This window comes from Lactuca sativa, chromosome 2, assembly GCF_002870075.4.
Source record: "Lactuca sativa cultivar Salinas chromosome 2, Lsat_Salinas_v11, whole genome shotgun sequence".
Classification (NCBI taxonomy): domain Eukaryota; kingdom Viridiplantae; phylum Streptophyta; class Magnoliopsida; order Asterales; family Asteraceae; genus Lactuca; species Lactuca sativa.
Genome location: NC_056624.2, coordinates 19,732,990 through 19,805,078, shown reverse-complemented (window position 1 = coordinate 19,805,078; position 72,089 = coordinate 19,732,990). Strand labels below are relative to the sequence as shown.

Below are 72,089 nucleotides of genomic sequence, written 5' to 3'. Positions count from 1 at the left end.
ATAAACCCTAGTTTTGTTAACTGATGTGTTGAATGATTGTCTGATTTTCTTGCATGGTGACTTGGTCGACTACGAGGCAATACTTGGGACGAGTATGAGTAGGTGTGAAAGGTAGTAGATGCATATACTACCGGAAGCACAGGACTCGCACTTGGATCAGGGAAAGTCGCAAGGTTACCAAGAAACTAGTGATTGATTCCATTTTATTCTGGTATGTCATTACCATTGTTTCGGTGATGACTAGTAAGATGGTTCTTGTTCCGACCCTAGTGGTCATGTATAATTTGAGTTCGACGGCGAGGAGTATGTACGTGGTCTAGAGGACCGAGTTAGATGTAACATCTGACTTAAGTCAGAAGGTTGAAGTTAATGCGATTGATAGTGTCGCTCTCGTTGTTAAAAGAAGTTTGTAGGCAAAAATGCTACATGCTGAAATGTGATTATATCGCATTAGAATATGAAGGAAGGTATATTCCATTCTGGAATTTAACTTTATTAAAGACCGAGTCTAAGCGTCGCATCGTGCGATGAGAGGTCAATAGAGCACGACCCATCGGTTTGTTACATTGGATAAAGGAATATATTTATCCTAAGAAGAAGAAAGAGTTCGCAATAAGGACTTATTTTGTAACTCGAAGGTTATGATTGAAAGTCCAAGATAGTACGAAGAGAGATGCAGGATTGAGCATCAAGGTTATTACTTAGAATGGAAAGATAACTTATGGAGTCAGTATGCGAATCCTATTTCGTTGATGATTCCGGGACGTAATCATCCTAAGGGGGAGATAATTGTAACGCCCGTAGATCAGGGCTAGTCAATTTAGAAACAATAAGCGTCAAAAATGACTTTTTGATGGAAGATTATCTAGAAGGATTAATCTTAACCAAGTTGTAGTATATGTCACAAGGTTTCCGTGCATATAAAGAACGCCAAAATCCGAGTTATAACGAAGAAGTTATGGCCCGTCGAAGTTTCGCGACAGAACCGGCACGACGCAATGCAACGTAAAAAGTGAATTTACGTTAGAGCGGTATTTAGCCGAAGCAATCTAAATGAGAATCGAAGATCTCATTGTTGGTATCGAAGCGATAAAAGTTAGGCGAGAACGGACGTCAAACGAAGAAGTTATGAATTTATAACGAAAGTTTATGTCGCGGCCTATTAAAAATAATTAATAAAAATAAAGTCAAAATTAGCCGACGGAGTCTAAACGAAAGTTGTAGAGCGTAGTCTCACCTTCGCGTGTATATAAAGAACGTCGAAAACGGAGTTCGTATGAAGAAGATATGAATTTCCGAAGATTATTAAATAATTTGTATTTATTTTTAATCTTTAATTCGGAAGCATTATCCGAAGGAGTCACCGGTCTGATCCGAGGTACGCGCCGCGTACTCGAGTACGCCCCGCGTACTCCGAAAGTGTCGACATCGCAGCAAGTGGCTTCGGATGACGAACGCAGTGACGTTTTTCGGACCAGTACGCCCCGCGTACTGGCGTACGCCCCGCGTACGTGCGAGGCTCAGCCTCTATAAAAGGAATCCGAAGGCAGCCGATAGTTTTGCCAATTTCTCCTCTTCTTTCTCCCATTTTGCATCGGTTTGCGTGCCAGAAATACCCCGAAGCCCCGGTATTGTTCTCAAGCCCCGAAGCAAGTCCCGAGATCCCGAAGATCCCGAGAAGTGCGGTTCCCGAGCCGAAGCTCTGCCCGCGAGAAGTTCGATTTTTGAAGAGATCTTCCAGATCTGCTGAGGATTACTACTTCTGCAAGTCGTAGTGCTGTCCGATCATCTTCTGATCAGGTGAGTGTATACTACCTTTCATAAACACAATAATAATACGAGTTTGGTTTGAGTGTATTAAGAGTATTGTTGTTTATAAGTGTGAATGTGTAGTTATTTTCTTCTAACGCATAATTATGAAGTATTTGGTATAAAATACGTGCTATGTGTTTATATATTGTTGTTTATTTGAGAGGAGTATGGCATGAATGTTTTATATAGTTTTAAAATGAGATAAACTGTATGTGTATTCTAGATCTACAAATATGTTGGGTAGAACATGGGTAGATGAGATAGTTGGTATGTGATGAAATGATGAGGTATGAAAGATGATTAAGAATGATATTGGTAGATGCACCAATTAAAGAATGTCATAAGACTAGCAGATGTGCTGTAGAATAATATCGGTAGATGCACCAAGTAGTGAATGTCGTAATCCTAGCAGATGCGCTTATAGGATAATGTCGACAGATGCGCCAAATAAAGATTGTCATAATAATAGCGGATGCGTTTATAGGGTAATCTTGGCAGATGCGCTTATAGGATAATGTCGGCAGATGCGCCAAATAGAGATTGTCATAATAAAAGCAGATGCGCTTATAGAGTGATCCTAGCAGATGCGCTTATAGGATATTGTTGGCAGATGCGCCAAATAAAGATTGTCATAATAATAGCGGATGCGTTTATAGGGTAATCTTGGCAGATGCGCTTATAAGATAATGTCGGCGGATGCGCCTAAAAGAGAATGTCATAAACCTGGCAATCGCGCCTCATAGTGTATGACGTAATCCTGGCAGAGGCGCTTAAAGGATAATGTTGGCAGATGCGCCTTATGTAGCAATGGAAGTTTGTGTAAATCCCTTAGGTCAATCCTTAGGAATGAAGGAATGACGAGTAGTTGAATTCCTAGGGTAAAATCCTAAGAAACATAATAGGGATGAATAATTGAGTTGATTGTTTGATGGTTGAATATAATAATTGTATTATTGTGGGTTGAAAACCCTATATGCTCACCAGGCTCCCAAGCCTGACCCACTCAGTTTTCTTTGCATTACAGGTAATGGCACAAGAGTATAAGTTGGTGGACTTGACGAGAGATTTTGGATTATATGCCAGTAGTTATGAATAACTGTTGTAAGGTCTATTTATTATTGTTTATGCTTTTGGTCTGTATCGGAACATGACATCCCGAGGTTTTATTATTTAATGAAAATACATTCTCTTTGAGAAACGTTTTGATAAATGGTTATCATATTTTATTTTGGGAACAAATTCCGCAACCGTTTTCTTTAAACGGTCACTCTGATTTATAAAACAAAGCATAAACAAATCGGTCTTTTCTGGCCGTGAAAATGGGGATGTCACATACTCCTCGACCCGGATCCCGCTCGGACTCGCCGAGTCCCCCTTTGGACTCGCCGAGTCGACCCCTAAACTTAGGGTTTTCTTTCCTTTCTTGGCCTTCAAAACTTTGGGTGCTACAACTCTCCCCCACTTAAATTAAACTTCGTCCTCGAAGTTTTCCATGGCCCACCGCCAGCAATCCGCTTTCATTACTCACCAATTATCCCAACACCAGCTGCCTACCTTCGCTGGTCTTCCACTCGGTCATTCTGACTAACGCAAATCCCTGCGGATAATCATTTCGGGTCAACTCTGACCCTGATCATTTTGGAAACACAACTTACTCAACCGACAACCTTCTAGTACTCTCCGAGTACTGCAACTGAACCCATAAGGGATTCACCCTTCTTTTCTCATGCGATTCCCTTGCTTTCCCAAGGCGATGCCCCAAAACAACTATCTCCCCTGCCACTGTGAGGATCCTATCTTCACCAAATCCATTACTCCCGCTACTTCCAGTACGGGTCATTATCGCCAGGTGCCACTGGGCATTCTTTCTACTATAATTGGTGTCGAGCACCCCACGACGAACTATCTGAATTTCACCATAGACTGCTTACTAGCACTGCTACTGGCTGGAAATTTCTGCTATTCCTTATATGCCTTCCGGATGAACTGAGACCACCCTGGTCCCTACCAATCTACCAATATCTGGATTACCGGCTCCCACCGCTCGCTAGCCCCAACTCAACTCCTAGTCGCTCCCAGCGACTTTCGAAGAAACTTCACCAATAACCGCTCGATCCACTCTGCCACTAAATCATACACCTGATACATTCGCTCTAACGAATAGGGACCGATGATTGCTATGGGCCATCCCGTAGTCTTACAACACTTCTACGCTGCCAGCCAACCAAAGCTACGGGCCGCCCCGCAGTCTTGCTAAACCAGTGCTACGAGCCACACCGTAGCCTAACCATACTCAAACACGATTGCTGCAGGCCACACCGCAGTCTTGCTAGTCTAATGCTACGGGCCACACCGTAGTCTTACTAATCTAATGCTACGGGCCACACCGCAGTCTTACTAAACCAATGCTACGGGCCACACCGTAGCCTAACCATACTCCCATACGATTGTTGTGGGCCGAGCCGCAGTCTTGCTAATCTGATGCTACGGGCCACACCGCAGTCTTACCACACTTCTCTTACTAGTTAGCCACTGGTGAATGCTACGGCCATCCGGTAGTCTGACAACACCTTTCCCCACCGACTAGCTGCTAGTAGATGCTACGACTAACCCACAGTTGATCATACAACACAATCGAGTACTCCCAAGTGGTACTCATGTCCCAAATGGAGCTCCCAACCGATTCCTATGTAATCCGCGACCAGAAATTTCGAGAATGAGGTCTCACAATTGGCAAGTTTTCCCAACTCCCATCTTACACTATCCTCCAATCATACAGTCACCTGAGCCGTCTTTCTTCCTAAAAGGAGAGCGAAACTTAACCTAGTTTCAAAACCCCCTCCTACTCCCATAACCTGATTGTTTCTCCCCCACTTAGCCTCAGCTAAGTCCTTACTGCCTGCGAAAACCCGAAGATTTCCATTTCTTCCTTCCTTACTCGATAGGCATGATAACCACCATCGCCCTATCCCTGCTAGCGATCCGTCTCTAGCTAACTCCAACTACCGTATGATTACCGAATACTAGATGAACACCTCCTGCATCCCTGATGCTAAAAAAATCCCCTAAGCTCTAACTACTATCCTTATAGTCTGAATAACTGGGCACAGACTCCTTGGTGATAAGCCATTTTCCTTGATGCTTCCGAAAGCCATCCCGAATGCCCAGATTAGAACCATCATACCCCGATGATGGTGGCTGACCACTTCCCGAACCATTTTCAACCGTGACCGAGATGATACTAAACACTTCGAACCCGAAGTGAAAGATGACCTACACTAGCTACTAATAGCTCCTGGTATGCAATTAGCATATGACAATTGCAAAATACAATCCACATACAAGCAGAGAGACAAATCATACATAAAATCGCCTGAGTCCAGGGTAAAAACTTCCCTAATTCACCTAGGAATGAAAATAGCCATAGATACGTACCTGCAACATTTCTTCCTGTAATCCAGATCTTTCGCATCTGTCACTACATGTCACTACCCTCTCGCCCATTCGTAATCCTCATAGTCGCTGGGGCAAGCGCACTCCCTGCTCCTCCCCTCATCATCGGGCAGTCGGTCCTCTTGTGGCCCACCTGATTGCAGTGAAAACATAATGGGCTTGCCCCTTGTGGGCAGTCCCTACTGACGTGACCATCACTGCCACACTTGTAGCAGCTGGAACCCCTGGAACGACACACTCCCTCGTGCGGTTTCCCGCACGTGCTGCACTGACTTCGGCCCTGCCGACCCACTAATCGCTGATCTGAAGTCTTGGGTCTCTTCCCGGGACCCTCCAATGTGAATGTCTGATCTGACTTCCTCTTCGCAAAGTGCTCCAGATCGATTTCCCTCTCCTTAGCTCTGGCAATCATAGAGTCCAGGGTCGGGCATGCCGAGAAGCTGACATGCTCCCGAATCTCCGCTCTCAACATGTCATGATAGCGGGTCCTCTGCATCTCATCATCCCCTGCATACTGAGGAACTAATAGGGCCCTCTCCCAAAACTTGGCGGTAATCTCCGCCACCGACTCTGTCGTCTGTCTCATGTCTAGGAATTCTCTTGCCAGCTGCTGAAGCTCCACTGCCGACGCAAACTCCGCCCTAAACCTGGTCACGAAGTCTGACCAGGTCATAGCCTCGACGACCGAGGCTCCCAATGAGTCTCCAACTGACTCCCACCAATCTCTAGCTCTGTCTCTCAAACATGTCGCCGCAAAGCGGACCTTCGACCCATCCGGGCAGAAGCTCGTCAACTGTGCAGACTCAATGTCTGCGATCCATCTCCTGGCAGCAATGGGGTTCTTCACACCGTGAAAATCCGGCGCACCACACCCTCTGACGTCCTTGAAGGACAGCGTGCGCGTACTTGCCTGGGCATACGCCAAATCACTCCTAAAAGCTCGGAGGCGATCCTTCATCAGCTCAATGATCCCCTCCTTGATCGACCCGAAAATGACCGGGGTCGCCTCAAGGATGCCTCTCGTAATCTCAGATGCGATGAACTCGTGCAACCCATCATCAACTGGTTCGGATCTCGCGCCCGAACCTGATCCTGAACCGGATCCTAACCCGCCCACTGGTCTCTCTCGCAACGTCACCATGCCGAAAATATAACACAACCACTATCAGAATATTGATCACTGCTGCGAGGCCAAACACACGCACTACCAGGTTCCCGGTCTTCTCTCGGCCCTTCCTGAATTGAGTACGGATCCTCTGCTTTCAGTAGTACGGGCCCATACTACCTTCCACATCTATCCGTACTTTACTCAGGAATTGCTTTGACTCCACCAGGTCCCTTTCTACTACTTTTGCTTCCAGCACTACCTCATCCTAGGCTGACCCTAGGGAAACCTCTGACTCAACTCAAACCAGTCCTCAACTGTTGAAGGCTTCCTCGCGATGCCAATTAGCCATCACCTGGATACCATCACATGTGACGAGGCTCAGATAATCCTTCGAGTAAAAGACTCGTCCCTACAACGGTTAGACTCAAACGAGAGCTGCGCAATAGGGCCAAGTCCAGCACTCTGAGATTATTCAACCCTGATCACATGTGACGTGGCGCATCCACTTAATGGCTAACTCCCATCACTCAAAATCCCACAATGCACAAAGCAAGCAGCATTCAGACAAGGGGAAAATCTAACCACAACATACTCAAGCAATCATACACATATAGCAAAATCTGAACTAGCATGCAACACAAACTCATAACTCAGGCATAACCTAAACAGGCTATCCTACTACTATCTAATCAGCACTACTATGCAGCTCAAAAGCACAAATAACAGGCACATAAGGCATCATCCCTAGATCCTTAGTCCTATTCTAGCATGCTGTTCTATTAACTGATAATCAAAACATAGACTTGTATGGGTATTTTGGGGTACTTACTTGAGCTCGGCTGATTGCATGCACCACACCTCTTTTCTCTTTTCAAAGTTCTTTTCTTTTTGAATTCTTTTTTTTTTTTTGCTTTTCTAAAACCGTTTTCCCCCTCAAACTCTCTTTTACAAAACTGTCTTTTCATTTTGAAAACTCTTATACCAATCCCTCAGTTTGAGTTCAGACATGCTCGAGAGCATGTCCGAATCCCTCAAACCAAGGCTCTGATACCAACTTGTAACGTCCCAAAATTCAAGATTAGAAATTTCTTTTAATAAAGTATCACTTAAAGTAAACTCATCATTTCAAAACATAAACAGAGTATTAGTTTTCAAAACACATGTTCATTATCAGAGTAAAACATTCCCAGGCTGACTAATCTATGGTGTGTGCCATGCGATCATCCAGAGCTCCATCATCTGCTACCGGAAGTACCTGAAACCAAAACTGAAAGCCGTAAGCACGAAGCTTAGTGAGTTCCCCAGATACCTCTTACCATACAAACCATTCATAGCCAAGAGCTATACATAACCGACTTATCCATAATCAAATAAGGTGGTATGTGCCAAACATAGTCTTGCCATTATGCCATGGGTTGCGCGTGGTCTTCCTGGTCAAGCCTGGGCCGCTCCCTGGGTCTTACAGACAAGTGCCAAGGGCCACCCCCTGGTCTTACAGACATGTGCCAAGGGCCACCCCCTGGTCGTTTATGCAAGTATCACAAAGACAACCGTACATACTACTCTACTTAGCTAAACAACATAAAGTGTGCCAGAAGCCACCTCCTGGTCTTTCATATATAATAGCATACAATGCGCCAGGAGCCACCTCCTGGTCTTTCATACATATTGCCTAGGGCTAACCCTCGGGTCTTCCTGTCATCCATAATAACATACTGTGTGCCAGGGGCCACCCCCTGGTCTATCATGCATATTCTAAATGGGCCGGCATTGGTGCCTTAGACCCATACAAACAGTGAGGAGACTCACCTCGCGCTGCTGAACTCTGCTGATAATCCTCCGGCTGCTAACCGACAACTTTCTAAACTCCCGCTCCACTAGCTCCCCGAGCTTCAATATCAATGCAACACTTAGTCTGTCTAAGTCAACTTAGGTCGAAGTCAAAGTCCTGGTCAAAGTCAACCTTCCAGGTCAACCCTACTCGTCGAGTCACCCTACTGACTCGCCGAGTTCATAAGTCCAGAGTCCTTCCACTCGCGACTCTACTCGCCAAGTCAGTCCATGACTCACCGAGTCTACCGATTTCCGAGTCCTGACCTGTCCAACTCACCGAGTCTCTAATCGACTCACTGATTCGAGTCTAAACGCGAAGGGTTTGGGGTTTCGCGACTTGACTCGCCGAGTCCAAGAACAGACTCGCCGAGTCCAAGACAATCTTCATCCAACTCGCCGAGTTGTTCTTCCAACTCGCCGAGTTCATGCCCAACTTCATCCGACTTGACGAGCTGTTCATCCCACTCGTCGAGTTCCTCCTCATCTTCAAGCTACTCGCCGAGTCCACTCAAAGGACTCGCCGAGTCCATCCGGTCCTTCATACATGCAGAGGAATTTTGAGTCATGCAGGGACTCAAATCTGTAGATCTACCCTTCCCAAGCCTATTCCTCACGTAAAGTTGCAAACTTTACGTGTAGAGAAGGAGATCTAAGCAAAACACACCATAAACTAGGGTTTAAGGCCAAGGGGCTTCAACATTGACTCAAGGGCTGATACTTTATGCTTCTCTAGTCCATAACACACTTGGATCTGAAGTAGCAACTCCAGATCTGGCTTCTAACTCAAATGGGTGTCAAACCATGGCTTAAAAGCCCCAAATCTCACAACCATGGAAGACCTAAAGGAGAGAGGGACGACTTATTACCTTCAATATCTTAGAAAGGCTCCACAAACTCCAGATCTATAGTGCCTTCTTGCTCCTCCAAGTTCCTTCTTCCTTCTCCAAGCTTTAATGCACCTTCCAAGGCAACAAATGGCTCAATCAAAGGTTATGACGGCTAGGGTTTAGTATCCAGGGCTGAAGAGGCAGTAAGGGAACCCTAGGAAGAAGATTAAGATGTTTATATAGGCTCCAAGTCCCGAATTTAGGGTTTTCCACGCACAGACCAGACTCGCCGAGTCACCTTGGCCTACTCGCCGAGACGGTCACTTACTCCTCGACCCGGATCCCGCTCGGACTCGCCGAGTCCTCCTTTGGACTCGCCGAGTCTACCCCTAAACTTAGGGTTTTCTTTCCTTTCTTGGCCTTCAAAACTTTGGGTGCTATAGTTTCTCATAAAATGACAATTAGGGTTAAGTGTTTCTCACTTAACCCACTAAGGACTTAATTCACCAAGTCCATTATTGCTTAGATTAATTTCTGCGAATGCTTATTCTTTAATATTTCACTTATTAAATAGTTCTCGTGTGTCCTGATAAATTCTTAAATATTAGGATATTCTCAATTAGTCCATTAAGGACTTGATCCATTAATTCCTTTACTCTACTAGATAAATGGCATGGAATAACTTGGGCTTAATTCACAATCCAATTGCAATGGCCCACAAGTGTGCCCAATAATTCTAAGGCCCAATACTCATAATTAAGGTTTTCAACCTAAACATGGCCCAATAGGCCCAAAACCAATCTCTAAACCCATTAGGGTATGCTAGTGGGGCACCACCCACTACCACCTCGGGTAGTGGTGGTCAATGGCGGCTCACGGCGGCGGCCACCACCTTACGGTGGTGGTTACTATTTTATTATTATTATTATTATTATTATTATTGCTAATTACAATTACAGTTACAAGGCTTTATTCTAAAAGTTACACACACACACACACTCTAACTAGCACACACACACACAGCCACACCATGGTGGCCGGCGGTGGCTCGTGGCGGCAGCCACCACCTCACAGTGGTGGTGACCCTTCTTCTCACTTTTCCAACCAAGCATGGCACACACACAACATACACTACGCAAAATACTCTTCTATGCTCGAGAAATAGATCCAAAACTCACACCTACGGTGGTCGGAGGCGACAGTGGTGCGATGGTCGGTAAAAACTGTGCTTCGCTCGGCGTCAGTGGCGGCAGGAACGATGGTGGGTTGTGGTTGACGAAGAGACTGAAGATGATGTCACACCCTCAAACCAATGATGGCGGAAACGTCCGGGGGTGGAGGACTTCTTGTATAGTATCATAACCACAGTTGCAATAGTAATTTAAGCAAACACAACAAACATATATATAACTGAAAGAGCTACATCAATGTATGAATTACATGTTTCCAAATCAATTACAATATGTTGACAAAATATGAAATGTTGGCGCCTTAACGTCCCATCCTCAAAATGCACTTTGATACCTGTTTAGTGAATTCCTGAGAATACAAGTTGTTTAAAAATGTGTCAACACAATGGTTGGCGAGTTCATAAGTTTTTGCTTTAAACTTAAAACAATTCCTTTTTCTTGTAAACGTCGTGTTTGTTTCCAGAAAATCCGATATTTTCCTTAAGATGTGTTATGTAGCCTTATATCCAAAGGCCGAAGCATATAAGTAACCTTTCTTACTTATAGAAAATAACGTAAGTTTAAATCAGCTTAAACTCTTTCAAATGAAATGCCCGTAAATTCCTATGTTTGTTAATACTTTCTGTGAGTTTATTATAACCATGCTATGACCTAGTTGGCCTGAAACGATGTTCTTTAGGCATCGCAAATGTTATGACATTTGTCACCCCAGACCTGCCGGTCTAACTGTTGCATGTAGTTAAGGTGTGGGTTTGTCAAGCCCAATATAGATCTATATACAAGTATCACGCTCTCCCTCCAGGAGACTCTGGTTACAATACAGAACTTATTGGTAAATGTGAAGCGAATGTCTCACAAAGTCATTAACGAATTTACGTGTAATGTAATGAAAAATTCCTTTTTGTAATAAATGTACCCTTTCTGTGTGAGAGCGTTATCTAATGCATCATAAACTATACCTATTATAGTTTATCAAAACAAGGATATTAGTAGTAATGTACGTAAACTATCTTTAACATAGTTTATTCAAATGTTCGTATGAAATGGATGTACTTTGATTATAACAATTTGTTATCTTTTATATATGTATCAAAATCCATTTATAAACTAATGTATGTCTATATACCAAGACAAAATGTCATTTAATGCAATAACATATAATCACATAAAGATATACACCTTGCTCAACATGTTACAAGGTGTAATGAAATTGATAGCATTTTTTTCTGTTGCAAACAATTTCTATTACTGTTCTTAGAAAATTTGTAGAAAAATCATCAAAGGTCCAAATCAGAATCCGTAAATTCTGAGAGTTTGCAAAATGAGTCTAGTTTGTTCATAAATTTTCTCCCGATTTTTAGTGACCTCCAACTTAGGTGAAAACGTCCTTAATCACAGACTGGTCCGGATTGCTTCTCAAAATGATAGACAGTTTTGTAAAAATCACCATAAATCGTAGAAACATCATGTGGAGATGTGCAAGTAGTCATTTTAAAGCTAAGAACTGGAATTACTTGCACCTAAAACAGTTTTGAAAACTAAAATGTTTAAGTTGTCCAAAACAGTTCGTGAATGGAGTTGAACTTTTCTGATGAAGGCTGTTAAATGAGTCTAGTTGTGTTCTTGGTGTTTTAACTTGTATTCCCCCCCCCCCCCTTAAAACTTAAGAAAAACATGAAAAGATAGGGGTATGAACTCACCTTGAGTGATTTCAGTTGATGGATGATGGAGAAATGTAGTATTCCACTCAAGAACACTAAGAAGATGTCTTGAAGGTTCGAAGATCTAACATTAATGTGATGGAATTTGTGTAAACAATCGATGATTGAGTATAATGAAGTGTAATAATAACAAGGAGGATGAATTATACTTACCAAGAGAAGAATAAAGCTTGAATATCAGCCTTGGAGTCTTGAAATAGAGAGAAAAAGTTTGATAGAAAAGTTGTGTTTGATTTTTGGTGAAATGAGAGCAAGTGAGTGAAAATGAGGAGAGAGGATGAGTGTCCAGCTTTAGTAGTGTGGAAAAAGGTTAGAAATGATGAAAAAGTACATTGACAAGACCTGGTTATGGTGGGAGGAGTATGGCTGGTCACGGAGTGGGTGTGAGGGGTTGCTTGTGTCATAAGTTAAAGATAAGTCAACACTCCACCTCCTTGAACTTCACCCACTAAATTTTATTCTTTAAATAAATATTTCCATGAAAATATGATTGAATTATGAATATTTAGGGTTTATTATGTTAAAATACGAGTTGGGTGAAAATCCCGCGTTAAAATCACGAAAAACGGGCTTAAAACGTGAAAATGGTCAAAAACCGGAAAATCATGCGAAAATCCGAGACCAGGGCCGGAGGTTCGGCTCCTGATGTTTGGAACCGAGAGTAGAAGAGGAGACCGAAAGTGCAAGAAGAAGGAACAGAGAGCGAGGCTCGGCTGAAGACTTTGGCAGGCGAGAAAGGGAGCCGAAAGCGAGGCTCGGTCCTCCTAGTTTCGGTCTTCACAGATTCGGTTCCTCCTAGTTTCGGCTCCAGGGTTTCGGTTTCGGCTTCCAGGTCTCGGTTTCGGCTTCTAGGTCTCAGTTTCGGCTTCCAGGTCTCGGTTTCGGCTTCTAAGTCTTAGTTTCGGTTGCTAAGTCTCGGTTTCGGCCTCCAAGAGGAGTTCCGGCTCCTTGAGGCTGATTTTCGCGTTTTTACTCCGTTTTAAGCCGTTTTTGACCCAGCTAAGAGTCGGGATGGCCCGAAAGACTATGAAAAGTTACGGGAACTTTTGAGAGAGATTTGGGAGAGATTTTCCATACTTGGAGAGATTCCTCATACAAAGAGAGATTTAGGAGAGATTTCACATTCTTGGAGATATGGTGAGAACGATTGAGAGAGGTTTCGTTTGTGACCTTTTTGAGTGTCCGGCTTCGCAATGCAAGGTCCGTAAACCCCATTAAGCCATGTTTTAGTGTCTTACACACTCCCGATGAGTGTGAAATAGTGATTTATCGCTTTGGTTCAATGTTTGGTGCATTTAAGGTTTAGGAAATTCAACCACACGTATTTTCCAAATGATGTTTTCTCCTTAAAATGGCGAGTTGTTTAGTAATTACACAATGTAAACCCTAATACACAAGGGTTAATTGAGTCGTCCGGTTTGACTTGTTGACTTTTTTTGACTTTGACTTGACCCGAAATTGACTATTGTCACAGATGAGGTGGAAGGTGACGACGAAAACTGCAACACTAGTGACAACAACAGCTTCAGCGGCGGTGCTAACGTCGATAGCCACCATGGTCGGCCGTCATGGTTGTTCTTCACCACTCTAACTTGGCAGATTCCATCCCCCATGAACGAACCTACTTCACGAGTCCCAAACAATGCTATCATACATCGGTGATGACCTAGGACGCAACCCGCACAACACCCTCAAGACGCTAGGCGGCGGTTGGAGGTTTCTATCGTCACAGTGAGATCGCATGGCGGCGACGTCTTCAACAAGGTGATGGAACAGTTGCGACAAGTGCACCGGCCTCGGAGGCTTCCTTGCAACGCTGGTCGTCAGCAGAGGGAGAGTAGCAGCGGTGGTGACTCTACGAAGGGAGCGGTGACACTGGGTGGGGGGAAATAAGGTGGAGGCGGCTGATGCTTAGGGTTAGGGTTTTGGAACAATACATCAGCTATATACCCGCTGCCATAACAATCATCACCCCATATTGGCAGGAATGGTCCCTCCCTATAAAATCTTTTCAAACCAAGGCCCCTAATTTACCTTTTCTACCCCAGCTTCGGAAATTCCCTTCAAGTTTGATACCTAATTTACCAAACAACCCGTAACCTTCCAAAATCTCTTCAATGAAGTCCCAATAATTACCATTTAGTCCCTACCTTCCATAATACTTACAAATTAAATCTGGATTTTACACTTTTAACCTCCAACTTCTAAATTCTTTACAGATTAGTCCGGGACTTACATTTATTAATTTATTTATTTATCTAATAAATAAACAGGGTGTTACACCCTCAAACCAAGGCTCTGATACCAACTTGAAACATCCCAAAAATACAAACCAAAAATTTCGCTTTTAAAATCATTTGACAAACATAATATTATCACCATAAAATAAAATCATCAAACATGTATCTCAAATCTCATAAAATCTAACAACATATAATAGTCTCATAATAAATATCAGAGTAAGCTCCCAGGCTAATAGATTGTGGTGTGTATCATGTCATTAGCTCAAGAATCAAGCCTTTCCCTTTGCTAGCTGAAGTACCTAAAACCAAAATTGAAACTGTAAGCACGAAACGTAGTGAGCTCCCCCAAACTACCACATACCATACAAAGCACATATAACAGACAACATAACTCTGGGACTGCTCCTACTGCATCGGGACGAATCCTGACATTGGCTTACCCGGCATCGGACTCCTGTCCGGCATCAGGCTCACCCCGGCATTCGACCGCATCGGGCATCGGGCATACCCCGACATCGGGATTACCCCCGCACATACACAATATACATATATCATAAACGTATAACCTAATCACATAATCTACATCGGGCTTGCCCTGAAATTGGACCGGATCCCTAAACATATAACATATAACATATAAACCGGTATACATTGGGTTTGACCCGACATCGGGCTTGCCCCGAAACACATAATACATAACATATTATGCATGAATCACAAAGACATCAAGCATACGTAACTACTTCTCGGGACCGCCCTTGTATCAGACCGAAGTCTGGAAACATATAACTGCATCGGGCTATCCCCGACATTGGGCTTGTCCCAACATACTATGCTACTTAAATGAGCTGACATTGGTGCCTTAGAACCGTTCCTACTGAAGGAAAACTCACCTCTCAAACTATCTGTTGAATAACTCGAGCAAAGATGATAACGTCTGCTGCTCCAACTACTCCCCGACTATAATGACCAAATAAACATTTGGTCAGAAACTGATAACTCTCCCATGGGTGAAATGACTATTTCACCCCTTTGATCTATTTTGGGCCATGACCTAGGCCTACTCCTTTCTAATCCTCTCTAAGGCCCATCAAGTCCACAAATGGCCCAAATTTCTAAATTAGGCCCAACTCTTCAATTGGGTTTTCCTACCAGGCCCATTAATCCTTAGGCCCTTAAACTGACTCTTAAAGGCCCATCACAGCCCATTATTACTATATCTAGGGCCTGGCCTAAACCAAGGCCCAATAATGAAAATCCAATATCTGAGCGTACGTTGGGCGTACCTCTATGTACGCTGTGCGTACCTCTGAAAAGGCTTGTACGCTATGCGTACCGATGCCAAGCATACTCTCCTGATAAGTACTTTTCTCCAAAACGACTTAATCTCTTAAGACCATACGTCTAAACTACAGATCTGAGTCTCATGCTCCATCCTAGCCCTTAAAGTTGATCACTTGCTGGCTTACAACCCACTAAATGAGTCCAACACTAAAAATAACAATGAGCTTCCACCAAAATGGCTAGATCTCTTGAATGACTTCATAAAACCCTCAAAGCTTGCAACTTTATGGCTAAAGGAACTCATTGAGCTTCAAGGGTGGCAACCCTAAGCTCAAAATCGAAGTTGCAAGGTCAAGATCCAATATTTGGGCCTAAAAGGTCCAAATCTTCACAACCCTAGATCTGTTGGATTAGTGTCTAAGTCCATAACTATTTTGGTATGTACTTGACCTGATGGTGCATGGTCCTTTTGGGTTTCCTTCATCAAAGCAACTTGATAGGATGAATTATGAAGAGAAATGATTAATTATGATTTATCAATATATTATGAGAATAATATATTAAAGGAGAAATCATATTGTTTTAATTAATATTAGTAAAAAATAATTGATAATTAATTTTGTGGCTAAAAGAGATTAATTAAACTTAAGGGACTGGAACTGTAATTATAAGATAATTGTATTTGGGCTATGGATCAGCTTGGAATAATAGGTTGGACGAATTCTATGGGGAAACCCATTAGAAATCGTCCAAGGGACATTCTAAAAGGGTCCATGGGTTGCTTAGGGCTTAAGCAGTCAAATTAGGGTTTCCTAGTTGAAAACCCTAATAGCCTACATGTATATATAGTACCCTTAAACCCCAAAAACGTGCCTAAGAGTTCCACTAGGGTTTCTGGACGTTTTGGGCAGCCTCCTCTCTCCTTATTCTTCATCATCTTGCTCTTGGTGTTTGTGAGCCATTAGAGGAGTGACACTTGTGACTCTAAGCTTTCTAAAGCCAATTACAAGGAGGATTTGAGATTGTTATTGCTACATAACAATCAAGGTAAGATCTAAACCCCATTCTTATGTTAATATGATTAATAGTATGCTAGATCTAGGGTTTAAAGTCTTGGATGAATTGCATGTACAATAGAGAAACCTAGATCCAAGCATTAGGGTTTGCATGAGCACATAGGATGTACTTATGGCCAAAAACTCATCAGTGGTATCAGAGCCTTGATTGGTTTCTATTTTATTGATGCCTAGTACATTCATTCTTGTTGTAAAATCGATTTTTTTGGCCCCCTGGCTGATGAACTTGGCAGGTTCCAATGTGGACTCGGCGAGTAGCTCCAACTCGGCGAGTCCATAGAGGAACTCGGCGAGTTCGAGCGTCATTTAGAGCAGATTTCGGGATTTTTGCCTGTTTTGACTTAAGATAATTGCCATAATTGTTTAAAATTAATAAAATACGAATTTTATTGATTCCTTATGATTATCTTTGTCAAAATAAAAGATTTTGGTCATCTCATTAGATAATTGTTACCTTACTTGATAAATGTTAAATTATTTGAATTATTTGATCATTATCTTGCAAGAATTTGAACTAGATCTAATTAGATAACCACCAATTAATTGTTAATTGCCTTATTTGAATTATGTGATCTAGAATATTCTTGATAAAGTTTGGAAAAGTTTCAAATTAATCCTTTTAGGTTTTATAGTTTAAATTTTAACTTAAAAGTTTTGTTTTTGAAATTTAAATAAGTTAAACCCAAATGTTTTGAAATGTTTCAAAACTTGCCCTCAAGTTTTGGGATTTAAAAGTTGATTAAAGTTTTGATTTAGAAATGTTAAATTCTAAAACCCTAGTTTTGTTTTGAAAAGTTCAATTCACACCCTTATGGTTTTATTAATTAATTAAAGTGTATAATTAAATGAGATTTAATAAATCCATGAAGTTTTGGTTTACAATTTAATTAAATTAAAAGTATAATTATTAAATTTGACCACCTAGTATTTTAAAAGTGTAAAATACACCCTATACTATATATAACATTAAAAGTCTAGTATTATATATGTATGAGTAAACAGTCAGTCTTACCGTTAGTAGGCCTCATTCACGAAGCTGGTCTATAAGGGGTGTTTAAGGAAATTGCCTATAAAATGGCGATTGAATGGGTATCCACTCTTACCCACCGCACTCTTGACCAGTGGAAGGTCGTTAGCCGAACGGGTAGGATAGGACAGAAACCTTCCATTATAAGTATAATGAAGTATAAAGTAACTAAATGTTTTACAAAATTCCTAATCTAGTTATTTTAGGCAAAAGTGAATTGATGCAATTCCATGAAATTACACTTTGTGCCCTTGCGAAGATGTTAGTGGAGCATGTGTGGTTAACCGGCACACTAAATGGTTCTAAGCAAAGGTAACAAAGGGTGACTCAATGTTTGTCATAGTTTGGTGGAGCGTGTGTGGTTAATCGGCACATCGAATAGGTGACTGTAACATTAGGGGCACCATGTAAGTTTGCATGGTTATTCACACCCTGTTTTGTGATCCTCGTCGTCCCAGTCACAAATCGAGGGGCATATCGAGATTTAAACATGCCATTGAAAAGTTCAATGAATCTCAAAAGATCTAGGAATTTTCAATAGATTTAAAACTTAATTTTGTTTCGTTTTTCATGGTGGAAATTAGTGAATCGTCGTTCACTTACCTTCAAATGTTCTGCAATTTGGGTTACGGCATCCATCTCCTAAGTTGTAGAGTATTGTGTTGGGTCCTAGCCTTAATATCTCATTTGGGTGATTTATTAAGGACTCAATCAATCAACTAACTTGAATTTTTCTCCTGTTTTGTAGATGTCAAAGTATGACAACTATGGTCTTCCCAAATCCCGTGGAACAAGCTTTTCACATGAAGATGATATTCCATGATTCGATCGAGGAACACGAGATCATGCTTCACTTCCTCCACCTCCTCCTATTGTTCTCCCTAAACCACAAGTTCAAAAGATTGAAAAGTTCAAACTCACTCAAGCCCTTTTGGCAAGTAAACATGAAGAAGGAAAGTCAGTGTGTGCACACGTCCTAGAGATGAAGTCACACATTGATAGGTTAAGAATGTTGGGATCTGTTGTCTGTGAGGAGCTGGCTGTTGACTGGGTTCTTCAGTCACTTCCTGACTCATATAGTGAGTTTGTAAGAAAGTACTATATGATGAACCACGACGTAACCCTCATTGATCTCACCTATATGCTTATTGCTGTTGAATTAGCAATGATTTGGCGCACTAGAAAAGCAAAGTTGATTGGTGGATTTGGCTTCCAGACCTCTATGGATATAGGCAATGGTAACGAAAGGCATGCCATGATCGAAAAGTTTGATCATAAGAGAAAGGAAAAGTCAGAAGTAGTTCCGTATGCTGTTCCAAAAGAGTCAATTTGCTTTTATTCCCAAGAGAAGGGGCATTGGAGACGAAGTTGCCCTATTTACCTAAGAGATCTAAGAGATGGGAGAGTCAAAACATATAGCTCTACTTTAGGTAAAATCCATTAACTAACTCTTTTAAGTTCCTATTCTAGATTCTTGACACATGATGTGATAAGATTACATTTTGATGTTTTGTAGGATCGAAGAAAAGAAAGGAAGCTTAAGAGAAGAAGTGAGATGAATCTAATCGTGAAGAAATCAATTTCGATCGCATTGCTTGAAGATTAGACTCTTAAGCTACTACTTGGAGTTAGAATAAATTGCTTAGGAATATGTAACAACATAGTTTTTCAGTTGAATTGCATTGTAAGGACAAATTTTTCCGCAATAAAATAAATTTTGGTTTTATATTATTTATTTATCCTTGCAATGGCATGTATGAAAAATCGATGTTTGTAAGTTTCTATTATTAGCAATAATGGATTTGATTCTTAATTATGTTATTTGCTGAAAGGTCAAAAATTTCATATTTGGAAATTAGACTAATTCGTTGACAAAGTGTCAAGTGAAGGACTAGGAGATCGAGTACACAAGGCTATGTGTTGATCAAGTTCACCACAAGAGTGACAAATATATTCATCATGATTTACTAAAGGTTTAGTAAATATGATTATACTTATAAGATTAAGTGTAATTCCGAGTTGATTGAAAGAGTTTAAATCAATAACAGAACGAATAAGAAGAATCAAGTAGGCAGAAAGATAAAAGTTTCTCTATTCTAAGAAGAAGGGAGAGTACCTTTTATTATGTTTTATGATAGGTCTTAATGATTAAGAACCATATCTCAATTGATCCACTAAGTGAGTCTTAGTGTAATTGTATGTCTACGAAGAGGAATCGAGAATTGAAGAAATGGTTAAATCAAGAAGTCAATCATACTTCGTTCCAAAAACAAGTCTTAGAGCTAAGATTGTGAATTGAGTGACAAGTCTTAAGAAGGTTTATAACATTCATCAAATGTGGAATTTGAAAAAGTTTTTTTTTTATTCTTGTACATTTGAAATTGGAAAGTTGTGATGTCTTGGATAATACAAAGACCAACTAGGACCAATTTTGTGAAGTGTTTTGTCTTGATAAAAGTTACACTAACTCTTGAATATTTGTTTGTCAAGAAATGTTTATTGACAAGAGAATCTTATGTGTCAAGGAGTCAGTGGGAGTCTTAATGGTCTTGAAAAGTTTCAAGAACTAATCAAGAATAAACCTTATTGATCATCACTAGCACACGACTTGAGGTTTACAACCTATCGTGTTGACACTATCTTGTTTATGTGCGGTTCCAATTGAGTTAATTGTGCATGTGAGTTCTATGAGTTCTCATTTGAACGCATAAAAGGCAAACACTTTGATCAATGAAAAGTACATTGATGGAAAAGGGTGGGTTGCTTAACTACTTGGAAGACATGGTGGGCACTCGTGTTACCATAAGGCAAGAGATCAAGATTGAAAAGGTTCGGTCCATATGAGTTTGGATTTGTCGCAAACTTTGGTTTTGACAAATTCGTATGGATAGGAACACATACACCATTAAAATCTAAGTGTCATAAGATTCCCTCCTTCATGAAGATGACTGTGAGGAAATGCTTTCACTAAGAGAGATTTTAAGAAGATAGTGATTGTGAAATTATATTCTCAAATTCGATTATGATTACGGTATCCCTTTCCATAACCCGAATTGTGAGATTTGGCAATTAGTCTGAATTGTTTAGACACACATATGAGCTACCTAAGGCAAAGGTGTATAAGTTTAAGAAACTTAGATAAAGGATTATCAAAGCATTAGGTATTAGAAATATGAACTTAAGAAATTCGATAAGTATTGTTTTTCTGGAAGTTAAGTTGTTTTCTGAATACATGTCAAAGCTAGTGGGAGCATAAGTGTTATGCTTATATGATAATAATCATCATAATAGTGGAAGTATGGTATTGGATGGAACATATCGACATTATTATGAATAGATAAGATTCTATTAATAATGAGTTGTCATATGGCAAGTATGGAAATGTTTCAATATTGGGAGTTGGATATTGAGAATCTATGTCTAGATTAGAAACTTTTATGCAAGAAGGATGTTCAAAGGAATGTACTTTGAGTGAGAGACATCATATCTATAGAATTGTTTATGATAGAGATGGGCCAAGTCTTGATGATTTTGAGCTATGACTTTACGAAAGAATCATAAAGTGTTAGAATCTAGCATAAGTAACAAGAATTTGATATTCTTATACTTACGATAAGGATTGGGAGTTGTGAAATGAGTATGATTGGAAATGGTTTCATTTGATCTATTTCACAAAGTAAGGACTGTAGATAAACATTGTATGCATGCTAAGAGCATGGGACAATTGTTGTTATAATTCAAGTAAAAAGTTGATTACCTGAAACAACAAATAATGAGTAATTAATATGGTGATTAAATAATAGGTGTTTTATTTATACTCAAAGGTTTGGGACCATATAGGATTAGTATTATTATTGTGTTTCACTTTGCATGTTTTGACTTCCTGAATAATTAAATTATTTCAGAATAATCAAATTATTCGAACGGTCCACAGTCGTTCATATGTTGGAAGTAGGTATGAATGAAGACTGTCGTGAATCGGTGTGTGGATTGTCTAAAGTGTATTAGACATAAGCAAATGTTTGCTGCAACGTTCATGAGTGCTTATGAGTATGAGTTTGAGCATTGGATTAAACCCACGCTCACTTTGATCACTTCATGGATTTTATCACGAGTGATTGGTGAGACGATAACATCTTATATTCTTGAAACCGAGATGTGTGAGTTGTATCTTGCGAGTCGGTTACACATTGATAATATGTAAACGCACCAGTAACTTGGTGTTATAAAACATATTGTTGTGTGTGATTCGGTGGGTGAGTACAAGCAAGCATTGAATCAAAGTTTATCCGTTCCTTTTATCCAAAGTAGGATGAAAGCGATATCTTTAGGCCCCTTGATGATTTAGTGATGACACCTAAGCGCTTGGCCAAGCCGGGACTAATTTGATGTGTTCAAATGTAGACTGTTGGCAGTCGTCATAAATCGGAAATTGGGAAACAATATAGAGAGAATGATTGAAATCCATGTCTCATGTCTATACAATATCTAGAATGGAGGAATATATGATCCCTTATCTAAAGGACATGCTTATGATAGGATCAAAGTTGACAGCGGTTTTTGAAAGCTACGATTGCAGATCAGGATCTGAAGTCATACGCATAATAGTTATTAGACTTATCCAAGTGGGAGACTGTTGGATTAGTGTCTAAGTCCATAACTATTTTGGTATGTACTTGACCCGATGGTGCATGGTCCTTTTGGGTTGCCTTCACCAAAGCAACTTGATAGGATGAATTATGAAGAGAAAGGATTAATTATGATTTATTAATATATTATGAGAATAATATATTAAAGGAGAAATCATATTGTTTAATTAGTATTAGTCAAGAATTAACTGATAATTAATTTTGTGGCTAAAAGAGATTAATTAAACTTAAGGGACTGGAACTGTAATTATAAGATAATTGTATTTGGGCTATGGATCACCTTGGAATAATAGGTTGGACGAATTCTATGGGGAAACCCATTAGAAATCGTCTAAGGGATATTCTAAAAGGGTCAATGGGCTGCTTAGGGCTTAAGCAGTCAAATTACAGTTTCTTAGTTGAAAACCCTAATAACCTATATGTATATATAGTACCCTTAAACCCCAAAAACGTGCCTAAGAGTTCCACTAGGGTTTCTGGACGTTTTGGGCAGCCTCCTCTCTCCTCATTCTTCATCCTCTTGCTCTTGGTGTTTATGAGCCATTAGAGGAGTGACACTTGTGACTCTAAGCTTTCTAAAGCCAATTACAAGGAGGATTTGAGATTGTTATTGCTACATAACAATCAAGGTAAGATCTAAACCCCATTCTCATGTTAATATGATTAATAGTATGCTAGATCTAGGATTTAAAGTCTTGGATGAATTGCATGTACAATAGAGAAACCTAGATCCAAGCATTAGGGTTTGCATGAGCACATAGGATGTTCTTATGGTTGAAACCCATCAAGATCTAGACTTTGAGGAGGAAAGATAAGAGCTTTATACCTCCTCTTGCTGCCAAATGGTGAGCTTGTTCTAGATCCTTGAGCTCAAGGTACTCAAGGGCTTCTTCTCCAACCTTTCCTTTCTTCTTCTAAGTCCTTCTTTGCCAAACTAAGCTCAAAAATATCAAACACACACACAAGGAAGAGTATGAACGAGTTAGGATTTCTTTGAAGGTGATGGACAGGTAAGGATGCCAAAGAGGAGGCTATAATGATGTATTTATAGGTCCTTAACCCTAAAGTTAGGGTTTTGCATCTGCCCACGTATGCTGGGCGTACCTCTTGGTACGCCGGGCGAATGTACCCACGTACCTCAAATTCAATGGCCATTACGCCACACGTACACCAGGTTACGCTCAGCGTACGACTTATGGGTGGCCATCTTCACGACCCACTTCCTAAGTCCACTCCAAATGAATCAACGTCCAGCTGATAGTCCAAAACAATTATTAACTCAATAAATTAAATAATACCTAGAGAAATGGGTGTTACAATATATATATATATATATATATATATATATATATATATATATATATATATGAGTAAAAAAGGCCAGAAAACTGGATAATTCGTTCATTTTAGCTCATTGTGACCTTTTCAGAAGGTCACCATGTCACATGGCATGCCATATGTACGTATGTGATGATGTGGAAATTGATGTGGCATATGTCACGTCCGCTTGTTGCTTTTTAATGAAAAAAACGAATATTTTTAAGGGAGTGAGGGGAGGTGGTTTCGAACTTTACTACAATATATAACTATTACAAGTGTAACATCTTTTTTTTTTTTTTTAAATGAAGGTAAAAGGATTCGAACCTATGCTTTCTACCTAGACAAACAAACTCACTTACCAGTTGAGCTATGGAGGGTAGCTCAATTTGTTGATTCTCTATTTTTATTAATGTATAAACTTCTAAACATTTAAATACAATTATAATGCTATCTTTATTATTATTTTAATTAATATTATATTATTATTAAAAAGGATATGAAATATATTATTTTTAAAATTATTTTAGTAATATTATTAAATAAACACATGTATAAATGCTTTATAAATATGTATTTATACGCATAAAAATATATTTATATCTAAAAATACGTATATATAATAAACTAGATGTAAGATCCATATATCACATGACTTAATAAAAAAAATTAAATATGAAGGTCTAAATATTTAAGAACTTTGGATTTATAAGAAATTAAGAAAAATAATTGATTATTAAAATTGATTTTTCATCTTTTAAATTTAAATGAATAAACAAAATAAACTAATAAGCTTTAATTTTTGTTATTTTGAAATAAAAAATTAAGTTCATTAATGAAACTGATATTCATTTATTATTATATTTATTGTAATTATTACGTTAAAGTATTATGTACAATTTATTAAAATAGAAAACTCATAAAATGACACGTGGAAAAAAAATTAATTCAAAATAACCACAAAATAACATTTGACAAATTGAATGAGAGTGTGACATGTGACAACAAAAACCTTCATTTCTTAGAGTAAATACGTAAAAACAATAATTTATATGTTTTTATACCTAAAAAAACATGTTAACGTTTTCTTTAAAATATACCGCAGTTAAATCTTCAACATTATATACATTAAATCAAATGGCAAAGGAATAAAAACAAGAAACCTATACAGGGTAAGTGGGATCCTTTTGCTTGGAAATGGTGCAAGAAATTATCCGGTTTTTTTGGTTTTTTTTATTAAATAAAAAATGAGATTTTTTAAAACTTTTCCTAAAATACTAGGACTTTATTGTAGATTTTCCGTCTCAATTATTTAACATTTTGGTCGATTTAACGAAAAATCATTTTTTTTTATTTTAACAGGAAATGATAGATTATTTGAATTTTCAAAAATAATGAAACTTTTTTGCTATTTTTTTTAAGACTTTATAAAAGAATTTCTCAAAAATAATGAGAATTTTCTGTATAAATCCCTAAAAAACAAAACAAAATAAATAAATAAATAATTAAATAAAACCGGTAAATAAAAAAATTCCACCAAAGGGTTTAAAATGGCGGAGTGCATTGTTGTCCGTCTCCTCATCGCTACTAAAACCCTGACTTTCTAGAACGGTCATTTACATCTTCAATGGCAACAACGATGAGAAAACTCAGCCGACTCGCTACCACGGCCCGTGCGGCGGCGTCCTTCTCTGCCTCCGCTACCTCTCGCCGCGCGATAGATTTTGAAACGACTTTGTATGGTAGCCGGTGTAGCACTTATTCCAACGCACACCACTCTCACTGCTTTTCAACGCTCGATAAGGCCATCGGCGGGAACATTTCCTATTCCTCGATCGCCTCAGCTGCTCGAGAGCTCCACGAGAAAGATCTACCGCACTCTAATACGAATTACGCCCCTAAAGACGTCGTTCTTTACCAATACCAAGCTTGCCCTTTCTGCAACAAGGTTAAAGGTGATGATGATCCCTGTTTTGTACCTAATGACATATTATGCTCCTGTTTTATGTATTTGTTACAGGTTAATGACATATTTGAGTGTTTAAAGTGTTTGTTTGCTTCTGTTGACGATGACAAAATTTGTGCTATGCATTGAACTTTTTTCCTAAACCAAAAGACGAACATTCATGATCGATTTGTTGTATTTAAGTGTAGCGTACTGCAGTAAATATTGTAATTCATATCAATTTATAGGTGTTTTTATACTATATGGCACAAATCAAAACTCATCTCTTTGTTCAGGGGATTAAGGACTATTTCATGATATTTATTTCTGTAGGCTGTAGCTTACAGCTTGTATTTGATATTCAATAAAGAGTATCCCCTCTCTTTCCTTCCCTCCTTAACTCGAGAACACACTTATATTCCTTTCATTCCTTAAAAAAAAATGCAAGAACACACATTTCCTTCCCCTTCCCTCCCTTTTTCCTTCCCTGTGTAAACTCTAGAACAGGGGAAAAAGTTTTATTGGGAGTGATCGAGTATAAGACGCTCATTCCTTTTGTTCTTGTTTTATCATCATGATGTTAATATAATTTTCAATGATATAATTTAGTCTCAAAGACATAAATTGTTATGTCTGTGATGTGTTCCATCACATTTCTTGGTTTACTTAGCTGGATATTCTCTGATTTTTATAGCATTCCTTGAATATCATGATATTCCATACAAAATTGTGGAAGTCAATCCCATCAACAAAAAGGAAATCAAATGGTCTGATTACAAGAAGGTGCCAATATTGATGGTAGATGGTGAACAAATGGTTGACTCTACAGGTTTAAAATCTTGTCTCTATTAGCTACATAGCTAAAGTTTTTCTGCTTGTTTACAATCCTTTTTTCTTGTTAAATAATTCTTGAAGACAATATTGTTTGATGTTGACAGATATCATTGACAAAATGTTTCAAAGAATGCATCCTGACTCTGTCTCTGAGGATGAGGAAACTCAGAAGTGGCGTGGGTATGACCTTTTTTTTACATTTTTACTTTATACTCTTTAATTTTGTTGGAATCAAGGAATGAGAGGAATTGTCTATTTTGTTTTGTCTAATGTAATTGAATGAACATTTGCAATGTAACCCATTTTCATTTATTGTAATGAGAACTTGTGTATTACATTGTATTACATGTGATAATGGAATGTAATGACTCATTCCATTCCATTGCCTATTCCATTCCATTCATTTAATCCTTAAAATGACTAAAACATTTTATTGTAGGTGGGTGGACAATCACTTGGTGCATGTATTATCACCAAATATATACAGAAGTCCCTCTGAAGCTCTTGAATCATTTGATTACATCACTAACCATGGTAATATTTTGGATCTTTATAAAATATGTTGATCAAGCTTTTAGATTCTTTTATTTTATTTACATTTAGATTAAATTACAGAAATGGTCCCTGTAGTATAGTAGAGATTGCAACTTTAATCTATAGCTTTACATGGGCAATCCTCATGGTTTCATTTTGTTGCATGTTTGGTCCTTATCACTTTAGCTTTAAATGCTTATAAAAAGACCATTTTACCCTTCTTTTGTCTTTTCAGAAAAAAATTGTTGAATGAATCTCGTAATTCTTATATGATGATTTTGGAACTTCGATATATAGAATAGAAGCAGACACAAATACACAATTAAATCTTCTTTTTTTCTTTAATATTATTTACTTTCCAAATTGAAATAATAACAAATAATATTATAAATTATTTTTCTATTTCAGGTAATTTCAGCTTCACTGAAAGGCTAGTAGCAAAGTATGCTGGAGCTGCAGCTATGTATTTTGTATCAAAAAAACTCAAGAAAAGACATAATATATCTGATGAACGTAAAGCTTTGTATGAAGCTTCAGAAGCATGGGTGGATGCTTTGAATGGAAGACAATATCTTGGTATGTACAAATTTCTCTAATTTTTACATTTTGTTATTTTATATTATCTCACTGAAAATAATATGAAACTAGAGTAAATTACATGAATGGTCCTTATGGTTTGGGGTAATTTGCATGTTTGGTCCCTAACTTATTTTTTTAACTCGGAAGGTCCTTAGAGTTTGTTTTTGTTGCGTGCTTGGCCCTGTCTTTCCTAAAAAGACTATTTTGCCCTTGATTTTTTAATTTATTTAAATACGGTGGGGTAGGTAAGGTAAGGTAAGGTGTGGTGGAAGTGTTGTTGGGGGTGTGTTTATTTAAATAAATTAAAAAATCAAGGGCAAAATAGTTTTTTTAGGAAAGACAGGGCCAAGCACACAACAAAAACAAACTGTAAGGACCTTCCGAGTTAAAAAAATAAGATAGGGACCAAACTTGCAAATTACCCCAAACCATATGGACCATTCGTGTAACAAAAACAAACAATAGGGACCTTTCGAGTTAAAAAAGTAAGTTAGGGATCAAATGCGCAAATTACCCTAAACCATAGGGACCATTCATGTAATTTACTCTTGTAAATTTACATATGTTTTTGATAATATGCAGGAGGTTTAGAACCAAATTTGGGTGATCTTGCTGTATTTGGTGTTTTGAGACCAATTCGCTACTTAAAATCAGGAAAAGATATGGTGGAGAATACACGTATTGGGGAATGGTTTACTAGAATGGAGAATGAAATGAAGCCTCATCGTGACACAAGTTTTCAAGAAGCATAAATAGCTTTATATCTTTTTTAACTTGTTTTTCAATGTTTTATAAATGAGAAAAATAAAGGTAACAGTTTTGAAGATGATGGGAAATTAATAATGGTTATATTTGTATTGCTTAATAAGTTATAACATAGTTATGATATGTTAATGATATCGTTATCATCATCATTGGAAATAACACTAGAAGAAAACGTGTACTCATTTTCCCTTTATGGCTGGATATTTCTTACTACCCTTTGGACATATATGAGCCTAATTAGTTTATCTTTTTATTTAAAAAAAAAAACTTATAATAACGATAAGGTTTTTTTTTTTCTTTTCGTCCTATGCATTGAGGATATTTAGGATTGGAAAAATTTTCAATTTTTTAGGAAAATTTTTCAAGAAAAATGGAATTTTTGAAAATGTGTTTGGTTCATATATTTTTCCAAATTTTTCTAAGAAAATGAAAATTTTCAGTTTTCCAAATTGTATGTAAAGTAGAAAAGTGATTTTACAGTTTTTCAAATTTTTAAGATGGAACTTGAAAATACTGTTTTCTGAAAACATTTTCTTAAAAAATAAAAACAATTTTCTATAACCAAATGCACCCTTAAATTCTCAAGACCGGCCCTGAGTGTATTGAACCAGGTTTCATGTTAATGGCTTTATGGATTTATAGAGTGCTTGCCTTGTTAAGAGTATGTTTATTTATAACTAAACCTTTTTCTATAGAAAACTCTTTCGGGTTGTGTGGATGCGTAACAAAAACAAATAGTAGAGATCTTTCGAGTTAAAAAATTTAGTTAGGGACCAAATGTGCAAATTACTACAAATCATAGGGACCATTCGTGTAATTTACTCTATTTTTTATCTAAAATTTTAATTTAAAAAAAAAAATCCCAAACAACCCCCTCAATTTCCGGGATCGATCGTGTTTAACTCGGAAAGAAAACCTGTTCATCGATCATCAATCAATCAATCGCCAACCACCGGCAACCACAATGCAACCAGGCGATCACACCTCCACCACTCCGTATCATCGCAATTACCCTCAAAACCCTAAACCTAATCCCATCACCACCGATCACCACCATCCTCCGGTAACTTACGCCTCCGCCAACACCACTACTTACCATCCTCCAACCACCGAATACTATCCTCCTTACCCTCAACAGAATCCCGATCATCTCTCTCCTACTGACCCTTCTTACGATCCTCCCTCTCCAAACCCTAATCCACAACCCCCAATTCTCCCCAAAGTTGAAGCATCGCATACTCCGTATCGATCTCAACAGCCTTATAATCCACCTTATGATCATCACCAGACGCATCCCACTTACCCATCTCCACCGGCGTCTTCGATTCCTCAAAATCGCATCCCTTTGAGCCACAGTTCAAGCGTTCAGTACTCATCGTCTCTGTATAATAATGCACCTTCGGTTCCGAGTCAGGTCCAGGGTCCCGTATATGAGAGTCCATACGAGACAGGTTATGATCGTAATTACGGTAGGAGCTCATCGGATTTAAGGGTCGGGGGTGGGAGTGTTGATTATCATGGGAAGCGACCGGATGTGGGGATGTCTAGGTTTGAATCAAGCGGTGGGTATGGTGAAGGTGTTAATGATATACCAATGGCTGATACAAGGGAAGGTGTTAAGGGTGGGGTAAAGAAGTTCAGGGTGAAGTTGTTGGCTGAAAGTGGCAACCAGATCACCATGGATGTTCTTTGCCAGGTATGGTGAAACAAACCACTTTTTGTATTTTTTTGGCTGATTAATCTTTCTGCTGGTTAGTATGTATGTTTTTCTATGATGTTTTTCTTAGAGAAATTCTATCCATCATGCATTATACTTTGTCATTGTTAGTCCTCATCTGCATTTAATATGTTTATCTGCCTTCTGGTGATGATTGATTAAGAATTGATCTACATTCTGGCATGCAGTTTGCATAATCATTAAATTTTGTTCCTTTAGAGTTCTAGAGAGTAGCTGAAATAACAGTAGAGGGTGCAATTCAGATATGAAAATAAAAGGGGTCCAACACATATTAGAACTGTTAATATAGTTCTTATAATAGTTTGTTTGTGGTCATTCCTTTAAGATCACTTTTTTTTGTCAGACTAATAGTAAAGACAGATTGCACATAAAAGAAACGATCCTTCTTAAATTCTTATTTTAAGAAACATACTCTTAAACTCAAGTACTCAACATTTATGTGCATACATGATAAGTTTATAATCAAATTCCAGACCTTGTCACTTCATATAGGAATTGACTTAATATTTGTATTATACTTTTATAATCACATCAATTACATCATGTAATATCCTCAAATTTGATCCAAACTCCAATGGTTGAGTCCTAATTAACATTATAAAGTGAATTGTAGTGTGATATATGGTATGTTACAATGATGACTCTATTGAAATTAACAAAATATTTTGTTATTAATCTTCATCTTTGACTTTATATGGATCATTGGTTGTGCAGATATACACAAACATTTCATGTGAAATAAAAATTTAATATAATTTTGAACTCAATTAACATTGGGAATATGATTTAACTATGTGGTATTGAACTATTGATTTCATGTCATGTCATAATAGGCATTGATTCCTGTTGTAAGTTGTAACATGCAGTTGTATTAATTGTGTTTCTGGATTATGTTATAGCATTTTTTCTTTTCATTTTTTTAGTCTTGTATATGATATAATGCCACCTTATTTCCTCATCTATTTCATAGTGAATCTAAATCCCTTGTTTCTTTTCTCAGATTGGATCGGATGATATCCAAATTCTTGATCCATCTACCAATCAGACTTTGAGAATATATCCTCTTGATACAGTAACAAGATGTGAAGTATGTTCCTTCATCATCCTTTTCCTTTACGTCTAAATGCAAGAAATAACAATATACTTTTATTTATTTATCATTACCTCATCATCTTTTTTTCTTTTTATTACACATTATGCTTTTGATTTTTATCCTATTAAGGCATTGTATTTTGAAAATCTACTCTACTGTAGCATTGTACTTTCAATGTTTTTCTTATTTGGACATTATGATTTGAAAAATCTACCCAATTATTGCAATGAAAATTGTTATGTATTTGGTTAACAAGACTATAATGGGTAGATCTTTTAAAGCATACCGATGTAATAAGTAGAAATAAAAGTAGAATACTATAAAAAACACATCAGTTAAATTACGTTGCTATTTCTTCTATTTACTGATTACCCTTTTATTTATTTGTTACAATATAACTTTTTTCTTTATGTATTTTGTAGGTGTACGACTCATCTACCTTTGCATTTTGGTCGAAGAGTTCTTTAGACATTGAGCCAAAGTGTATAAGGATGCAATCCAATAGTTACATTACAAAAACATTATTGGACATTTTTACAACAACCACTCAAGCAACCACCCAGGTTAGATATTCAATATTGTAGATTAAAAAAATCATTTTTTTTAATTATCTTTAAACTTTTTTCATAAAGCCCTTCTTATGTGAGAAATATAAATGTTTCTTAAAGAAACAAAAGGGTTATTAGTAATTAAAGGATTAAATATCGAAAATACTAAATTAAACCTTGCTATATTGTAGATGACAAACTCAAATGTTTCCACACACCAAACTTTATCCCTCCGTTCCATCCTAGACAAAGAAAAACTGAGTGGTCTTAATTTCCTCGATTGGTTTAGAAATATGAGAATTGTTCTCAGAAGCGAAAAGAAAGATTATATCCTTGACGGACCAATCCCAGAAGAACCACCACCCAATGCTTCTAAGGCCATAAAAGATACCTGGGCGAAACATAACGATGATTCGAATGAGGTGGCTTGCATCATGCTTGCATGTATGGTACCTGAACTTCAAAAAACATTTGAGTTTCATACAGCGTTCGATATGATCGAACAATTGAAACTGATGTTTCAAGTTCAGGCTAAGCAAGAGCGTTTTGCAACCATGAACGAATTCATTGGTTGCAAAATGACTGAAGGTTCTTCTGTGAGTGCACATGTTCTCAAAATGAAAGCTTACGTTGAGCAGCTTTCTCGCCTTGGATTCTCTATCCGTGATGAGCTTGCAATTGATGTGATCCTTGGCTCACTGCCTAAATCGTTTAGTCAGTTCGTGTTGAATTACAACAAGAACAATTGGGAAAAATCTATCTCTGAATTGCATTCGATGCTGAAAACTGTAGAGGCAAACATGAAGAAATCTAGACCTCAAGTTTTGATGGTCCGTGAAGGGAAAATCACAAAGAATGTCAAAACCGGTAATGTGATCGGAAAGGGAAAAGCCTTTGAGAAAGGCAAAGAGAAGTTCAAGGTTAAAGGCAAGGCACCTACCTCTAAACCTATAGCAAAAACAAAGCCTCATGCAGACGCTGACTGTTTTCATTGCAATCAAAAGGGACACTGGAAACGCAATTGTCCCCTTTACCTAGAGGAAATTAAGAAGAACAAGGCCAACGCGATTGGTACCTCAGGGATTAAGGAAGAGAGTTGAGATTTGACAATTTGGAGTTGCATGTAAGAATTAGAAAATGGTGTTAAATGACATGCATCTTATTTTGAATAGTTGTTATTTAGCTAATCTAACTAGAAACATTCTCAGTTTTCTTTCTGGTTGTATGTTTCCGTATTTAATTTGATTTTTGTTATGGAAATTGATGTGTAATTTATATGCTTGCTAGGTTATAAACTTGTATACATGACTGACCAATTAAAATAATTTAGATAATAAGAAATATTTATTATTTGTTCATAAAATTGCGAAAACGTTTTTGTACATAACATCTCAAATGGTATTAAAATGTAAAAAAAAAAGTTTTTTAATTCATGATTAATGAGAATGTTATAGTGTATAATAAAAGATTAAAATTTGATAGACCGAAGATAACAATAATCATACATGATATTGACCAATTAAAATAACTTAGATAATAAGAAATATTTATTATTTATTCATAAAATTGCGAAAACGTTTTTGTACATAACATCTCAAATGGTATTAAAATGTAATTTTTTTAATTCATAATTAATGAGAATGTTATAATGTATAATAAAAGATTAAAATTTGATAGACCGAAGATAATAATAATCATACATGATACCACCATCTAGATATTATATATTATAAAAAAAAATTTATAACGAATAAGGTAATCTAATAAAGTTATTAAAACTTAATAAATTAGAGATAAAAATCCCAACAAAAATATAATAGAGTTATATGTATGTAAAAAATAAAAAATAAACTCAACTAAAAAAATAAGGAATACATAGTAATAAAGAAATGATGTTCTAAGTGATAAAACATATCCCTTAAACATAAAAGTGTATTAAATCATGTTATAGTTATCTATCTTATGAGTTTTTGGTTTCATTAAGTAGTTTATATTGGAAGCATATTATATTTCTTTTAATAATTAACCCTTAAATCTTAGAAGTTGCCATTTAAGGAACCATTTAATAAAATGATCATCACTTGTGTTTTATACAAAAATGAACACCAATTTCAAAGTATAGAGACATGGCAATACTCTTCATATCACTTTTTGTATGGTTCATATCTTAAAAAATAAGCAATAAGTCGAAATCCATAATGTTTTTTATCCATTTCTTTTAAAGTATCTTCAAAATTTTTTTTGGTAGCAAACAAATATCATAATGCAAATTGGAAAGTTAGGTTGAAAGATATTTTAAAGTATTTTGTTTAAAAATAAAAAATTGACAAAAAGACATGTATTAAGGATATAGATATGTAGGATAATTTTACAATATAAATAAAAATTGGTGGTCATTTTGTTTGAACATAAAAAAATATAATCATGTTAAAAATCTTTCTTAATTTTCTTTTTTTATGATTTTTTCGAAGTTTATGGTTTGTTGATTTATATTGCAATCTTGGTAATATTTAGAAAAATATCAGACAATTTATGTGTTTATATGACATTAGACTTGAACTTGGAAAATATATCAATATCTCTTATCAACTTAAATACATAAAATAATGGCATGCAACAAATAATCATTAAAACTGTTTGAACAGTGAATCAATCACATAAAATTCATTAACAGGAGGTTGAAAGTGTGGAATAAAGAGGTTAAAAGTAAGGAAATCTCTAGAAAAAAAAAAGATTTTGGATCTTATAAAGGAGATTGAAAAGAAGATGGAGACTGCTAAGGTTTCTAATACCGAAAAACATACTAGGTTGAGTTACTTACAAGAGCTGCAACAAATTGAAAGATTGGAAAGTATGAATCTTTTTTCAGAAAGCTAAAATGTGGAAGGTGATGAAAATACTAATGGTGCAACTAGTTGCGGAAAAATTGATCGCTTTCCGAAATTTTTTTTCCAAGAAAAATGAGATGTTTCAAAACGCGTTTAGTTTCTTTGAACATACACCCACTCCTACCTCTACCTATCCCCACCTTAACACCCACAACCCACCTACCCACACCCACCCACTCCCAAGCCCACCCCCACAAACACACACAAATACACATACCCATACCTTAACCACCACCCCCACAAACACACACACACACACACACCCAACACCATTACCACAATCACCGACCTATCATCACCACCACCACCACGACTACCCCATCACCAGTATCACCACCATCGTCGCTATCATCGACATCACCACTGCCCCCACCCCATCCTACCACCGTTACTGTTTTCTAAAAATAAAAACCGATAGAAATATATACATCTAAACGTTTTTTTTCTAATTTTTTAAAACTGAAAATGTAAAATGAATAAGTTTTAACTAAATGCGTTTTCTAAATTTTCCAATGAAAACTGAAAACAAAAAACTAAAACTAAAAAGGGAAAACGAAAAACGGAAAATGAAAACTGTTTTTCTGTAACTAAACGCAACCTAAGGTTGCATTTAGTTACGGATAAATTGGTCGTTTTTCGGAAAAAATTTCCAAGAAAAATGAGAATACGCCGTGCGTACCTTGTGTACGCCCAACGTACTCGGGCCAAGTCTACTAACAATAAGAAGTTTAATGCAAGAATTTTACTTGGCAAATCCAGACGTTACAGTTACACTTGCACTATTTTACATCTCATTCATGTTATAAAACTCCTTCACAAAAAGTCTTGATGTGTTGCGTAATCCAAGATTATGCATGGCATAATCTACTTAACAGATTTCATACTTAACCAAATTTCTCATTTTATCCTTATAACCAATATCACAAAATCCAACTTGATTAAATAAATTATTGTGATTAGTTTGACAATTTCTAAGTATCGTTTTAACATATAACAAGGTATTACTCTACTTAATGATTAACATTTTATATCTTTTGCCACTTTTGACAAAATATTCCTTTCGCATTAAAATTCAATACAACATTTTTCATTCAAATTTTAAGGGATGCTACAATTACTCGCTTACAATACTTATACTTCATGCTAATGAAATGGAACCGAAGGCGGAAGACCAACAAATCGTCGCAGTAGCCATCATAGTTTCCTCCTTCCTCAATACATGTTTCAATGGTCTCAATGCTTTATTTGGCTACTCTCAAGTTTCTTTTATAATTCATCGATTTTGATTGTAAGAGTGATTAGGTAATGAATTTAAAGGAGGTGGTGATTTTAACCAAAATAAAGGTCAAAACATTGTATGATTTCAAAATCTATCATTGAAAATCACATTGAGAAAAGTATTGATCAAATTCGATAAGGACAGGTTCAAGTTTCAAATTGAAGACAATTATATTTATATGATGTTGATGAAATTATGTCATATTCATCGAAAAATTGTCTACATAACACACAAATTTGGGTTGGATTCAATTGTTATTTGATTTGGTTTGGAGATGTGCCTTGTAGGTATCTCACTCCATATCTTTGGTTGTTGTCTAACCCATGGTTATAATATATAACCATAGGTTAGACAACAACCAAAGATATGGAGTGAGATATCTACAAGGCACATCTCCAAACCAAGTCAAATAACAATTGTTGGCCTCTATGGTTAGTGTTCCAATCAATAGATTGTTCTCATAATGCAAACATTATTTCTGAGTGATCCTGCTGTTGGATTGAAGGATCTGGAGGGCTAATCCATGCATTTCATAAACACCATTTCACAAAGCAAAACCATAAAAACTCATTTAAAAAAAACCGAAGAAGGACCAAATATGTGAATTTAGGCAAATCATAGGACCAAATGTGTATCTACTCTTCTCGTAATGTCTTTTTTCTTCTTTATTATTATTATAATATTATATTTTTCAATTTGTCTTTGGACACATCATCTTGCGTTACTTCTTCCTCAATTTCCTGGATCGATCATCGTTTACCTCGAGAAGAAAACCCTCTTCATCATTAATCATTCATCAATCAATCAATCGGCAACCACCGGCAACCACCATGCAACAAGGCGATTACACCTCCACCACTCCGTATTATCACAATTATCCTCAAAACCCAAACCCTAATCCCATCACCACCGATCTCCACCATCCTCCGGTAACTTACGCCTCCGCACCTCCCTTCACCAACACCACTACTTACCATCCTCCAACCTCCGATTACTATCCTCCTTACCCTCAACAGAATCCCGATCCTCTCCCTCCTACTGCTCCTTCTTACGCTCCTCCTCCTCCAAACCCTAATCAACAACCCTCAAGTTTCCCCCAATTCGAAGCGTCGCATACTCCTTATCAATCTCAACAGCCTTATAATCCACCTTATGATCATCATCAGACGCCTCCCACTTACCCATCTCCACCGGCGTCTTCGATTCCTCACAATCCTATCCCTCTGAACCACAGTTCAAGCTTTCAGTACTCCTCGTCTCTGTATAATAATCCACCGTCGGTTCCTAGTCAGGTCCCGGGTCCCGTATACGAGAGTCCGTTTGAGTCTGGTTATGGTGGTAATTACGGTAGGAGCTCATCGGATCTAGGGGCCGGAGGTGGGAGTGTTGATTATTATGGGAAGCGACCGGATGTGGGGATGTCTAGGTTTGAATCAAGCGGTGGGTATGGAGGTGATGGGTATGGTGAAGGTGTTTATGCTTATCAAGGGGGTAAGGTCGAGCCCTATGGTTCTAGGGGTACTGCGCCAAAGTCTTCTACCTGGAAAGAACAGGTGATTTTTGATGATTTTGGGCGTCCTATTGGTTTACCTGGTAAGGACTCTCCATCCGTATCGTCTCCAAAGATTGTGAAGGCTGTACCAAAGGCTGAGACACGGGAAGATGTTAAGGGTGGGGTACAGAAGTTCAGGGTGAAATTGTTGGCTGAAAGTGGTGGCCAGAGCACCATGGATGTTCTTTGCCAGGTATGGTGGAGCTACCTTTTGTACTTTTTTGCTGATTAATCTTTGTGCTGGATAGTATGTATGTTTGTCTTTGATGGTTTTTTTGTAGAGAAGTTTTATGCATTGTGTCATTTTACTATGTCTTATTATGTTAGATTGTTAGTCCTCATCTACATTCAATATGTTTATCTGCCTTTTGCTGTTGATTGATTCAGAATTGATCTACATTCTGGCATGCAGTTTGGATAATCGTTAAATTTTCTTTCTTTAGAGCTCTATAGAGTAGCTGATTACAGTAGCAAGTCCAATCCATAAATGAAAATAATAGGGGTCCAAAAAAAACGTATTAGAACTGTTAATATAGTCACTAATTTTGATCTTAAATGATAAGTTTATAATCAAACAACAGATTCTTGTCATAACATGCATTAGTACATGATTCTTTTACCTTTTTTCCTCATCTATTTCATGGTGATTCTCAATCCCTTATTTCTTTTTTCTCAGATTGGATTGGATGGTATTCGAATGCTTGATCCATCTACAAGTCGAACTTTAAGAATATATCCACTTGATACAGTAACAAGATGTGAAGTATGTTCTTTCCTCATCCTTTTCCTTTTCTTTATGTTTGTAACTTTTCCATCTGTTACAATAAAACTTTTTCTTTTTTTTCTTTATGTGTGTTTTGTAGGTGTATGACTCATCCACCTTTGCATTTTGGTCAAAGAGTTCTGTAGACATTGAGCCAAGGCGTATAAGGCTTCAATCCAATAGTTACACTACAAACACATTATTGGACACTGTTACAGCAGCAACCATTCAGGTTTAATCTTACAAACTAAAAAAAAATAATTTTTTTATTATCTTTCAACTTTTTTCACAAAACCCTTCTGCCTATGTGAGAAATATTATCTGTTTTTCACAATTGTAGAGAGTAGAGACTCTTGTTCTTTCTTGAAATTCTTGCTTTATGTTATAGAGTTGAGTGCTTGTGTTCTTGAATCTAGTTTTAGTTTTACATTCTTAATTTTTTTTTTTAAAAAATTGTAGGTGAAGGAGATGGGAGGAAGGAGCAGGCCTGCTGATGCTGTTAAAGTGAATGATCAGTCATCTGAAAAGAAAAAGGGTTTGGGTGATTGGATGAATATAATTAAACCTCCAAATGAGGAGAAAGATCATTGGGTAAGCATTTTTTTAAAATAAAATCTGTATAACTTTTATTATTTTTGTGTATTATAATTTATACAACATGCTACCTTTTCATTTATGTCTCTTGCTACATTGTACTATGAAAAATCTAACATAAGTATAGTGTTCTACTTTCACTTTTTTATTTTTTTCTTATTAGGATATCAAACTATGTTTAATCTACCCAGTTATAGCATTTTATATAAGGTTAATCTCAAAGAAGGCCTTATATTTTGTGTTTTTTCTGCATTAAACCTCAAATTTCTTTTTTGCCTGAAAAAAACCTTACATTTACTTCCTAAAAAACCCTTCAGGTTTGTATTTTTTTCCGAAAAACACCTCAATCTTCTAAATGCTTTCAAATAAACGCTCAACTATTTTATTTTTTCTCGAAAAAACCCTCGCATTTTACAGTTTTTTCGAAAAAAATGACTAAAAGGGCTAGATTGGAAAAAATAAAAAATACAAGGTCTTTTCAAGCAAAAAATAAATTTGAGGTTTAATCTGGAAAAAACACTAAACATAAGGTCTTATTTGAGATTAACACTTTTACTCACATTGTTTTTCTTTTTAGGATATTATATATTGAAAAATCTGCCCAATTATGTAAGTGAAAATTGCTTTATATTTTAGTGTGACATTGTGATAATAGAAATGAATGAAAGTAATAATAATATAACAAATCAATGAAACTAAATTGCTATTTTCTTTTATTTAGGCAGTGCATTGTATTTTTCATATCTTTTATATTCTATGAAAATTTATCCAATTATAGCAATGAAATTTCCTTTTTGTTAAATGAAACTACATTGTTATTTCTTAGTATCATGATAGAAATAGTATTGAAACTATAAATATTAAAAAATATTATTTAAGATAAATGATGAATATAAAAAAACTTTTGTAGGTACCTGATGAAGCTGTTACAAAGTGTACTGGTTGTGGAACAGACTTTAGTGCTTTTAATAGGAAGGTTAGTGGAATCCTATTCCATTAATTTCTTAATCTTTTTTTAAATATATATTTTATTTTAATTTTTTTATTTCTTGATTTTTTTATAGCATCATTGTCGAAACTGTGGAGATATATTTTGTGACAAATGTACCCATGGAAGAGTTGCTCTTACATCAGAAGAAAATGCCCCTCAAGTTCGTGTCTGTGATCGTTGCATGGTATGTATGCATTTTGTCTTTATAAATAAATTCTGATATATTTTTTTTTAATCTCTTTTTGGAAATTTATAAATTTTTATTTTTTTTTAGTTGGAGGTTACTCACCGTTTGAGCAGTGCAAAAGAATCCGCTGCAAGCCGATCATCTGGATTGCATAGTCATGAAGATCTTGCAAAGAAACTTCAGGTGAATTAATTTTATTATTTTTTAAATATCTTTATTTATTTATTTTTGATATATATATATATATATATATATATATATATATATATATATATATATATATATACATAAAATTAAATTTTACAATTTCATACAGGAGGAGTTGGAAAGAAATCACAAATCATCATCAGGTATAATATTATTATGATCCAGTAGCATCTCTATAATAAATCATGTTCTTTCTTTCCGAAAATACCCCTACAAATTAAAGCATAAGAAGGGCATTCACGTCTTTTTACATATACAGTTTCCAAGTTTGAAGGGTCAAACAGGCGGATGAAAGAAGTTGCATGTCCCACCTGTACAGTCCATTTACAGGTTAAAAACAAATATCCATTTATTTATTTTCTTTTTCTGGTTAAAATTTATATGAATATTTTTATATTAAAAAAAGGTAAAAAATAATATAATACAGGTTCAAGTTCCTAGCTCAGGATCCGAGACCATAGAATGTGGAGTTTGCCAGCATCCGTTTCTTGTAAGTGCACGTTGACATGGTCAATGGGTATGGGGGATTGTTCATTTTATTTTTATTTTTATTTTTTATGGGGTTTAATCATATAATTCATTGTGACTAGTAAGAGTATTATATTAAGGCTTTAAGTAACTTGGATTTGTTTGGGTTTGTGGGGTTTGGTTTCTCGAAATATAATTCTAACTTTTGTTTGTAAATTTGTTCTATGAAATAAGTGTTTTGTGTTTGTGTAAAAACGGTAGATTGGGCTTTCTCTATTGAGTTGCATATCGTGTGATGGGAACAATTCGACAAATTCAATTAAATAGACAAAAATAATATAAAATAGTTAAAAAGAAAATTCGTCAAGTGAGTGGTGATGGACAGTGTGTTGTGGCGCTATACTTTGTATTAAATAAACAAATAAAAATATTGTTTTGTAGATTAGTTGTGTAATTTATATATGGGATGATGACTTAAAAGGATAATATATATTTAAATAAACACATTTAGTCTTCCTGATTGGAAAAAATGATTTTAATAAGGTGATATAATTATCATTTTGTTTACATTTAATTCTTAACATATATTTTTTTTTGTATATTTGGTCCTTAATATTTTTTTATTGCAAATTAAGTCTTTGTTTATGTATACATTCAATATTTATAATTGGTTGTTTGAAGTTTTTTGAGACAATTATTAGCAAGGTGTTCAAGGGGTTGATACTTGAAACTTCTTCATACGATATTGGATTTTAATAATCTTTATATTCACGTGTTCTTATTTGTCTATTACAGTTTTCGTTTAAATTACTCTTGTTAAATAGTAATATATTTTACTTAGTAATCTATACGAAAGTTGTAGTAGACTAAAATACGAACGCATGATGAATATAATTATCGTTAAAATCCGAGATCATATGAAGAAGTTAGGATTTTCAGAACACAAAACCTGAACAACTAAGCATCCGAGGACATGGTGGCTATAAACATCAACAATCCCGGACACATCATTAATAATTGTCCAATATAGAAAAACTTAAAGAAACTGATCATAGTATTGAATGTGTACAAAAACAACAAAGACTAAATATGAAAAAAAAATTGTAAGACTAAATGTGAAAAAAAAAAATTGTAAGACTGAATGTGTATAAAGTGAGAAATATATTATCTTATTAAATTATTTTTTCTAGTTTATATAAGGACTGAATGTAGTTAAACAAAGGACAAAAGTAGCCGGAAAAAAACTCCGTATCCAAACATGTACAGATCGAAAAATATATTATCTTTCTAAGTCATTATCCTTTTATATATTTACATATTGATGTATAGACAAAAGGGGTATAGTTGTCGATTTACCAAAAAAGTAGTGATATAATTGTCGATTTAGGATAAAACAAAGGGAAAATGACTTATATGGGTAACTATGTTTCAAAATTGTTCAAAAAATACCATTCAAGTTTGGTGTGTCCAAAAAACACCATCCAAGTAAACCATTTGTACAAAAAAACACCAACGAAGTACATTCTTTGTTCAAATTTGACATTTGATAACCGGCAATTACCAGTAAAAAATAAGTAAAGGAAAAAAACAATAGAAAAATGACTCAAAGAGGTAACTATGTTTCAAAATCGTTCAAAAAACACCATCCAAGTTTGGTATGCTCAAAGAACACCATCCAAGTAAACTTTTTGTACAAAAAACACCAACAAACTATATGTTTTGTTCAAATATTATCCACTGGTAACTGGTTCTTACAGGTTAAATGATAATTTGGCTTAACTATTATGACATGACATAATAATGATTGACAAAACAATAAATGATATATTCCTCCTTTAAAAACAATTTAGGGTTTCTTCATGAACGAATGACTTCTTCTTTTCCTATGATTGCTCTTCTTCTTCTAAAGTAATGATCTCGAACTCAAGTCCAAAACCCTAACTCTTAACTTAAGGCAAAAAAGGGCTCCTTTAACCCTGCCTCAATGGGCCTCCCTCCCCCTAAGGCCCAAATCCATAAAAGCCCCAAAAGGCATCCAAGCCCAACTACAAGGAATCTAAGGCCTAATATGGCCCAACAATCCCCAACATGGCCTTAAGCCCCAAAAATGACCTTCTACAATCAGGTGGGCCCGAGGCCTAACTTAAACAAGTCTGTGCATATTCCCATCATATGTTGAAGCCTTTGCGATCCGGATGTCGAGCCATTACGCCCAACGTACTCGGTTAGGGTTAAGAACCGCCAATCTTCCGAAGGCAATAACTTCTTCATTCTAAGTGTGATTTCGTCATTCTTTATATCTACGGGAGCTAATTTAGGCATTAGACAGCCATATCGAGGGTTATGGCCTTTAGCTTGCAATTCTTAGTGTTACCTTAATGCTAAGTTAGATTCCGTCATTCCAAGGTCCAACCGAGGGTTATGGCCTTCCGAAACGAAATCGCAATCTAATTTGGGGTATTTATAAGCTTCTCATTGTTAGAAGAGTTTATAGTCTTGACCGGTCCTTTATTTATTATCCGGTCTACACAAAGGCACGTCTATTGTCCTTTCCTTGTTATTTTATTGTTTCGTACCATTACTTTTGCATGTTTCCTAGGATATGGTTCCGATACTTGTGTACGATGTATTTGAATTTATATTCGTTCGTAACAAGTCGTGGTGTCTGTAACACCCATTTGGTGATGGATAATGTAGGTTGTAGGGACCGAGTGTTCGTTTTGTGTTTGAGCCCAAGGGCATATCAGTAAGTATTAGTTTGAGCCTTTATGAATGGGTTTATGTTAGAAATTTTTTATGGCAAGGGAGAGTTGATAGCATTGTAGACCTTCTCGTTTCCTTCACGTGGATATAAAAAACGAAATTGGACTTAGAATGAAGAAGTTATGGCCTTCGGAAGATTGGCGGTTCTTGAGCCTAGCCGAGTACGATGGGCGTACGTAGGAGTACGCCGGGCGTACTTACATAAAATCCAGATCGCAGAGGCTTCAACATATGCTGGGCGTATGAATGAACTTGTTTAAGTTAGGCATCGGGCCCACCTGATTGAAGCGGGTCATTTTTTGGGCTTAAGGCCATGTTGGGGGTTCTTGGGCCATATTAGGCCTTATATGCCTTGTAGTTGGGCTTGGATGCCTTTTTGGGCTTTTTTATGGATTTGGGCCTTAGGGAGAGGGAGGCCCATTGAGGCAGGGGTAAATGAGCCCTTTTTGCCTTAAGTTAAGAGTTAGGGTTTTGGACTTGAGTTCAAGATCATCACTTTAGAAGAAGAAGAGCAATCATAAGAGAAGAATAAGTCATTCGTTCATGAAGAAACCCTAAATCGGTTTTTAAAGGAGAAATATATCATTTATTGTTTTGTCAATCCTTATTATGCCATGTCATAATAGTTAAGCCAAGTTATCATTTAACCTGTAAGAACCAATTACCGGTGGGTAATATTTGAACAAAACATATAGTTTGTTGGTGTTTTTTGTACAAAAAGTTTACTTGAATGATGTTTTTTGAACATACAAAACTTGGATGGTGTTTTTTAAACGATTTTGAAATATAGTTACCTCTTTGAGTCATTTCCTATTGTTTTGTTTTTCCTTTACTTATTTTTTACCGGTAATTGCCGGTTACCAAAGGTCAAATTTGAACAAAGAATGTACTTCGTTGGTGTTTTTTTTTTTGTACAAATGTTTTACCTGGATGATGTTTTTGGGACACATCAAACTTGAATAATATTTTTTTAACGATTATAGTTACCCATATAAGTCATTTTTCCAAAAACAAAAATAGGGTAAAATTGTTAATTTAAAATATTTATGAGAAGAGGCATGATGTTACGTAATAGCTTCAGGTACTAAGGGTGTAATTTTTGCCAACTGTGTGACTATCAATGTAAAAATTTCAAAGGTTGGTCCTAAAATATAAACCGTGCAAAATACTAAGGCCAAAACTATAATTTAACCATATAAAAATTTCAAAACTTGAACTTAAAGTTATCAAAATTGTAGTTAACATAAAAAAACTACACCAACCGAAAGTGATTTCCTAAAAAGAGTAAATTACAGTTTAGGTTTTTATGGTTTACACACTTATATAGTTTATTTTAACTTTTAACATGGCTCGTCGATATAGTTTTTAAAATTTACATTGTTGGTTTGCCCTTTAACACTCTTAGAATTTTATGTTAAATTTAAGCTAAAAAAGACTTTTGCCTGTTAACATAAAATAATTAAACCTATCGTTTCAGAGACTATTTATGAAAGTTGTATGGAAACTAAATAAAAATCACCTAAACATAACACGTCCATCGCTCCGGCACATTCAATCTCCTAGTAGACCGGATCATAGAAAGTTCCAATCTTCTCGGCATTCTTCTGATTTTGATTATGACTTAACACCTTCAAAAGTGTCGAATCTCCATTAAGTGATTTCGGCATCGTTTGATAAGGGATGGACACAACATAGGGGAATTGTGTATCGGGACTAATTGGAGGAGGAAAGAGAAGATCCAAAATATGGGAGAGTGAAAACCAAGGTTTACAAAATCCACAACATACATTTCAGTTTCAGATTACACAAAATCACCACCAACTGCCTCACCTCCTCACTAAGGGGGTGTTTGGATAGGAAAAAAAGAGGTACTTATTGCTTATTCCCACAATAAGCTAATTTGAGTGTTTAGATAAAATCCAACTTATTAAGCTAAATAAACTAATTTTAATAAGCATCCCTTTCCATGCTTATTGCTTATTCCCACCACAAATAAGCTATAAGCAATAAACTAAAATACTAATCCAAACACCCCCTAAGATTGCATAGCTTAATCATTACTTGTTGTGCCTTTTAGGACCAACTAAACCTGATAAGGATAAGATGTAGCCAATAGATAAAATAAGTGTTTGGTGGATGGTAACACCGAACTCAGATCCATATATAGTTTCATTGTATATGATTTTTTTGATAATTACTTGTAAACTACTTATTAATATAAACATACATTAGGTTGTTATGTAACTTGAAAGTAAAAAAAAACGGGTGTATTTTATATTAAGTTTTTTTGGATGTTACAAGTTGATATGAAAGTCATGGTTTATATGAAAGTCATGGTTTATATGAATCAGGTGTTAAATGATAGTTATCCGATCTTAAACAATGACGAGGAGAACTTTAGTGGGACATTAAAAGTTGTCAACAGTTGACTAGGAATTGTGACCTTACACATGATAGTCAAGTATTAGTTGATAGTAACAAAATAGTGTGACTTAGTGTGAAATAATAATTATTCGTCGTATTGTTCACCAAATAATCAGGCGATGACAAAATGTGGTAATGTTATGGTCATAGTTGAATATATATATATATATATATATATATATATATATATATATATATATATATATATATATATATATATATATATATATATATATATATATATATATAACCGAACCGAACCGAATAAACCGAAAACCGAATAAGGCAAATTGTATGAACCGAAAACCGAACCAAATAAGCAATATGGGTTCGGTTCGGTTCGGGTGTCATTCGGTTCGGTTCGGTTTCGGCCCAAATAACCCAAATAACATGTAACCCGAATAACCCGAATATTTTGTCGTCGAATAACCCGAATATTTTGTATTACTTTTGAAGCTTATGATTTGATAAGTATATAACCCGAATAACATGTACAAAATGATTAAGGAGTCGAATAACCCTAATAACCTGAATATTTTGCATTACTTTTGTAGCTTATGATTTTATAACAAATCTTTTAAAGAAACAAATTAAACACTAAATATTAAACATCCAAAACACCCAAAAATCTATCTATAAGTATATAAGTTAAACATTAAACATTCAACACCCAAATTAAAATATGAATCTTAAGTTTTTATCCAATATCCAAAATAACATTTTTCAAACACGAATTAACTATTCGAGAATATTAATTGGTTGTTTTCCCTTTCCATCTCTGTTCTTTATCGTCTCTTCTAAAGCTTTCGCGACCTCATCGTCTTTCAAAATTTCATCAGTGTTGTCCACAATTTGCTTTCTTGATTTCCTTACCCAATCTTGAGTGCAAACCAAAGCCTCTACTATATTTGCAGATAAATTTGTTCTATATGGATCTAATATCCGCCCGTTTGTACTAAACGCCGCCTCTGACGCCACGGTAGAGATTTGCAGTCCCAAAATATCTATCAGCATAAACATAGAAAATGTTAAAATATAATTATATAAAAAAGTATACACAAAATAAAGTTATACCTTTCGCCATACGGGATACGATAGGGTAACGAGATGCATTTTGTTTCCACCAAAGTAGAATATCAAAATCTTTATTGTATTTAACTGACTGCTCGTTTAGGTATTGTGTCAACTCCGTTTCCATTGATGCTGATGGGTAATCAGTTTGTACTATTAAATCACCCATGAAGTCATTCTCATCATCAATCACAACTACATCTTCATGACCATGTGTTTGATTTTGAGAGGAGTCGGTATTGTCAAACTTTGATTTGTAGAAATAAAAAAAATTCTCAAATCTTTGTTGAAGACCCCGTATTAAGACCTTAGTCTTCAAAATGACTTCCGAGTTGAGCATAGGATCTTTTTGTGGATTCTTCAACTTAATCAACTTCTCAAAAGCTTGTTGAAGAAAATCAAACTTGAACCGTGGATCTAATATGACCGCAAAATACAAAAAATCATTAAATTTTTCAAGATCGCCCCAATACTTATCGTATTTATCAATCATTTCCTTCCCGATCAAACAAAATTGGGGACTAGCCGCCCATTCCTTAATGTGTTTGTATACATCACATATTTCTCCAAAAAACCGATGTGCCATCGGTTTTGTTGACGTCGATACTATGTCGGTTTTCACCTTGAATTTCTCAAGAAATCCAACCATAGCTCTACAAATGTTGAAATCTTCTTTTGAGGGGGTCAAAACGTCTCGAACAAATGTAAGATCTATTACAATAAAGTAAATGTTAGTATTTATTTTTGTAAAAAAAAACAGCTTTAATACCTCTTATTTAGGAGCCTGTAACTCACTGAATATACAACCAAATAACGCGTATAAATAGTGTAAACTGTAGTTCAAATTGTAAACTACAAGCTGGAAAAAAAATCGGGCTAATCGGACAAATAACGAAGACGTTATGACTCTTCAAAGTTGGCTAAAATTTTGGAAAAATGCTGAAACAGAAAAACTCAGATTTAATATCCAATGTTTAGAGGCCTATAACTCACTGAATATACAACCAAATAACGCGTATAAATAGTGTAAACTGTAGTTCAAATTGTAAACTACAAGCTGGAAAAAAAATCGGGCTAATCGGACAAATAACGAAGACGTTATGACTCTTCAAAGTTGGCTAAAATTTTGGAAAAATGCTGAAACAGAAAAACTCAGATTTAATATCCAATGTTTAGAGGCCTATAACTCACTGAATATACAACCAAATAACGCGTATAAATAGTGTAAACTGTATTTCAAATTGTAAACTACAAGCTGGAAAAAAAATCGGGCTAATCGGACAAATAACGAAGACGTTATGACTCTTCAAATTTGGCTAAAATTTTGGAAAAACGCTGAAACAGAAAAACTCAGATTTAATATCCAATGTTTAGAGGCCTATAACTCACTGAATATACAACCAAATAACGCGTATAAATAGTGTAAATTGTAGTTCAAATTGTAAACTACAAGCTGGAATAAAAATCGGGCTAATCGGACAAATAACGAAGACGTTATGACTCTTCAAAGTTGGCTAAAAATTTGTAAAAATGTTGAAATATAAAATTACAAAAAAAAGAACAATGGAATGGAATACGAAATTATCTTTGACTTCAAACATGCCAAAAACCTTCTCCAACTCCACTGCAATCTTCAATAACTCATATGTGGAGTTCCATCGAGTTGGGCTATCATTGCACAAAAACTTTTTGAATTCCACATTTAGCTCTTTCATGCATTCTTTGAACCTTTGAATCCGTTGTGTAGAATTCCTAATATATTTAACGGCCTTTTGCATGCACTTGATACTAGATTGATGTTGATCAAACCCATCCCTAACAATAAGGTTAAGGATGTGGGCCATACACCTTACGTGTAATTGTTTCCCCCCATCATACAAGTTTGGTAGCTTTTTCATTAGAATTTCGATTGCTTTGTCATTTGCACTAGCATTGTCAACGGTTATGGTCATTACGTTATTGATACCCCACTCTTGAAGACAAGTCAACAACGTGCGCCCAATGTCTTCTCCCTTATGACTATCTAGAGATTTAAAGTTGATAATCCTTTTATGCATGACCCAATCTTCATCAATAAAGTGGGCCGTGACCACCATATAGCTCGACCTTTGACATGAGCTTGTCCAACGTCGGTCGTAAAATGCACATTACTTAGGGGATTATTAAAGAACTTAAATAACTTAGCCTTTTCTTCAAGAAAGTAATCGGTAACTCTATTTGAAATTGTGGTTCTACATGGCAAAATTGCTTTCCCGTTCAATGCATTTGTATACTCAATAAATGATTCGTTCTCTACAAACTTGAACGGTAATTCTCCAACTACAAATAAGTTTAACAAAGCTTTTTTTATTCTTTTCTCATCATGCTTCCAAGTCCCAATACTATTCTGTCCGTTTTCATTTTTTTTTTGAAATTTAAAGTGGTTTGGTTTTCTAGTTTTTTTTCTAAATTTTTTGGGTTCATTTTACATCTTTTCGTATGTTTAATCATACTAGACGTACCGTTTGCGCCGGATTCGGTTTTGAGCAAAGTTCCACATTTTTTGCATTTGCTATGTCTAACTTTGTCAATATGAACAACATCATAGTCGTTCTAACAAGCCGCCCTTTGGGTATATTTCCTTTTCTTCGGGTTTGTTGCTTGACTTGTTCCTTCAACTTGTGTGTTATCAACAAACACATCCTCATCATCAATCTAAAACATAATATCAAAATAGATTCATCATACATCTAAAGCATAATAACATTTAAATAAATTCATCAATATGGAATGACACAAGTAAAACAACATATATGGTTATTTTCATTAAATTCTCTTATTCAAGGTTCTCATTCAAGGTCAAAGTCCCCATTGCTTGGACTTATAGAAAAAAGTTAACTGTTAATATCACATTGAAAGATTAAGTAGTAGATTAACACATCCAATTTTCAATGAGTAACATACATAATAACACTTTGAAAGACTGAGACATTGAGTAGTAGATTAAGATACAAATACTTACTTGTGTTTCTTGATTTGGAACCCAATTTTCCATGAATTGAATGGAGTTTAATCACAGTAGAAACTAGAAAACAATATGAGGATACGATTCACAGAAGTTTGAAGCAGGGAAGTCGATCAAAACCTAATGTCGATCAAAGGCAAAGCTGTCGGCATCAAGAAGTTGGCGTCGATAATCAATTGTCGATCTTGACAAGAACCAATTGTCGATCAATTGCGTATGTTGAAATTGTCAATTGTCGATCAAAAAAAATCGGAAGGATTAGCTGTCGAATGTCGATCAAACGAATTGGCGCAAATCATCAATATCGAATTTCAACAAACTTGATTCGGTGTAATAGGATTAGGATATTCGATTTTGGTGTAATTGTATTTGGTTTTTTGGTATGAATTAGGATAGTCGACTCGACAGAACCGAATACGTATAATCGACTCACGCAAGGGAAAAAAAAAGACTCTTCATATTCGGTTCGGTTTTTTGGACCGAATAACCCCTTATTCGAGTAACCCGGACCGAATAACCCGAAAACCGAATAAGCCATATATAGATACCCGAAAACCGAATCGAATTGCTTATTCGGGTCTAATTCGGTTCGGTTCGGTTCGGTTCTCGGTTCGGTTCGGGTTTTCGGCCCAATTTCTCATCCCTATATATATATATATATATATATATATATATATATATATATATATATATATATATATATATATAGAGGTAGGTTCCGTTGAGATTAAAAATAAAATAGAGATCTCGAGATTCAACCTCAGCCACGTATTTCACATCTGCCGCTCTAACCCTTCGGCGTACCGACGCAACAGGTCTGGTGTAATCATAAATGATTACATAGTGCCACCCGTTCCTTTCTCCTCCGCCACCATCCCCACCACCGTAACCGCCACCGCCACCACCACTACCACCACCTCTGACACCAGTCGACCCCACCATTGTCACCTCCATTACTTATACCACTGTAACCGCTATTTCTCTTAATTTTGCCTAGATCTTGTGTGGTTTTTGACGTAATTTTGTATCTAATATTTATATAATTGATCTTATTGCTACATCGGATTGACTACCTACTTATTTTAGATGATGCAATCAATGTACCTTGTGTATGGTGTTGGGTTTTGATACGAAATAAAAGTTTGTTTTTTCACAAAAACCGGCGACGGAAGACTTTAAAAATAACAAGTTTATTTTTAGTTCATAACAAAACGGAACCATCATGTATCCATTTGTAGAGGTTAGAATGAAATAAAACCAACCATAGAATGTTTTAGAGATAACGTTTGAAGCCTTTGAACCTACTTGGTTTTGGGGTGTTGATGAAGATAACAAAAGATAAAAATGTATGATCTTCTCTACAAGTATCCACCATCAAGAGTAAGGCACTTGGAATGCTAGTTCCTTCTTGTATTCTTGAGTGTCTAAAGCCTTTAAGTGCTTAACTCAATTAAGCACTAAAAGGAACAACTCAAAGGTCTTCTAAGCCACCAAACTAACTTCAAAAGAGAGAGAGAGAGAGAGGGAGAGGAGTAGAAAACCTACATTTTTAGAGAGAAAGAAAGGAAGAAGAAGAGCTTCACTCTTGCAAAAATGCAAGCCTTATGCATCACTTATATAGCGCATGAAAAGTAAGGCCTACCCATTAAAATAATCCAAAGTAATGGTAGCCTTTAGAAGCATGAGAGACAAAATGTGGAAGGTTGAAAAAGCAACCTCCTGCACCATCATTATGCCTTTTAAAAAGTAAGATTCTTTATTTTTTTATAAACTCCAAGTTTATAAAATATAAATTGTGTCTTTAGGTAAAAGACAAAAGAATCAAACTAGTCCAAAATATGGTGCATGACTTATTAATTCATACCATATGAAATAATAACTAGTAGTACTCTCTTATAATTATTATTTTCACAAAACAATAATTATTCCCTAATTAAAATACTAGAATCGATATTATTTATTAATAATCATATTAATAATAAATATATAAAATGTGCCAACTTGATAAAGGTGTGACCCTATAGGATTATATATTATTAGCAATATCACTCCATAATGATTTTTGGGCATATAGATTCAACAATCTCCCACTTGCACAAGATTCATTATAGAATGACATAGACAGAAGCTGACGTCTAACAATGGGCTACTGCCCCTAACAACATATGAAGGGTGCCATTTCATCAACAGCCAATTCCAGAAGCTCTAAGTTACAATTGTTACTATGGTGTAGTATCAATTATTCCGTTGTCTCAAACATCATTTCAAACATGAGATATGGATCACGATCAATCTCATTTACTGTTCAACTTTAACTAAGGCCTTAGATGTCATGCTCTCAACGAATAAGAAGGACAAATCCCATCTTGACTACATACGCCCATCAATGTAGTTCATGTCATACCCAACGATGGCCCTTATGACTGCCTTTTACGAAACAACGTTAAACAGTGTCATAGCACAACATTTCCTACACTTCAAGTCCCAAATATGCATCTCAGGTCTAATAATACAAAGATCATCTTGACTACATACGCCCATCAATACAGTTCATGTCATACCCAACGATGGCCCTTATGACTGCTTTTTATGAAACAACGTTAAACCATGTCTAAGCACAACAATCCCTCCACTTCAAAAAGATATGTATCTCAGGTCTAAGATTAAAAAGATACAACATTGATCAAAACATCACTCTTGACTACGATCCATAAAGTGGTTTTGATGTGGGTCAAGTCCAATACTTATTCTCCAAATCAAGTACCTATGAAGTTGGTAGCAGCTCTTTTCCATTCTCATCTCTATGAGAATCCACCAATCCAATCATATTATTCTTACCTCATAGATGCTCCCACAACTATGAACGACTATGGGCATTTAGAATAACCTAATTATTCAAGGATTTAAACATGCTAATATAGAACATAACAATTATTTAATGAAAGACTCGTATCCAATATATCATTCATTACAATATATGTTGCTTTATTGTTCCAATATCCAAATACTAAATTTCAATCAAATACATGTACTTGTATCAACAATGCTCTATAGCACCAGCTTGACTTTCATGCTTTAGCTAATGAAGCAGCTTTGTTAAGTAGATTTGAGAAACTTGATTTGTGTGAACTTTGCGAATACAATCCTTTTCAGTTTTATATATTGTAACATCTCAAAAATTAGGTATACCTTGTGAACCTTCTTCTTCGAGTAATAGTCATATTTAGCCCTTGTTAAGAAGATGCTTGGTTGACAGGTACGCGGGGCGTACTGGGGTGTACGCTCAGCGTACTTGTCCGCGTTTTGATCGTGAAGGATTGCCAGGTACGCGGGGCGTACCCAACCCAGAAAAGGAACCCTAATCCTTTGAGCCTCCCTATTTAAAGAACCTTATGACCCTTTGTTGGCCACCTTTCTCCAGAGTCTTATCTTCTCAAAACCCTAGATCTCGTTCAAATAGCAAGGAAGTGCCTTGGAGAGCTTGTTGGTGTGTTCTTAGCCATTGGAGTAAAGTGAAAAGCTTTGGAAGAGGAAGAGTTAGAGCTCAAGCTTGTAGATCCAAGTTTAGCAGTGGGAAAAGCTCCAGTTTGAGGTATAAAGCTTCATGCTTTCCATCTTTTCTGTTTGTTTCATAAGAAGGATGTTTTAGGGTTTTTGTCCCCCAAGTTTATGGCTTTATGAGTTGTTGAGTTCTTGGAAGCCGAGATCTGTCCCATGCTAGCTCATTTAGGGTTGTTATGTGATAAAAATCCAGTCTTGGTTGTTAAAAGTTGTTCATGCATGAGATATGGACCTTTAAAGGTTGGAAATGGAGTGGTTTGGGTGTTGGTGACTTCCACAGCCATGCAAAGGCTTAAAGTCACCGACTTTATGGATTAAGTCGTATTAGAGAAGTCAGATCTGGAATTTGGACGCAAGTCTTAACTGATTAAGACCCAAAAATCAAGGAAAAATTAAAACTGGGAGTTACGTTGGGCGTAATCCCAGCACGCGGAGTGTAGGGGTTGCGTTCCCCCGTTTCTGTGAGGTTGCCGAGTACGCCCAGCATACAGGTTTGGTACGCGCAGCGTAACCCGGAGAGGGTTGACTTTTGTTGACTTTTAGGGTTTGGTAAATATTTAGGTCGTTGAGCCATGAGAGGGGTATAATGGTCTTTTACCCTTCTGATAGTGCCAAGAGAGAGCTTAGTCTAGCCTTTGAGAGTGGTATTGATTAGGGTGTTTATTCCATGTGATTAGGCGGAGGTTAGACCAGATTTTACCGAGTCAGAGATTTACCGAGACACCCAAGGTGGGTCTTCTCACTAAACTTTGCCTTGAGTGGTAATTAGATCCATGTGATAGAGTTATTGTATGCTATCTATGTGATGTGTTGCACCACATTATTTCTATGTGATTTATGCTGTGCATATATCAGATTAGGACCGGAAGGTCCACAGAGCTAGGACCAGAGGGTCCACAGAGTTAGGGCCCAAGGACCCACAGAGTTATAGCCTCGAGTGGCTAATATGTGTTATATGTGGTATTTTGGGGAACTCACTAAGCATTTATGCTTACAGTGTTCTGTGTTATGTGTTTTAGGTACTAGTGACGATCGCGGGAAGGTGCTGGCTTGATCCGTACACACACGCGGAGTTTTATATGTTCTTTTGATCTTGGGATATGTTTTATCAATTGAGATGTGATACATTGAGATTTTTATAATAATTATGAATGGAAATGTGAAAAAAATTGTTTAAATTTTTACGGTGTTACATATATATAACTCATATATAAATAAAAACTATTAAGAATGAATTATATGTTTGAATATGACTTAGATACCAATACTTGCGTAATGGGATTACTCATAGTCATAATAAACTATACATTAAACATCTTTGTATGTGGTTCTCCAAACCACGAGGTACTCTAACTATGATGTCTAACTGTAATTAAAATCTACTTGGAACCACTATCCATGTAACTATCTCTTCATTCATAATGAGAACACGCCCAATTGTGACTGAGAGTCATCTTAATCTATTTGAAAATTTTGCACATGTATAACATCTTTAAACATAGCTTTCTTTTAAATACTCTGTAGACTAGGAATATTTATCTAGTTTTCTCTAGTACTTTGGAATATTCCTATAAGTCACACAATGACTTATTATCAGATTATACTGGTATCATTCGTTATGCTCTAAGCATACAAATTTTTTGGCCTTTATGCATAATCATGACATATATGATTAATCAAATTTCATCAGCATACGGAATACAATCATATTATCTAGTTCAAAAACATTTGCACTAGGATTTTGCTAAAAATCATGTCATATGGTATTTGACAAGATGACTCTCTTAGAGTCCTTTATCTTAAGCTCCTTTAAGATCCTTGACAATTAATGCAATTTTACTTAATCCTTTAAGTTGCCATGATCTATCTATATAGATCCTTATTCCATGAATTAACATGTCGACTACATATAACATTAGGAATGTTACTATGCTCCCACTAGCTTTGTAGAAAAATACAAGAGTTATCTAGATTCATAATTAAATCACACTATGTAGTTATCTTATAAGAAAGAAGATTCTTACTTTGAGATGTTAGTTTAAATCTGAAAAGATTTTCAATCATGTATGTTTTCTCTCTTGAAAACTCACTTACTCTTTATAGTCAAACTATATCGATGAAGATTAATCAAGCCCATACTTGATAATCATACAGAATGCATCTCTATGTGTTTTATTAGTTTCTGATCAACTATTGATCAGATTCAACAATAGTTGAAAACTTGCTAGTTCTAAACTATAGTGCATTTATCTTATGGATCTTTAGCTCTTAATGTTCCAAATTGCTCCCACTTAGAAAAAGAACTTTCTAAGTACTTGTATTATGGAATGACAATTAGTGGAGTTAGTAGAGACTTCATCCTAAACAATCATTTAGGATAGTCTACATAAATGGAATTTGTAGATGCTAGAGTAGTTAAGATTATTGTCTAACATAAGATTTACAACTTCATACATTTTAGATAAGGATAAACCATTACATATATATATATATATATATATATATATATATATATATATATATATATATATATATTCTAATGTAAGTATTTAATCCATTTGTTTGGTTGGAAAATATATATTCAATATATATTTGTTGTAGTGAGCATAATTCCAAAAACTTATAAAGTAAATAGTTCCTTAAAACATCATATAATAGATTGCAAGGTCTATGTTTTATCCTCTCTAAAAACTTGTACTATCGACATTCAACTAGTGGCTAGGTGACCCTATCCCACTAGAGAATATGAAGGCTACCTCGAATATCAAAAGATAGATCTAAGTGACCAGGTGATCCTGTGCCACAAGAACCATACTAATGACAAGTGGGTGTTTTTTTTTTCAGAATGAGTTGTGAATCAATTTCACAAATCCTAAGATGTTCCAAGAAAACTTGGTCTACATTGACTCATTTTCTTTATCACAACGAAAAGTTAATGATGATCTCATTAACTTTTATTTCAATCTTCACTATGAAAAATTTGATCAAATCAAAAGGTTTCATCAACGATGAATAAAAGTCGTCTGTGAAATTGAATAAACATCTATCAACAAATCTATTCATGGATTTAAAACGATTACATACATCACTTATGTATAACTCTTTGTCAAGCCTTTTGTTCTTTAACTACTAATACATAAAGACACTTGTGAATCATCTTCCCATATAAATAGGATTCACATATATCAAATGAATCAAGCTCATCTGCCTTAAAAAATTCCATCATTTTGAAGTTGGTATATGTATTTCGTATTTATATTGTCATGATGATTATGATATAGATAAGTTCCAATCAAATATCATTTGATTATATAGGTGTTATGATTAGAACTATTTATTTAATGAAAGATTATAGATTTACTTCATAAATAACATTATGAGAAAATATTCTTTAACATAGAATACATCGTTTCAGAACATGAATGTGAACATCCATTAAACGATAAGTAAATCTAGATTTATTCATGAATTAGAATTGTTACATGTCCCTATAATGATAGGTACAATACATCTATTGTTTAAATAAAAGACTATAACAACACTTGTTATATCTTCAACACGAAATACCATTCGTTTATAATCAGTTGATTATTTCTTCAAATCATCAATACATAATATCAATTATTAGTGTCACATGAAGTATTACATACTCAAGTGAATGATGGAAAATAAATAGTTCTATCATATAGATATCTGAAGTCTTGTCCAAGTAAGACTTTTCAACTTGATTAGATGAGATGAGAGGAACAATTCATCCTTTGGTGTCTAGTTTCTTCCACAATAGAAACAAAACTAATCATTTAGTCCTTTCTCTATTTCTGGGTTTATGCTATATTTCCCTAAACTGAACTATTAGTCTATATGAGTGCACAATCTCTTAGACTTCCTTTTACTCAATTATTGAATAGACTTGACGCTATTTCTAGTGTTCTGATTGAATATTTGCTTTACTTGATGAGAGATCTGATATGTTTCATAATTATCCAAGACTTTCTGCAAGTCATGGTTAATCACTCTAGTATGATGTGAGACACATCAACATCATTACAATAATACTTCCACCAAAGTATCATGATCAGACTAACTGGTTGCAGGGGTTACTCAGGTATGGGATCTTTTAGTATATATAACTTCTATTTATCTTAAAGGTAGAACCTCAAGATATTATACCACTTATAGAAATTATAACCATCAAATGTTATTGTCTCTTGAAACTTAACAAGAGGGAGGTTTTGCAGGGTGTAAAATTATTAATAGTTATCAACAGAATTTAACAAAGTTTCATTTAGTAATTTCAATATTTAGTCTTTAAAAATCAATACCTTATATTTGTTGGATCTATATGCCCAAGAGTCATTATAGGGTGATATTGCTAATAATTTATGATCCTATAGGGTCACACCTTTATCAAGCTGACACATTTTGTATATTTGTTATTAATATGATTATTAATAAATAATATCAATTCTTTTATAATAATTAGGGAATAATTATTGTTTTGAGAAAATAATAATTATAAGAGAGTATTACTAGTTATTATATCATACGGTATGATATATAAGTGATGTACAAAGTTTTGGACACTTTCACCAAAGATTAACAGACTAGCTAGTTAATTAAGTGACTAAACAACAAACTAGAAAATACAATGGACCTTTTTTGTCCTTAAAACCGTTGGTTATCAAGGCAAGGAGGTTAAAAGTCAACCTCCAACATTCTTGTCCCTACCATGTTGGATGATGTCCCATGTTTGTTCATTACCTTGCATGTAATAACCAACTTGATCATATTATATAAGGCTAGTTGTGTTTGAAGGGTTTTGAGCATTCTAACACTCCTAATGTGTACATGTAACTCAGGGGCTCCAACTCGTCGAGTGTATGAACCAACTCGGCGAGCTGGTTAGGATTGTGAAGGAACTCGGTGAGTCCATCAGTGGACTCAGCGAGTCCACTGTCCAGACAACTAATTTTTAATTTTTAAAGCACTTCCAAGCATGTAGCATCAAGTATAACTGAAAACAAGCGTAGGCATTGATACCACTGAAAGGTTTTGAGCATTCTAACACTCCTAAGGTGTACATGCAGCCATAAATACCTTGGATCTATGTTTTCTCTATTATACATGAAAACTTTCATTTTCCAAGGTATTACCCTAGCTAGCATACAAAACTTTGATACTTGGGTAATAAAACAAGTTAGATAACATACCTTTTGTTGTAGCTTGTTGCTTGGAGCTTTAAGAGCCTATCACGAATAGTGTGAATGTCTCAAGTGGAATCACAAATCACCACTAACACTTGGAAGGGTTTAATCCAATACTCAAAACTTATGTGCACTCATGAATGTCATAGCAATGTCTAACCATTTCAGACAATCTACAAGCCAAATTCATGATAGTCTTGATTCAATACCTACTTCCAAAGTATGATAAACTGTGGACAATTTGAATAATCTTATTATTCTAGAAGTTAAAACATGCAAAATTAAAACAATAGTAAATAATTGACACAAGATAGTAACTTTACTCATAAATAAACAAGTTTAACCCTATTTGTCTTTCAGCCCGATGCGCCTTCCATGCTGCAAATAACTATCTAATCATTAAAGCTAATATCGTCTTTCAGCCCGATGCGCCTTGCATGCTGCAAATGCTTAACCCTATTCAGTCCCTTCGCAAGAGGATCTGTTGGGTTCTCTTCTGACGATACCCTCTTTGCTACGAGGAGTCCTTCTATCTTGTGTCTTATGAAGTGATATTTTCTGTCAATGTGCCTGGATCTGCCATGATCCCTTGGTTCCTTGGCTAAGGCAACCGCACTGTTGCTGTCATAGAAAATCGCCATAGGCTCCTTTATAGCTGGTACAACTCCAAGGTCTCCAATGAAGTTCTTCATCCATATCGCCTCCTTCGCCGCTACGCTTGCTGCTATGTACTCTGATTTGCATGTTGAATAAGCTACAGTCTCCTGCTTGGAACTTTTCCAAGTAATTGCTCCTCCATTCAGGGTAAATACCTAGCCCGAATGAGAGCGGAAATGTAACACCGTAAATTTTTAAACCAAATTTTTCATTCCAAAACACACAAGCTTTATATATTATATTTCATAAAACCATAAGTGTCTCAATGTCAACATAAATTCCCAACAAAAGTCAAATCCCAAAATCCTCAACATAATCATGAACAAGTGTGCACAAAGCTTAGTGAGTTCCTCAAAATACCACACACAAATCGTTAGCCACTCTAGGCCATAACTCAGTAAGACCCTCCAGTTGATGTGTCTCAGTGGGACCCTCCGGTCCCAACTCAGTAACTCATAACAACAATATTCAGCATAAATCACAAAGACATAATGCAAAATACTACAATACACAGATAAGCACATAAGACAACTTAATCACATAAGGATACCACTCCTGGTAAGTATAGTGAGAAGACTCACCTCGTAAGTAAGCTAAGTGAATGAATACTTCTCGCACACGAATCACCAAATCTAGCCTCCGCCTAATCACATAAGATAATTATATCTAATTAACTATTTAAATCACACATTTGCTAAGTTATCTCTCACTCTTTCTCTTGAAGCGGGAAAAGACCATTTTACCCCTCCATGGTTTCCCAAAGACAAGGTTGAGCAAACGCTAAGTCAACAGAAGTCGAACTCGAGTCAACAGTCCATGTTGACCCAGGGACTCGACGAGTTTGCTCGCCATTCACAGAAATACTCAAAAGTCTGTCTCAACTCGCCGAGTTGACCCGTCAACTCGCCGAGTTGCTGCTCGATCAAAACCCTTGGGACAACCCTATCTGACTCATCGAGTCAGCTCTTGACACGACGAGTCCATTCAGAATCATATCTCATTCAGTCGATTTCAAGGCAGAGAACCTTCCCAAACTCTAGATCTACCCTCCTAAGGCTCATCTATCACGTAAAGTCACAGGCTTTACGTTTATGCATGGAAGTTCGAGCTTAAAATGCCAAAACACACCTCAAAAAGGGTTGTTCACTCAAGATCACTATTATGGTTGGATAAAGTTGGTACTTTTGGACTCTAGGGACCTCACATGGTCCAGATCTGAAGTTCAACCCTCTCAAAGAACATGAAACACTCAAGGTCCTCAGATTTGGGTGGAAAAACCCTAGATTCACAAAATCATGCGATCTATACAAAATAATGATAAAGGTGCAAGATTTATACCTTTCCCAGAAGCTCTGAAGTGAAACAACCTTAGATCTAGCAGCACCTTCTTGTCCCTTGGATTGGAATTCTTCTCTTCTCTTCACAAGATGCACCAAACACTCATAATTAGCAAAGCACTCTCTCTCTAAGCTTAATGGCCGTTTAGGGTTTGCTCTCAGGGAAGGGTGGCCGTAAATGAGGCTATAAGTACCTTTAAATAGGCCCTAAACCTGGGGATTTAGGGTTTCTCTTCCCAGCGCCTACTCGTCGAGTCGGCTCTCGGACTCATCGAGTAGGTCATTAATCCATGTGGCACATCGCGATTCTACTCGACGAGTTGGAGCACCGACTCGTCGGGTAGCTCAAGAGATAATGAAATAAATAAATAACAAATAATATACCTGGAAGTCTGGATGTTACAATTCTCCCCCAATAGAATTAGACTTCGCACTCGAAGTCATGATCTGAAAATAACTCTGGATACTGATCTCGCATCTCGGACTCCGGCTCGCATATTAACTCGGACCCTTTCCGGTGTTGCCACTGGACCTGAACCAGGGGTACCTATTTGTTCCTCAGAACTTTCACCTTTCGATCCATGATCGCAATTGGCCTCTCAATGTAATTTTGACTCGCATCCGCCTGAATGTCCTCTAGCTGTACCACTGCCGTCTCATCGGTTACACACTTCCTCAGCTAAGACACATGGAAGGTGTTATGAATCTGACTCAACTCCACAGGTAGCTCCAGACAGTACGCTACCCTACCCACTCTGGCGGTCACCCTGAAAGGACCGATGTATCGGGGCCCCATCTTGCCCTTCTTCTTGAATCGGATCACCTCTTTCCAAGGAGATACCTTCAGGAGTACAAAATCTCCGACCTGGAACTCCAACTCGGATCGCCGCCTATTTGCATAACTCTTCTGGTGACTCTGGGATGTCAGTAACCTCTGTCTGACCTACTGTATCCGCTCAGTCATCTTCAACACTATCTTAGTGCCACCCATCACTCGCTACCCTACTTCTCCCCAACAAATGGGAATCTGACACTTTCTCCCATAAAGAAGCTCAAAGGGAGGCATGCCAATACTCGAATGATAGCTGTTGTTGTAAGAAAACTCAGCCAATGGAAAATAAGTATCCCAACTTCCCCCGAAATCCATAACACATGCACACAACATATCCTCAAGCGTTTGAATCGTCCACTCACTCTGCCTGTCTGTCTGCAGATGGTATGCGGTATTGAAGTGTAACCGGGTACCCAACTCCTCATGAAATTTCTTCCAGAATCTGGAAGTAATACGTATGTCTCGATCTGACACAATCTAGGTCAGCACTCCATGCCGAGCTACCACTTCCCTCACATAAATCTCAGCCAATCTCTCCGCAGAAGAACTCTCACTAATGGCGAGGAAGTAGGCGCTTTTCGTCAGTCGGTCCAAAATCACCCATATCGCGTCAACTCCACGTGCAGTCCTCGACAAATTGGTGATAAAATCCATGGAAATATGTTCCCACTTCCACTGGGGAATCTCTAGAGGCTGCAATGGACCATGAGGACGCTGGTGCTCGGCCTTAACCTGACAATAGGTCAAGCACCTCTTGACTACCCAAGCCATGTCCCTCTTCATGCAGGGCCACCAATAATCTCTCTTCAGGTCCAAGTACATCTTAGTGGCTCCTGGATAGATCGAGAATCTTGATCTATACGCTTCCTACATCAGAATACGGAGAGCTCCGCCAGTATAGGGCACCTAAATTCGGTCTCGGAAAGTCATAAGCCCTCGACTATCTGCCAAAAACTCGGACACCTACCCAATCACCCGCTCCCTTTTCCGGTTTTCTGGTTTCATGGCCTCTACCTGAGCCTCTCGGATGGTATGTAAAACTGGAGTCATCACTATCATCCCCATGCACACATCTTGGATCAGAGCACTCTTTGCTCTACGAATCAAGGCGTCAGCTACCACATTAGCCTTGCCCGGATGGTACAAGATCTCACAGTCATAATCCTTCATCACATCCAACCATCTCCTCTGTCTCATAATTAGGTTGGGCTGATCCATGAGATACTTCAGGCTTTTGTGGTCCGTATCTATGGTACACCTAACACCATAAAGATAGTGGCGCCGAATCTTAAGGGAAAGCACCACAGCCCCTAACTCCAAATCATGTGTGGGATACCTCGTCTCTTGAGGCTTTAGCTGCCTCGACGCATATGCAATCACGTAACCCCTCTGCATCAACACTGCACCCATCCCTGAGATAGACGTGTCACAATAGACCACAAATTCCTTCACTCCCTCCGGAAGTGCTAATATCGAAGCTTCGCACAATCTCTGGCGTAGGGTCTCGAAAGATGCTCTCAGGACCCCAAACAAAAGTAATGCCCTTCTGGGTCAATCTGGTGAGAGGAATCGCAATCTTGGAGAAATCCATGATAAATATCCGATAGTAGCCGGCCAAACCCAGAAAACTCTGGATCTTGGATGGGGATCTTGGCACCTCCCTTCGCATAATAGCCTCAATCTTGGCCGGATCGACCAATATCCCGCTCTGATTAACGAGATATCCCAGAAACTGGACGTCTCATAGTCAGAAATCACACTTGGAGAATTTGGCATACAACCTCTCTGACCTCAAAACCCTAAGAACCTGTCACAGATGCTCCTCATGCTAATCCCTGCATCTCGAATACACTAAGATATCATCAATGAGCACGATCATCGGCCGGTCCAACATATGCCTACACATACGGGTCATGAGATCCATGAACGCCACCAATGCGTTGGTGAGTCCAAAAGGCATCACCATGAACTCGTAATGCCCATAACGAGTTCTAAAGGCCGTCTTCTAAATATCCTCCTTGCACACTCTCATCTGATGATATCCGGATCTCAAATCAATCTTGGAGAACTAGGATGCCCCCTGTAGCTGATCGAATAGATCATCAATCCTCGGAAGTGGGTAAAGGTTCTTGACCGTTAACTTGTTCAACTCCCGGTAATCAATACACATCAGGTGTGAACCATCCTTTTTCTTGACAAAAAGGATCGGCGCTCCCCAAGGCGAGCTACTCGGTCGAATAAATCCCTTCCCCAGCAGCTACTGAAGTTGTGGGGATAACTCCTGCATCTCTGGTGGTGTAAGGTGATAAGGTGCCTTAGCGATAGGTGCCGCTCCCGGAACCAAATCAATCCGAAACTCCCCCTGCCTCTCAGGAGGCACACCCGATAACTCCTCGGGGAAAACATCAGGGAACTCACATACTATCAGAACCTCGGAGATAGAACTCGGCCTTTCCGACACAGTCCGTGAATCCATCACATACGCCAGGAATCCCGTACAACCTTGCTGTAAACTCTGCTTGCCCTGGCGGTAGAGCAGAAAGCTGGCCCAGATCTAGTACCCTCGCCATACAATGTAAGAACTCCCTCACTAGGGTCTCGTATAGTCACCAATTGGCGCTCGTTGTCGATCACTGCTCCAAAGCGGCTCAACCAATCCATGCCCACGATGACACAAACATCACCCATCGCGATCCGTACCAGGTCAATCGGAAACTCGACACTAAAAATCTCTAGTACACATCCTTGGAATACCTCAGTAGCAAAAACCGCACGCTCATCTTCTATAGAAACCCTCAGAGGTCGACTCAACGCCTCACGCCAGATACCGATGTGATGAATAAAGGCTAAAGACACAAAGGATCGACTGGCACTCGAGTCAAATAACACTAAAGTTGGTACTCAACTCACAAGAAATGTACCTAAATATAGCCCAGAATAATCACAAAAAGAGAATCTCAGAGTAAATAAATAAATAAGGAAATACGTACCAGCCACGACATCAGGTGCTACGTGGACCTCCTCCGTTGTCAGCTAAAAAGCCCTCCCACGAGCCTTCGGAACCTCGACCTTCACCAGTCAAACATCAGTAGCATGCAATGCAGCAGGAGTGGAACCCTAGGTTGATCCCTCAACAAGATGAGGGCACTCGACATTCCTATGGCCAGTCTGATTGCAGTGGAAACAGACTCCAAAACCCTTGGGGAAATCCTTCGCCTAATGGCCCTCTTTGCCACATTTGTAGCAAATCCTCTTCCGACAAGCTCCCTCATGAATCTTGCCGCACTCGCCACAAGTGCGGCCCTTCTAGGCTCCTCATCTCGAATTAGCGGGCTTAGCCCGCTTGGCTGCCGGCTGCGACTGCGTCGGCCGCCGGTCTCTCCATTGAGACTCCGCGTCCTCCCTCGCCTGAGTCTCCAGCTCGATCTCCCTCCTTTTGGCATTTTCTTGGAGATCAGCAAATGTATGTAAGACAACTTCGCCACGAACTCTCGAATATCCCTCCTCAGAATGCTCAAGTACCGAATCATGCATGCCTGCTCAGTCGCCACATGCTCAGGGCAAAACAGCGCCCTCTCATGAAACATTTGCATAATCACAGTCACCGACACTGTCTTCTGTCTAAGAGATAGAAACTCCTAGGCCAACCGTTCCCTCTCCACTGGGGGAACATACTCATCTCAGAACATCGCAACAAACCTCTCCCAAGTCACTGCATCATGCTCTACAGGAGTAAAACTGGCCGTCACAAACTTCCACCAGTCCTTCGCTCCCAAGCGAAGCTGGTTCAGCGCGAACCGCACCCGCAAATGCTCCGGGCATGAGCAACTGTAGAAACATCCTTAAACATCAGAGATCCATCTCATCATAGCAATCAGATCTTGAGTCCTATCAAACTCTGGTGCCTTCATGTTGCTGAACTCCCGGTACAACAACGAGTCACCCCCCCTGTGGTCTGGCAGCAGCGACAACTGCGGTGGCTGCAGCAGCAGCCGCCTCGGAAACAACAGCATATCGCTCGTCGAATTTCTCGATCAAAGTGGTATTAATAGACCCAAACATCTTCGGAATAGCCTCACGTATGGCTGCGACCACCTCTTCATGAATCATCCTGCGAATCTCATCATCGCTAACTTCACTGCTCTCTGGGGTGTGACGTGTACCTACCATGATGTATCTGAAACACAACACAAAATCATCAGAAACTCACTCGAGCATACTCACACTCAACTACTCATCCCTACTTGCTCCTCATGGAACTTCTTCCAGATCCTGGAAGCGAAACGCACATCTCGATCTGACACAATCGAGATCGGTACACCATGCCATGATACCACCTCTCTCACATACACCTCTGCTAGCCTCTCTGCGGAAGCGCTGTCACTGATAGCAAGAAAATGAGCACTCTTTGTCAGCCAGTCGACGATCACCCAAATTGCATCGACGCCTCTCGCAGTCCTTGGCAATTTGGTGATAAAATCCATGGAAATTTGTTCCCACTTCCACTGGGGAACCTCAAGCGGCTGCAACTTGCCATGTGGACACTGGTGCTCGGCTTTAACCCTGCGACAGGTCAAGCACCTCTCTACAAACCATGCCACATCCCTCTTCATACAGGGCCACCAATATTCTCTTTTCAGGTCCAAATACATCTTAGTGGCCCTGGGATGGATCGAAAACCTCGACTTGTGCGCCTCCTCCATCAAAATGGAACGTGCCCCGCCCTCAAATGGCACCCAAATCCAGACCTGGAAGGTCATAATCCCCCAGCTATCGTCAATGAACTCAGATATCTGCCCGATCACCCACTCTCACTTGCGGTTCTACGGTCTTATGGCCTCTACCTGGGCCTCCCGAATGGTGTCCAACACCGGAGTCATCACTGTCAACCTCAGAAAAACATCTCGCAAAGGGGCACTCTCTGCCCTGCGACTCAAGGCATCGACTACCACGTTAGCCTTGCACGGGTGGTACAGGATCTCACACTCATAATCCTTTACCACGTCCAACCATCTCCCCTGACGCATGTTCAGGTTGGGCTGATCCATCAGATACTTCAAGCTCTTGTAGTCCGTGTATATGGTACACCGAACCCCATACAAATAGTGACGCCAAATCTTGAGGGTGAACACCACATCCCCGATGCGTATGCTATCACTTGCCCTCTCTGCATCAACACCGCACCCAGTCCCGATATCGACGCGTCACAATATACCACAAAGTCCTCCATTCCCTCCGGAAGGGCCAACACTGGGGATTCGCACAATCTTTGGCGAAGTGTCTCGAATGAGGCCTGCTGCTCCGGGCTCCAACTGAAAATCATGCCCTTCCGGGTTAGTCTGGTGAGAGGAACAGCAATCCTGGAGAAATCTTGGATGAATCTCCGATAATAACCGACCAAACCCAAGAAACTCCTGATCTCCGAAGGGGATCTCGGCACCTCCCAACTCATCACTGCCTCAATCTTGGCCGGATCGACCAATATTCCATTCTGGTTGACGAGGTGTCCTAGAAAATGAACCTCTCATAACCAGAAATCGGACTTGGAGAATTTGGCATAAAGCCTCTCTGATCTCAGAACTCCGAGGATCTCCCTCAAATGCTCCTCATGCTGCTCTCTGGATCTCGAATACACCAATATATCATCAATGAACACGATCACCGAACGATCCAATATCGGCCTGCACACCCTGTTCATGAGATCCCTGAATGCCGCCGGTGCATTGGTGAGCCCGAAAGGCATCACCACGAACTCGTAATGCCCGTAACGAGTCCCGAACGCTGTCTTCTGGATATCCTCATCACGCATCCTCATCTGATGATATCAAGACCTCAAATCAATCTTAGAAAACCAAGACGCTCCCTGCAACTGATCGAAAAAATCGTCGATCCTCGGTAAGGGGTAACGGTTCTTGACCGTCAGTTTGTTCAACTCCCGGTAATCAATGCACATCCGGTGTGAACCATCCTTTTTCTTGACAAAAAGGATCGACGCTCCCCACGGCGAGCTACTTGGCCGTATAAACCCCTTTCCCAGCAGCTCCTGAAGCTGCGAGGATAACTCCTGCATCTCTGGAGGTGCAAGGCGATAGAGCGCCTTGGCGATAGGTGCTGCCCCCGAAACCAAATCAATACGGAACTCCACCTGCCTCTCAGGAGGCACACCCGTCAACTCCTCGGGGAAAACATCCGGGAACTCACGCACTATTGGGACCTCATCGACCGACCTCGGTCTCTCTGCACCTACCCTCGTATCCACCACATAAGCCACAAACCTACTACAACCATGCTGTAGACTCTGCCTCGCTCTCGCGACTGAACAAAATGCTGACCTAGAACGGGTACCCTCGCCATAAACCGTAAGAACTCCCCCACTAGGGTCTCGTATGGTCACCAACTTTCACTCGCAGTCGATAACCGCTCCAAATCTGCTAAACCAGTCCATGTCCACGATGACAAAGACATCTCCCATAGCAATAAGGACCAAATTAATCGGAAACTCAACGACGAAGATCTCGAGTACACATCCTCGAATCACATCAGTGGCATACACTGCTCTCTCGTCAGCTATGGAAACTCGCAAAGGTCGACTCAACACCTCTCGACGAATATTGATGTGCTGACTAAAGGCTAACGACACAAAAGACCGACTCGCACCCGAGTCAAATAACACCAAATGTCAAACCCCAAAACCATTGAATGGCAGAAACGTTCTGGGGCGGAGGACGTCATGTACAGTATCACAACAATGAAAAGTAGTAAACAAGCAACAACATCATCCATTGCATTAATAATATAATTTTAATACAAGAGTGTTATGATATGTCTAATAGACACTAATATATAAATCAAAATGAATGATGAGTCTTGAACGAGCTCCATCTTCCTTAATCCTTGCATCGGTACCTATCTATGATGACCTGAGGATACTAGTAATTTTGAAAGAGAGTATCAGCTTTGAAGCTGGTGAGATCATAAGTATTTTAGTGTCTTAATTTGTATGTAAATACTTGTATGTATTTGAAATTTAAGTATTTGTATGTATACGAATTGTAAGTATTGAAAATATAAATGAACTGTATGTATGACAATGTTTGTAAAACAACTGTAAATGTTTGAAAAGCCCTAGAAATCCCTATGATACTTATTAGTAACAAAAGGAGTCTTCTACCAAGGCTTAATTGTTCTCAATGTAGTCTTCTACCAAGACCTAACTGCTCTGAATGTAGTCTTCTTCCAAGATCTAACTGCTCTGAATGTAGTCTTCTACTAAGACCTAACTGCTCTGAATGTAGTCTTCTACCAAGACCTAACTGCTCTGAATGTAGTCTCCTACCAAGACCTAACTACTCTGAATGTAGTCTCCTACCAAGACCTAACTGCTCTGAATGTAGTCTTCTACCAAGACCTAACTGCTCTGAATGTAGCCTTCTACCAAGGTATCTAGTGTCTGTGCGTGTGTCTCTTGTAAGAGTATGTATTTTCCCAGGTACGACTATCATTAACCAAAAATATAGTTTCTACGTTACCGTGCGTCGTGTGAATGTTCACGAAGTGAATGTAATGGGAAAACGAAATAGTACTATGGTGTAGTGTCGAACTACAACCGTACCAATTACCTTAAGTTTAGGGCAATCTTGTAAGTACTGTAGCATTTGAAATAAATAACTACATCGGTACTCAGCTGCCTTATTTAAGGGATAAGGTATAATGTGATGTCTAGATCCCAGGCTGTATGCTCCCCTATCAAAGGGATTTTGGGACCTACCCACGACCCTTGCATATCTGCAAGCCGTGAGCATCCACATTACTATGATCATGTATACTCGATATAACTATCACAATTGCGTTGTGATTATCAGTATAGTTAGATCCTGAATTGGGTCCATGCTATAGCACATAGTGACATCTGTTCTATGTATATGTAAGTGTACTCGTGTAAGTGTGATCATGTAATTGTACTCATGTAAGTGTGACCATGTAAACGTATCTATGTAATAGTATAGTAATGTACTGAAATGTTCTATCTGTAATGTATGTTCTCTCTATCTAAAAAGTATAGTAAAGTACTTTAGTGTTCTAGCAAGTATTGACTCATGAATGAACTGACTCATTGTATGTTATCGCGTTCTAGTAATAGTTCTAGTATCTTCCTAAACTACCCCTATGGTAGTTTACTAGTAATCTAACTGGCACGTATGAACATGGATGTATACCCTTGCTACTCAGGGCATTTGATGAACTGGAAGGACCTTTATGACTATATATGTACACATGATATATAACTAATATTTAAACGACCTTTGGATGAGTACTCGATATCCTATCAGACCACATCCAAATCGAGGAAAAGGAAACAAGGTGGATAGCCTTCCTAAGTCTTTTAAACATTACTTATATAACTATACATATAGAGGCATGAAATTTATAATATAAAAGCATAAAATAAGTTTTGTAAAACCTTTGAACATAACTATTATCTAAGAAAAGATCGACTTGATGTCCATTTATAAAACGTTTTGAAGGCATGGGTTTGATAAAAACAACTTTAGTATAAGGAAACATTTGTTTGAAACACAATTGTAAATGAGTTTGAAATGTAACATACAGAGTAATATATACAGTGAAATAAAGAGTTTTAAACACATAAAGTGTTTATGAAAAACATTTGAAGTAAATTGTTTGGTAAAACGGCTAATGAGTAGCCAACCATTTGAATGTTGCTTATTAATCACATGTGATTAATATAATGACTAGCATTATTCTACCTGTATCCCCCCCATAAAACATTTAAAAGTAGTTAAAACATTGATTAAGGGGTATGAACTCACCTGTAGTGAGTGGTTCTGATGAAAATGTTGGATCAGTTGCTAAGTATCAAGTGGTGACTTGAGTACACACGCGAATCCTATTTAGCATATATTGGCACATATATGAATATAATTAGTGTTATGAACAACTAATTAATGAATTGGGACCACCTTAGGGACTAGTGAACACTTATATTGAAGTGTTACAGCCATAAATGATTGTACGAAGGGTTAAAAGGCTATACAAGGGAGTGTATGGCCAAAATACACGCTATATGTGTGTGTGCGGCCAACACATATGTGCGGCCATGTGTGCGGCTAGGTGTTCTGCCAGAAAACATGGTGTTCTTGGTGAAATATGTTACCTTTCCGGATGATACTTGAGAGGATTTTCGAGTCCTAGCTTTGCAAGAGTGTAAGAAATGATCAAAATGACCAAGGATAGTACTTATAGGAGGGTGTGTGCGGTTGGAGGTGTGTGTGGTTGGCCTGTGTGTGGCTGGCTGGCCGCACACACCCGGTTTGGTGTGTTTGGCCCGTTTTTCTAATGCTACACCCAATCTAATCCATCCTCCGACACGTAACTCAAATATACTAAGCTTTAAGCACTCTTTAAGCACTCTTTTAGACCCAAAACTTCATTATAAAATAGCAAAACGAAGATAACTTTAATTACAATGATGAATGCAAGTTAGAAATTTCGGTTTGTCACACCAAAGCAGGTACAGAACACACAAGAAATGTACCTACGCATATCACAATATAAGAATAACACCACAAACTCAAAATGACAGATGAAAGAATACATACCAGCCACAACATCTGGCGCTGCGCGGACCTCCTCTGCTATCAACTGGAAGGCTCTCCCGTGAGCCTTTGACGCCTCGGCCTTCACCGGCCAACTTTTCATAGGTCAAACAGCAGCAGGGACATATCCGTGAAAAGCTCCCTGAGCTGATCCTCATAACTGCGGACACTCGGCCTTCCGGTGTCTGGTATGGTTGCAGTGAAAACAAACTGCAAACCCCTTGGGGCAATCCTTGGCCATGTGCCCCTCCTTGCCACACTTGTAGCAAGACGCTGCTCTGCACACTCCCTCTTGACTCTTGCCGCACTTGCCATAAGTGCGACCCTTCTGGTTCCCTGATCTCGAATCGGCGGGCTTAGCCCGCTTGGCAGCCGGTTGGGACTGTGCCGGTCACCGATCCCTCCCCTGAGACTCCGCCTCCTCCCTGGCCTGAGTCTCGAGCTCAATCTCTTCTTCCGGGCATTTTCCTGAACCTCAGCAAATGTCCGGTACGTCGAGTTCTCCAAGAACTCTCATATATCCCTCCTCAGAACACTCAGATACCAACTCCTACGTGCCTGCTCGGTAGACACATGCTTAGGGCAGAACATCGCCCTCTTATGAAACATCCTGGTGATTACAGTAACAGACTCAGTACTCTGCTTGAGAGTTAAGAACTCCTGGGACAAGCACTCCCTTTCCACCGGAGGAACGTACTCATCACGAAACATAGCAGTGACCCTCTCCCAGGTCATCGCAACAAGCTCTGCAGAAGAATAGTGCACTGTCACAAATTTCCACTAGTCCTTCGCCTCCAAGCGAAGTTGGTTCAGCGCGAACCGAACTCTCAGATGCTTCGGACATGAACATGTGTAGAAGCACCCCTCAATGTCAAAGATCCACCTCATCGCGGATATCGGATCCTGAGTCCTATCAAACTCTGGTGGCTTCATGTTTCTGAACTCCCGATACAGCAACACGTCACCCCCTGCGGTCTGGCTGCAGCAACGGCCGCAGTGGCTGCAGCAACAGTAGCATCTGTAGGAGCAGCATACCGCTCATCAAAAGTCTCAATCAGTGTGGTCTTGATAGACCCGAACATCTCTGGAATCTCAGCGCGGATGGCAACAACCA

General features: G+C 37.7%; 3 protein-coding genes across 3 annotated transcripts; all 3 read left to right on the top strand.

Moving 5' to 3' along the window:
* The first annotated feature begins 25,110 nt into the window (after positions 1-25,110).
* LOC111917453 (uncharacterized) lies at positions 25,111-28,329 on the top strand. Its single transcript, XM_023913142.3, has 6 exons — positions 25,111-25,495; positions 26,180-26,314; positions 26,424-26,499; positions 26,759-26,853; positions 27,262-27,429; positions 28,015-28,329. Exons 1-6 carry the CDS (start codon positions 25,168-25,170, stop codon positions 28,182-28,184), a joined length of 972 nt encoding a protein of 323 aa, XP_023768910.1. The 5' UTR covers positions 25,111-25,167; the 3' UTR covers positions 28,185-28,329.
* Positions 28,330-29,058: 729 nt separating this feature from the next.
* LOC111917451 (protein FREE1) lies at positions 29,059-32,879 on the top strand. The gene is made up of 4 exons (XM_023913141.3): positions 29,059-29,893; positions 30,936-31,022; positions 31,451-31,591; positions 31,768-32,879. Exons 1-4 carry the CDS (start codon positions 29,162-29,164, stop codon positions 32,674-32,676), a joined length of 1,869 nt encoding a protein of 622 aa, XP_023768909.1. The 5' UTR covers positions 29,059-29,161; the 3' UTR covers positions 32,677-32,879.
* A 3,553-nt stretch (positions 32,880-36,432) lies between these two features.
* On the top strand, positions 36,433-40,760 carry LOC111917454 (protein FREE1). The gene is made up of 10 exons (XM_023913143.3): positions 36,433-37,488; positions 37,972-38,058; positions 38,159-38,290; positions 38,518-38,649; positions 39,563-39,628; positions 39,717-39,827; positions 39,918-40,013; positions 40,147-40,180; positions 40,297-40,367; positions 40,465-40,760. The coding sequence occupies exons 1-10, from the start codon at positions 36,574-36,576 to the stop codon at positions 40,540-40,542; spliced, it is 1,722 nt and encodes a 573-aa protein (XP_023768911.1). The 5' UTR covers positions 36,433-36,573; the 3' UTR covers positions 40,543-40,760.
* Positions 40,761-72,089: the final 31,329 nt, after the last annotated feature.

Coding starts and splice junctions, on each gene's coding strand:
- LOC111917454 (XM_023913143.3), top strand. CDS start 36,574: ATGCAACAAGGCGATTACACCTCCACCACTCCGTATTATCACAATTAT. Junction 38,650..39,562: donor ATGAGGAGAAAGATCATTGG/GTAAGCATTTTT, acceptor AAACTTTTGTAG/GTACCTGATGAAGCTGTTAC. Junction 40,014..40,146: donor ATCTTGCAAAGAAACTTCAG/GTGAATTAATTT, acceptor AATTTCATACAG/GAGGAGTTGGAAAGAAATCA.
- LOC111917451 (XM_023913141.3), top strand. CDS start 29,162: ATGCAACCAGGCGATCACACCTCCACCACTCCGTATCATCGCAATTAC. Junction 29,894..30,935: donor CCATGGATGTTCTTTGCCAG/GTATGGTGAAAC, acceptor TTCTTTTCTCAG/ATTGGATCGGATGATATCCA. Junction 31,592..31,767: donor CCACTCAAGCAACCACCCAG/GTTAGATATTCA, acceptor GCTATATTGTAG/ATGACAAACTCAAATGTTTC.
- LOC111917453 (XM_023913142.3), top strand. CDS start 25,168: ATGGCAACAACGATGAGAAAACTCAGCCGACTCGCTACCACGGCCCGT. Junction 25,496..26,179: donor TTTCTGCAACAAGGTTAAAG/GTGATGATGATC, acceptor TGATTTTTATAG/CATTCCTTGAATATCATGAT. Junction 26,500..26,758: donor GAAACTCAGAAGTGGCGTGG/GTATGACCTTTT, acceptor ATTTTATTGTAG/GTGGGTGGACAATCACTTGG.